The following is a 67,923-nucleotide window of genomic DNA, read 5'->3' as shown; positions in this document are numbered from 1 at the left end:
TCAGGCCACAGAGTAGCCGTCCATGGCCTATCATTTTCCTACCAAAATGCAGTAAAAGATGGCCGATTAATTAAAAACTGAGTGGACGAGTTACGAGCCTGGCTGTCTCTTTAGGGATAAAATTAGAAATGCTTCCATATAATAGTATCTGACAATCTGAGCTCGAGGACATAATCCGTATATGTAAGAGTTTATATGCCGACGAAAAGTTGCCATTTCAAAGACATAAAGTAAATGATAAATAGTAGAAGTGAGAGATATCATTAAAAGATCGGATCTAATGCACTTGATCCAAAAGTTCTTCTCTGATCCCAATGCTTGAGCTAGCATGACTGTCTAATTTTCTAAAAAATAGTTTTTTACTAGCGTATGACGCCATTAGCAGTATACATACAATAGGCTAGAAGTTGGAAAACAGGAATTTTCCTAAATATCCTTTAGATACGCAGATTAATTATACTAAGAGATTATTCTTAACGTCACTTTGAGAATAATTAAATATGATATGGTCAATCTTCAAGGTATGACAATCCTAGGATTGTCAAAAGTTTTAGTACGAGTAGATGATGTACTGTACAGTAGCTGCTGCAAAAACGAATCATGCAATTGTCATGGAAAGTTTCAGATAATACGTCTTTGCTATGGTAAGCTCTCGTACGATACTTGGTGTTATCCAATTCATAGAAACAAGAATACAAATGAGGCCTATTAAACCCAATTTTTAAGTAGAGTAGCAATTTCATTGAAATATATCTTGCGGGCTGAAACTTCTCTCATACTATTTCTAGTAGAAGTGAACCAACAGTATACGCGTGCAACAGTCAAAATGAACGTATTGCATCTCGTTGACTAATTTCTTTAGCGTTTGTTACTAAAAATGCACTAATTGTCCGTAGTTGATTCGTATTTTCTCAGGTATTGTACATACTCGTATGTAACTTTCGAACTGGAGATAACGTAAAATTTTAATTGATCTTTTGGCAGGCTTTTGACTGGAGCACCAAGTGCTAATAGCAGCAATATTACATCGGTAGACTCATCTGGTGCTATCTTTCGTTGTCCAATCGCTAGTAATCGAAACGATTGCCTAGAGATTCCGATGTACTACCCCGGTAAATAAACTTAACATGTCGTGATAAGTATTATCACACCTACGAACCACAGTATAATAAGTTTGCCTTTCGAAATACGTTATACTTTGATTGAAATTTGAAATTATTTCTAGCATATCTAAAGTATGACGCTTAGACTTGGTTAAATGGATTCGATCAATTGACTTATTCTATATCAATAGTTTGTATTTTATGCAGGAAATACATTACTAATCTACATTACTTCCACGTGTATAAATATTCGCTATAACCATACAGGTAAAGGTTCGTATGCTGAAGTATCGAAAGGAATGTGCTTAGGGGTATCTTTGCAAAGTAGTCATGGGATTATAGTGGTAAGAAAATCCTGATATTGACAATTCTCGGTATTTTGTTATTTTAGTCTGCAGTGGATGCGTATGTGCATACATGTACTTTGTAAAACATCATTGCATATGCTTATCATAACGCTAAGGCATCTAGCTTACAGTCGTTATACATGCTTTAATGGTTATTTTGACATCCAAGGCATGTGGTCACAAGTTCTCCATAGAAGCAACTTCCGCTAGTGTTGAGCCGAGAATGCCTGGTCGATGCTATGTTTGGTCATCCAATTTCTCATTGATGGCAGATGTCACTCCTTGTATTGCCAGTAAGTGCCATTTTTGCTTGTGGTATTATTTCAGTTGTGAGCTCAAGTTAAAGATATATTAGAGAAAGTATAATAGAGAGATGAATATGCCGATAATTTTTCACCGAATGTCAATTTGTTATTCACACAGAATATCTTTATGACACTGTTTTCACCATTTTTACCTTTAGTGGGGCCTTATTATGTCAGATGTATGGCCGGAATTTCGATCGATTTTAGCAAGGTTCGAGCGTTGAATTCTTATTTACTAAAATAACATTATATGATGATAATTGCTCTATTTCATATTTATATTTTAGGATGGTAAACTCCTAAACTTTGGATCGATCGGTGTTCGTAGTTCAACATTCCAAGGTATTAAATTGCACGTTTCCATATTGAGAAGTTAATTACTAGATCATTAGAATGCTTAGCGCTTTTCATTACTTTCGCTTGCGTCAATATTAACTTAACAATTTATGAAAAGGGTTAGTGTCCTACTTTGAAAGTACTTCGAAAGTACAGCAATCGAGTGACGTAACTACCATGAGTTACACGGACGTTCTTACAAATTTCGGCGAATTTGCGTATACTGGTAAGACTATTGATCGTATTTGTACAAACGTATGTAAGAGTAAGGGGAAATTATTACACTTTAAATCAATGAATTGGAGTTATTTCTTCTTCAAGGTTACTCTACAACATTTGGAGCGGTTAGCAACAATTCACTATGTAGGGAATATTAAACATGTTTATATGAAAATTTTGCTTGCAGTTATAGCGTATGATACTGTATAACAGTCAGAATCTTGCTCTAAACTTCAAAATTGTTTCATCTTGATAATCATATAAAGACGTCATCGCCGGCTCGCCTAGAGATGGAGATAAAATTGGCATGGTTCGTCTGATGCTTTTTAATGCCTAATATGGATTAGTATTTTATCTTTAATTCGTGTTATAAATTATTAAGAATGGAACTTTTCATTTTAGGTGCATATACTATCTTATAGCGATTCACTTAGACGTTTGATCATGAATACTTCGCTTTCGGGTGAACAGGTATTGAAAAATATTAGCCAGACAACTTACTCATACATGCTTCATTTGTTTATCTAAATAAATTGAAAATTGCTTCGCAGTTTGGCAGCTATTTCGGTTCTGAAACTTTATCGATAGACATAAACAACGATGGGTTCGTTAATCGTAATTTTCATGAGTTTATTCGTTGATCAGATGAAATACGCCAAATCACTACAAATCGACAACAGTTTAATTGTGGAATTATTATTTTAGATTAGAAGATCTATTTGTAGGAGCTCCATTCTACAGTAAACAAGAGGCTCCTGATTGTGGTAGAGTATACTTATTTATGGGTACAAAGGTAGAAACAAATGTTATTTGCTACGTATTTATAGTAACTTTGGGTATGATATTAATAATAAATCTTATTCACAACTTTTCCACAAAAAAATTTTTATAGAGTGGTATACCAAAGAATACAAGTACCATTATATATGGTCCTGAAACAAATTTTGCTCGTTTCGGATTCGCGATATCGTCAATTGGTGACATTAACCTTGATGGGTTCCCAGGTATTCAATTATCAGGAATTAATTAATTAATAGTATTGTGTACAGTGTACGTAGTAATATATTCTGAAATGTGGGTTGACCTTAATCCAAACTCAGACATAGCTGTTGGTGCACCCGGTAATGAACCGAAAAGCAGCGGTGCGGTCTATATTTATCATGGCACTGCCACAGGAGTACGGCCGCAATATGTTCAGGTATGTTTTAATTTCCTTGTTAACACCTAAGTAATTCTAGTTCAAGTTAAATGTGATGATTTGTACCTTGCATAGCCGTTTGGTAGTCACGGTATCTAACTAGAATGTAATTTGTTCAATGTAGAAAATTTTAGGTAAAACAATCGATAGTTCCTTAGTTGGATTTGGAGTATCCCTCTCTGGTGGCATAGACGTAGATGCCAACAATTATCCAGGTTAAATCTAGAGGACTGTTAACCTGAAATAGTTAAAGATTGCTTAACAATTTCGGCTCGTATTATTTTTTGTTTGTAGATATTGCAGTGGGGGTTGGCTATTCAGATAAAGCCGTCATTTTAAGGTTTACCAATATTTGCAACGTTTGTAATAGTCGAGATTTTAGCATTTCTGATCAATTTCATCTGTAGGTCTCGGCCAATAATGATTAGCAAGGCTACAGTTAAAGTAATCCCCGATCACATCAACTTTAACGACTTTAATTGCATAGAAGAAGGACAAAGGGCGACTTGGTATTTAGTAACTGAACGATGATTTGTATCTGATCATAATTATCAGCCATATTTATATTTGATCGTTCATTTAGCGTTGTTGTTGAAATTTGCTTTCAATACGGAGGCGTTGGAGTACCTAATAACCAAGGTATATTTAAGCATATCTTGTGCATAAGATCATAACAGCAAAATTTATGCACTTCCTTTGTTTATCAATTACAGTGTTTCAATACGAATTATCAGTGTTGAACTCAGATAATCGGATAAAATTGAAGAATGTGGATAGTAATGGCATAGTGAAAGCTACTAGTACTGTCAGCCGAGCTAATAATATTCATTGCCTCAGGCAGCCAGCTTATGCTATGGTGACAAAATTAAGAATGATGGTATGATATAGTTATGTCTCGAGCAACAAAGTAATCCTTGAAAATTGCTTGAATATTATAGAAAAGGGAAATTAGAGAGGTATTCGCGCCTGTTAATCTGAGACTTGGTTACAGCCTATTGAACCCGCAGCAATGTGAATTATGTCCTGTTATCGATTCCTCTATTGTAACCGTCCAACAAACCAATGTTGGTTTTTATGTTAACATGTATTATTTTATATTATATTCTGCTGTCTTTGTTATAAATCAAAAATCTAATATTTGCTGATTGATTCAGGCAAGTTTCGTGATTGGATGCAGTAGCAATGAAAGATGTAACCCGAATCTGGTTATAAATTCGAATTATACCCTATCAAAGTAAAGACATTCTTTTTTTCTTGTAATACCTTTGCGTTAAAGCGCGATAAAATCTTCGAATTGACTCATGAATTCTTGAATCATCATAATCTCTCTTTTACTATAGCGGTGGAACTAGAGCTGTTATTGGAAGTACCGAAACCTTAGCTATTAATGTGAGAGTACGAAATGTTGGAGAACCGGCTTATCTAGCATCGGTTCTAATAACTATCCCCGATTTCCTCCCATTTATTCGTGTGACAGAAACGGTAAGGAGAATATATAAATTTAATTACATTACTGTAATGGCGTTATTGGAATTGTAGATTTAAATGATTATGTGTAATTACCACAATTTTACAAACATCAGACGGCAAATAATATTACATGCGAAATAAGTGGGCGCGATAGCGGTATCAGTACTTATAAATGTTCCCTTAACAATCCAACAACAAGAAACGAGGAAGTATGATGATTTATAGCCATTTGTAAAACCATTGATATTTTTTATTCGGTAAATCTTATTTGTCGCCTGTTCTCCTCTTTAGATCACATTTGATTTCATTGTCCGTTCGATATACATTCCGATTGATACCACTGCATTAGATGTGGTCTTATCTGTTTCATCGTTAGTTACTTGTTCATTTAAATAATGTAATACTGACGATTGTTAAATACCCAACCTCGTGATAATTTTGGTATTATTTTATTTCAATTTTAGAGCAAGTAAGGATTTAAATCAAGATGACAATATTAACAGGATTTCCATTCCGGTGCTATATGAGGCAGACTTATCACTAAGTGGCTATTCCAGTCCTTTGCTAGTACGATACGTTTCGCGTTCATTAAACATTAGCGAGTTCACCAGCCTGCCTCTAATCGGTCCAACGGTGACACACATATTTAGGGTAATCACCATATGCTATAAACTTCTGTAGTTCATTCGGTTTGTACTTATTTAAACGACCTAGTTCTATTGATATTGTAATAGCTAGAAAATCGCGGTCCTGGTCCCGTAGAAAACTTTCTCTTAACAGTAGATTGGCCTGTAATGTACGAAAATGTTGGATATTTGATGTACTTAACAAGCCCACCGGTAATAACAATATATACGTATATAATTAATTGAAAAATGTACATTGACTGATATATCACATAATGTATACGTGTAAAGCCACACATAGATTTATGAAATGAAGTAGAAATACCCAAATAAAGGTATCTTTCGTTGATTTCAGACAATCTCAGGTGCTGACGGAAGCTGCACTTACACGCCTAATTTAATTGATCCTATAGGCATAAGGGTAAGATAATTTAGCATTTACTAACATTGTGAGTATTAATTATTTTCTTAATTAATATATCGTACACGCAATTTTTATCAGAATCGTACCAGAACTAGTGGACGTAGTTTAAGGAACAAACGCAGTACACTATCAGTTAATAATCGTGCCTATATACCAGATGCAACGCTACTGGTGAGTTCTTATGCAGAATATAATGAAACTTTATGAATGTATTAGCTTTAGGTATTATTCAATACTTATTTAAAATAAAATGGGAAAATTTTACAGTCTTGTGATTCAGCCAATATCCGATGCGAACGTATAACCTGCACCATAACTGGCACTCGTTCAATTGTTGACGTAACTTTTGTTGCTCGTCTTTGGCAAAATACATTAAATACGGTAATTATAGTTTGTAAAAGTTGTGCTACTAGTAGTACCATTGACAAAATTCAATTTTATGAAAGATTCAAAAGGAAGGAAAATTTTTGTTATCATCGCGTGGTCGCTTAGAGCCGATCGGAGCTAAATATTTAGTTCAACCAGGAGGCAAAACAGAGAATATAGCTCAAGTACTTGATGAATTCTCTTCTTTGGTTATAGTTAATTTAATCACTTAAATTAAGAGATTTTGCAATCGCTTTCTATCTTTTCTAGGCTGATACACAGGCAATGTACGATGCCCCGACAATAGAAAGTGCTCCAGTGTGGATAATTGTTGTTTCGGCTATGGCAGGATTTTTTTTACTGTCAGGATGCGTCTACATTTTGTGGAAAGTAAGGGTTATTAAATGATGATTTTGCAGTGTAATATAATTTTACATTTATTTACCTTCGTCCCGTGCTATAGTGTGGCTTTTTCAAAAGGAAGAAGATTGAAATCTCTGGACCTATAGGCGCTGAAGAAAATGAAAACCAAGATGGAGCTGAGCTGACGACACTCACGGAAGAAAAAGAACCTACTAAAGTCGATCTCACAGATATCTAGTACGTTTATACTATAATTAATTAATTAACAATTATCAACGATATTATATACCTTTTCCATTTTTACGCCTTCTATTATAGAATTTTAATGTTTTTAAAATTTACGTAAATTGTTTAATTCTATAGATTAGTAACAATCTAAATTTGAATACGAAATTAGTTTGAAGTGAACATTTTAGGCTATTAATCTCTGTAAGCTGTAAGCCTGGTCTGAGTTATTGAAGTATGTTACTTATTTTGACGTATTTAATGTTCTAATAATTAATTCTCTTATTATGATTCATATTCATTAGTCATAATTCCTCGAAATTTTTTTATATCTTTGATTGTCAATCTATCCGTCTCATTGTGTAAGATTTCTGCCAGTAAATACGCTATTAGTTGAGTGTAGATGATTCAGTGTTGTACCATCCTTGTTTAGATCTGTATATTTTCAGTCCTTGTGATAAAACACATATTAAAGTGAGCTGAGTGATATGATGGAGTTAGGCACTCGCTGACGATAGGTCCTGCAATGAAGAAACTATAATATCGCCGTAAGATTACTATCGTAGCTTGTCTAAGTAACTATCTCCTATTCAAATTCTTAGCAGTTCTACTGATACATTTTTTTAATTCTTGCTAGCCTAGCGAATACAACTAATTATCTTAGAGATTAGTGTCTTACATGGACGGAACGCACGAGCATCAGTTTATACTAGTATATAGTATAATACAAGATCAGTATTCGCATTATCGTCCATTATTTCTATAAAATCTATCATACATGAGTATTCCTAATAGTTGCACGTCATGGATAAGGAAATCCTTTGAATAGGCCGTAGACAATATATGCAGCACATACATTAATCGTAATAATATCTCTAGTGCAAACTAACTCTCATAACTATAATTATTTATATATACGTATATTTAATAGCCGTACAAATGCAGCCAAAATACTGCTAAAGCCTCAATGGCGCTAGGCATATCATATGTATACGTATTCACACAGGTAGAACAGATAAATTTTAAGAAGTAATAGAAGTTAAATTTATAACCGTTCAACTCCTAAATTCAAAAATAAGATCATATTTATAAAGTTTGATATAGCAATAATTAATGAAAAATCTAATATGATTAATGAGGTTACTGAACTCTTATAAAATTGTTACAAAGTCTATTTTAATAAAATTAAAAATCTGTCGAAAAAATGCAGTTGTAGTAAATTAAGTACGGCGAGTAGATATTAAAGTTATCCATTGATGTAACTAAGAAGTTTTTAATCCTATAGTATGGTTATCCATATAAGAATATCAATGTTTCAATATTTATTTCTTTTAGCTAATACTTTGATTTCGAACTTGAGGCTTCGGAGTAATGACATTATTCATTGTTGACCCATCGGGTAAAAGCCAATTCACGGAATTTTACTGAATAAAAGCGATGGTTGACTCAAATCGATATCTTGCGTACAAGACTACTTACTATAGCATTTATATCGAACATAACCACTCTATCTGTATGGTTTTTCACGACTATTTTATAATGAATATTAATACAAGAATTATACAATCAGAAAAGCAAGAAATCTAGCTATGATATCAATGACCTAAACAACAATTACGTCATTGATCGAGAAAGATATAGTATTATCACTTATTTACTCCAAAAAGGTTGATGTAGGTGTTTGAGAAATAGTATCCAATTAATCGAACTGCACTCCTCCTCCTATACGTCGCCTGTAGATCCAATGATATTAGTCAACATTTAATAATAATATAAACTTAATTTCTATAAAGTTATTTGTATCTAGAAATATCATAAATTGAGCCATAAGAACCCGGTCAAGGTACTTTCTTACTTTCTACTACCCGGATTGACTAGACTTTGACCTGCTTTACGTTTTACAATAGGTTGTTTCGATTTCTTCGTTTGAGTTCCTATTATAATGAAAAAGTAAAGATCTAAATGCAATAGCTAACTTATCTCGGTAATCATCATATTTTAAAGCAAGCAGATGTAACTTTTACCAAATAATACGGTGGAAACTTCGTTTGAAATTACATCCTAAATTCGAGTGAAATAAAAATGAGCTGTGGCATTCACATCGATTCTAATACCTTTGCTAATAAAATTAGAATCCGATCAAACTATACCTTTTACCGTTATTAGATAGTTATTAAAGCATACTGTAAGGCTGTTGTGTGTATGTACATCTTAATGTATGATCGTACCTTCGTCTGTAAATCCTTAAGCTTTTGCTTTGAAGCTGTAAATCAATTTAGAACAATAATTGGCATGAATAACTTGATATAATTTTCTAGTTTTGTATATCAATCTACCAAGCTTATCAGTCTCTCGTTCTTATCATTTGTAACGCACTCGCTCTACTTTACTAAAGTTTCTCGCCATAGATTTAGGTAATTCTTGTTACATAACAGTTGCTTAGTATATCTAGCCTACAAATAGCATTTGCAGTTCGGCATTGATCACAGATTACATTTACCACCAAGCCGTAATAACTAATAACGATGCAATGAATTTATTATAGCATCACCGTTGAAACTAGTGACTGTACTATATGTATCTCCAGTTGTAATTATTTAATGAAAGACATACTAGTACAGTAGTTATACGAATGTATAATTAAGTATGAAAAGCAAAGTGAAGTGATTGATGGATATTATTATTAAGTGTACTCACAATCGAGATCCTTGCGAAGATCAGTTACCGAATCAGCCAGCTTAAAGAGTATATAAGATATTTCCTGTTTACTTTCATTCGCAGATGCCTCTCTTAAATTATAGGCTATCGATGTTGTTCCAATCCCGAATGTTAAAGAGAGTTGATTTGACATTTGTCCTATCGAGATTTCTTTGGATTTACAAGCATTTCTATGGCAGTATCGAGTAGTTAAGACATAAGACTCGATTGATTACACGAATGCTATAGAGCCTAATAGCAAGGACAGCTCAATGTCATGGTGATATACTGCAAACTACAGTACCAATACTTTATACTTCTCTTGACATACTTTAAATAATCGAAATAAGCCTTAAAAGTTAGATGTGTCGCCAATTCTTTCTGCAAGAAATAATGCAACTATAAAGTCATTGAATACAGGAATGCAATAAGAACTACAATCATAATTTAAACTTACATGAGAATCTAAATAGCTGTAATCGGCTTTAAGGCGCCAAACAGTCTTACCATTGCAAGCACTTAAAGGAAGAGCAAGGACAATATTAATAGACGTACTGAGCCAAGTAAATCTTTCCAAGCAAGAGGTTAGAAACTTGGACTAATTCTTTCCATAACAGCGATCGTAAGCTATTCCAATTTACTGTATATGTCTTTGTATTAAAATCATTTTAGATTAGCTAATCTACTGCTCAAAATCCTGCAAATCGCAGTTACTCCAATTATGTTCTGAAATGAATAGAGGATAAACATATTTTTGGTGCAACTACAATAAATATGCAGGTATAATCTAAAGACTCCACATCGAAAGCATTTGTGCAACCCCGTAATACTTTATTTTCCATCGTCATGCAATATTGATTTATTGATTTCTCTCCATACGTTTTCAACAAAGTTTATTTGACTTCTGCAGAGGGTTTTCGTCTGGCTCATGCCGGAATCCATTCATTTTACTATACGAACTTATTACAGTACAACATAACTATACGAGTATAACTAGTGGCCTTACCCTGGTAATTTCATCAGTATCAGTTTAAGGTAAAGTCAATATTACCTCAAAATATCACTGATACTTTCCCTTTATCTGGAATATTAGCCCTCATAATTATGAAAGGCGTACCAAGTTAATACTGTAATATAGAAAAGCAGTCAGATAGTTTTTCTAATCTGTACATTTACATTGCTGTATTCGTATCCTGAGAACATCTTTTATAACAGAATGAAAGATTAGCTGACAACTGGAGAATGAGAAAGATACGAGTATTTAATTCACTAATTAATCATCACGTAAGATATCAACTAGTTGTTCTGATTCGTCAATCATGGTAATCTACCATCGCTTACCAATTCGTTATTGTATTTTTCCCAATCATATCAGTTGATAGGGTAAATACAACTGAGTCAATGGTCAATCAACACTCTTTGCATGCTATGATAGACTAATCGAGCTTACCTTACTACCCATTTCTCATCGCTGCTATCGATATGTGAGAAGAAAAGGTACCGACCACTAAAACTATCAATACATTCATATAAATTATCAACTTGGTTGGAGATAATCAGCTGTTGTAAATCCTCGGACATGATTTCCTGGCAAGAGATAGAGTTATTAGTGTACAGCACGGCCAATAAATGCCTTATATCAGGTAGTAAAGTTGTGATTTACAATAGCTGGATGTTGATCGGAGCTTTCCTTGCAGTTCTGCTGATCTAAAATTGGAGTAAAAGTACTAAAAGGACTGGACAGAATAGTAATTCTCAGTTGCTCCTATATAACTCCAGCTATAGTATTCTTACATACAGCATTAGACTGTAAAATAAAGTCGTGTTTGCGCACCTATGCTATTCACTAACTCAAAAAAAGTAATAAAATACTCACCAAAATATTCTGCCATAGTATCGACAGTATACTAAGCCAAACATGACATATGTCTATGGGCTAACGACCACAGCGGCAATATCGATAATGGTCGAGGTAAAATGGCGTATAACAGCTCTGCAGACCACTGGATGAAATAATCGAACAAGATACTGCCATTAGAATGAATTAATCTATAGCTTATTAGTGGTAGTTCCAAGTCAAATAGCGACCTAGAATATGCTGCTGGTATTAATCTAAGTTCCGCGTCGTGATAAAGGGATGTGATTATGGTCAACATCGGGGCTTAATTCTAGGCAGGGACATCTCTACAAGTGCAGCTAACGCTGAACTTAAGATAGTGAATGGGCTAGAAAATAGGCTAGGCAGTATTTCAAGCTTGATATCAGTTAGATGTTCTTACTTGTGGGTTAAACTCTGGTATTAGCATCTCTATGAAACAAATTATGTATGATTTATGTAGGAGATAATTATTATACCAGATGTATTTTTAGTCTCTGCAATGCAGAACAGCCCATGGAGTCATAGGATTGTACGACTTATTCGTGAATCAAGCACGCTAATACAAAGTAAATCATATTCGTAATAACGCGTATTACTATATTGCTAAATTCGTATTTTGATACCAATAAGTTTAGCCATATCTTTCATAAACCGTAAATGAACTAGTTAAGTTATTACCACAAAGAATAATAAATGGTCTAGCTGGAATATAAGCGTATACTAGCATGCTGTAGCTTGCACAGGGCATTCGTATTGAGGCTAGACAGAGTGAATACATTACTAATTTATAAACCATAACAATAAACATTAATTTTAATAAACTGAAACAGTAAATTAGTTATGTGATTGCCAATGACGGATAAGATTAAATCCCTATAATATTAAAACCTATCTTGTAATTGCTTATTGTATATTAATACTTGATGTATGAATGACCTACATACAGGATGTAATTCAGTTTGTTCTATTATAATAATAATTTATTTCCAAATTCGTAATTTACGTAATAATATAAAATTATTTACGCACTGGCATTCTTTCACATTATTTACAAAATACATACTGAAGATAATTTGTACATTAATTATACATTATAAAAAGAAACAATTCTGTACAAATATATATAGCTCAAATAAAATTAAAGTTATAAAGCTAATCATAACAAGTTCTAATGTATCGTCAACAAATGCATAATTAGCTTCGAAAATCCCGTAGCCTCTTCAGGTTTAGTTCCATAGACAATGTTATAATGCATATAAGTTAATTTAGCATCTCCAATTTTAATGAATAATAGATTCATATTTTCCATCATAAGAACCCTCGCCAGTTACGAACAATATTTGCGAAGTCTCGCCAAGTAAACCATTAATACAAATTTTCGACGTGTATTTTATATTATGCCTAAAGAAAGGACACAATTATAGCAATAAATGAATAAAGTGGATTCAACGGTAATAGCAAAATAATGAAGTTATCAAGAGGATTTTAAAAGTATTATTGCCCGTAGAAACTCACCTAGCAGTGAAATTAACCTTGATTGTGACCGCATTGGTCGTAATATGAGTAATATTAGCTTCGATGTAGCCTTGGCTAGGTTCAACAGTGAAGATGCCTTTCGATGCTTCATCTTGGGCTTCTAAGAATATTAAATCATAAATTGAAATAAGAGTCAGTCTTCCTCGGCCTTGAAAACAAGTAGTTAATATCCACTGAACATCGCAAATAAAAATTTATTTCTCAAAAGGAGGAAAGCATAGATGTATTAATAGCTTTCAACAGTGATCGGAACTTTATTGCATAACTTATCGATGCTAACGATGTTCAAACTCACCGACATTGGATATCCAATAAGTTCCTGACATAGTGGGATTTGTAATCGTAATTAGCTTTGATCGTATTTGACCAACAAAGCATATTCCAAAATCTAGTGAATTTTCGGCTAGCTTGAATGTGGGTAAGGCTACACTTGCAGACAGTGATACATTCTAAGATTGAAAAATGAAGTTAGCTTATGGTAAATATTAGAAATATCTGTTATAGGCAAGATATCCAGCTTTGATATCGCTTATAAATTTTTACAAGATTTCAATTCATTTTATACCTGAACTGTTCCGTTCGAGAATTTTATCTGTAAATCACCATTGAAACACAATTTTTTATTTTCACCATCAGTAACGATGGAGACAATATTATTATCTTTGTCCTTCTCCAATTCTTGAAATCGATGTAGCATATCCAGTGATAAACAGAAGCCAATATTGGTCTATAAATATAGAAAATTATCATATAATTATATTAAAACAATATTAGGGAAGACTGGATATGAAATTAAATTGTAGCGTAATAGTGAAATATACAAGTATTAAAAAAATGGCTAATTTAGTTGTTTGCAATTTCATTAATTATCTAGTAAATAGCTACCTGCATATTAGTTTGAGGCAGCAAAGTATACTGATCTTTCGTTCGAACTATCGCGCTTGTTTCCCCTTTCTTACTAATATTACGATTAGCAGAAGCAGCTGTTGAAGTTATCTTGGTTTGTGAAGCTCGAATTTCGAACGGCCATGACAAAATAATTTGAAAATTTAATGGTGTGTCGGTTAAATTTGTAAATGAGAAATGTTCATCTTTCCAAGTTTCTTTCAATACCTGACCATTACTAAGCAATAAATCGCTTGAGGCAGCTGTAAAATAGTTTCCATCATCATCAGTTGAGTGGACTTCAAGCCAAGCGGCTAGAACACTTCCTGTCATGTCAAATCGCAGCGGTGGGATTTCATAACCCTGCAATCGACGAACTTTACCTTCTATACTTGCATCGGGTTGATCTAAACTCATGTAACCTAATGCATAACTATAACAGTCTGTATCCTCTTGACATGAACGTAAAGGCTTAAAAGTGACATTGACCGATGTATGGCCACGCGAAGGAACAATTAATTGAGCTGGGTTAACTCTGTATGGATCATCAGCTAGTTTACCTCCATGAGCATCGACGGTAACTGAAATAAATGATTTACAATTCATATTGTCTTCTTCGTTAACGATGCTTTCTCGAGCATCCCTATTTTCGTCAACTGATACAACTGATGAAGTTTCACTCATTGGAATTAAGGATTCCTGCCGATAGGAAACACTCTTTACATTATCCGAATCAGGTATATTCAACGGTAATGGTTGACCATAGTGAATTAACAGATCAACAACTTGCTGATCACCCTTAATCAAGTTAAATGTTTTCCAATCTAGTCGAATATCTAATGGACTACTATTGTTAATCCTTAACGTACGCGAGACCGGAGGAGATGCTGAAATATGAGCGCCAAAACGAACGATTGGATGACCTTTCTTTTCCACATTACCAATTTGAAATTTCAAAGGGCAGCCAATAACTCCTAACTGCACTGGTATAACTATATCATTTAAACCTTTGATACTACATATCAAATTATCTTCATAATCTCCCCACATGTCAGTAAAAGCTGTTATAGTGATAATTTTAGTTTCAAAAGCATCCAGAATTCCAGATGACGGCAAGATCTCGAAAGCTGTTCCACGACCCTCTCCTAAAATTGCTGCAGAATATGCTGCATGAGCTCTTTCAATAGATTTACTTTGAGGGTCGGCTAAATTAGCAGTTCGCTTTAATATTGATCCTGTCTTACTTTCCACCTTTGATGAGCTCTTATTAGCATAAACACCCCTGTCCAGATTGGCATTTGCTGCTATGAAGTAAGTAACTCGAATATTGTATTCGGTTTGAATGGCGGACTTATTTCTGATGACCAGATATCTCTTAGCGTTCGTACCAATTGCAACATCGGTACCAAAATTCAGATCTAAGGATTTAGATTCATTTATTTCTAGCTGCTGTTGAGTTTGCCTTTTTATATTTGCTACATCCATTAAAGGCGTAGAATAGCCAACCGTAAGACCTTTAACGTTAACTTTAATTTTAAGGATAACAGGATCATTCATGCCAGTTATATTGCAAGGAACTGTAAATTCTTGTTTACCCTATTAAAGATATGAGTAAGGCATCATATTGTCTATAGTGTATCACCGATTATGTTTAAATTGCAATCTGTCAAGATTCTATTTACCATTTCGTGACATATTAGCGTCAAATTAATATTGATAGCTTGTCTCGATCCAATGTCTCCTTCGCTTGCATCAAATGTAAGGGTGCATTTCTTGCCAATGTCATCCTAAAATAATAAATATAATAGAAACAACAAGAGAAAAACAAATCAACATATACGTCTAAGTTGTACGCAAACTTTGTTAGTATTTCACCTAATTTTCTTTCTATCATATCTTTATCATTACTGATTTTTTCGCATACAGTAATGCATGTAAAATGAATTTATGCTCGATAAAAATTTGATCTATTTCACTTCGTAACTGTTAGCACTACTGACAAAACTCCTACCGTTTTCCATTTATAATTGGTAGGAAGTAAAGTTTGATTCTTTAAGGTGACTTGACTTTTTCGTGGTAGTCCAATATAAACTTCATCTAGTTGGAGATTACACTCAGTCAAAGCTACTACTGGACTCTGAATTTCACCGCGAACATGTAAGTGTCTAAAGGGGACAAAGTACATGGTAGAGTATAATTAAACCCTGGAGATTCAATCACAAACAATGAAGATGTTAGAAATGAACATATAAAAGAGAATATCCTACTTTCTGTTGCCATTGATTGCGTGCAACTCAAAGACAGTCCTCAATCGACGACAAAATGTTGGTTTAAACAAGGCTTTAATGATGGTAGACGATTTCGGTTGCAATTCGCCATTGGATGGGCTAAATGTGAATTCCAATAGATCATTAGTTGCTACATTGTTATTTTGACTTTCCCCCTGACATTCAAAAATCTCCCATTTAGAGATCGCATCAGTGGTATTATAGATAGGGATCTCTTTTTCTACGGACTCTCCTAGTCTAACCAGACCGTAATTTAAATCTGGGATGTCGATATTAAGTTGTGGACCTTGAACTTGAGCTTGGATATGTAGATACACTGGCGTCTCAACATGCTCAATATGGCAATGGATTAATGCCTCAATTTTTCCAGGAAAGTAACCACAAACTTCAACCGTTAGTTCTCTAACTTGACCGGATGGAATATTATCTTTATAAGGTGAGATATTAATAGAATAATTGTCATTAGATTGATTTTTCCACTCATACTCTATAGGATGGAAGCCGTTGTTAATTATCTGGACAGTCTTATGCCATGATGATCCAATGAGCAATTGATCGCTGATAATTATTACTGACGGCGTTAGCTCTACTTGGAATGCCATACAATTTGCACGTAATTCTATTTCCAATCCAGGTATAATATCATGCACTACTTCATCATAATCGGCAACTGATTGATTCTCCTCGTATTCTTCAAGAATCAAATGTAATACTTGATCAAATTTACCTACGTGTTGTGGCGTATAAGTAAGTACGAATTCGGCTTTAGCAAAAGGTGGAAAAATACCAACTGATGGTTCAACACTAAAGGCCTTTTGATTGTTAGGCACTCGATAGCGCTCGAAGCGATCTTGGTGGCCATTGTTAGCTCCAGGCTTGCACAGAATTGATTTAAAAAATTCCCAGCGATATGGTAAATCAACTCTTGTTGTATTATGTACAATTAATTTTCTCTCACATAACATCCCAGGATGAATAGTATCGAAACTTATATGTTGCTGAGCAGAAATATCGTACATTTCTAAAGCTAATGGATCTAGTAAGCCTTCAGAGACCGATACAAACTCAACCCCAGCAGTCTGACAAACACCTTTCAACGTAAAAGTCTTAACATGACAGTTATCACAAATCGCAATAATATTACGAGTATAAATATCAACATCTTCCGGTACGAATTTGACAGTAATAGTAATTGATTCGCCATGATTTAGCTCGAAATAATTAGGCTCCAACTGAAATGGAGCCATATCCAATTTAGTAGGTTTCTTAAAATTATCAAACTGTTTAACCGGCCATGATGATTCTGGCATGATGCAAAATCGACCTGGACCACCTGAATTGCTACATTTGAATGTCGTAACTTTCTCACCATTTACCAAGCAATGGCCACAATCTAGTGTTGCTGTCAACGAAAGTACCGGAGGTGGACGCCTGCCTTGCAGAGGAATAGCTAGCACTAATCCATTCTGCGATTTAACGATAATTTCATCATCATAATCAGCTAGCGAATCTGGAGTAAAGGTAATTTCTACTTGGCATGCTAAGCCAGGGGCAATAAAGCTATTTTCGCTGGGAAATTGTCCAAGGGATGACGCAAAATAAGACGTTGATGGAGGAATCATACGTATGTGTCGACTAGCAGAGGTAACATTTTTAATTTGCACCCTCATCTTATATGCTTTACCGGGATTGTAATTGCCAAAAACAATAGGATTCGGTTCCGCTACAAATATCTCAGTTTGATTAGTTAACGAATATAGACTATTGCCAGTTGGTCTTGAGGCAAATTCAATGTTGGATTGTTGGTGAAATCTCCCTTCAACTGGCGGAATATGACGTGGATTTTTTAAATGATCGACTCTTTTATGCATTGAACTCAAATAGAACTTATGATTTTCCCGATCTAATATTTCCATGCCCTCTTTCCATAAAGGGGATGTAGTCGTTAACTTCTTATGATTGAATAAGCTTTGTTCCTCCTATAGAATATAAAGTAATTATGAATAATATTAGTACAGACTGTAATGCAGTCTGGCTGAATAATGCACGAAAATCTCGATATACTCATGTATGAGATCAAGCAAGGCTAATTCAATGTGATATAACGTGTCGCGTAATTTAATTTACGTTACCATGGCAGTCGCTCTACTTGATGGAGCAGATTCAGGTCTATTTCGATTTGAACTTTCAGCCGATTTAGTTTGACCCAAATAAGCCCTGGTTGCTTGCGCATATCCTGGTATTTTGGGTGCCGTAGGAGGTTCTACCTTAGCTGCTTCGGCAGTTGAATAATCTTCTGGTGCTATTAAATGGTGCTTCTTTAAAAGTTCACTGTTCAGTAATGACTTGAATTTTGACTCAACTAATTTTAATTAAGAATAATACGCATGAAAATTACATTGAACTTTTGTCGTTCTTTAACGTATCTAAGTACTTGAAGAATTTGTTAATTTTAACTTTATAATAGTGAACATACAAGAAGGGAGACCAATCTGATTATATGTTTGGCATTCTTCCGTTAAATTTGCTAGACGCTTTTCATCGGCTAGTGTAGCTGCTCCTTTGGCTTGTAGTAAATGATTTTCTACACTGCTTGCCGCAGCTAATCGCTTTTCTCGTTCATCTTGAATCTAGAAAATGATCGATCATAACGATTTTAATAGCATAGCTTGTATCTGTGATAAAAGCCGTGTACTAGTATGTTATGGTATCTATTTCATTAAACTCTATTACAGCAGATCAATCACATCCACAGCTACTTAGTATCAATGTATGTAATATAAAAATAGCATTACCTTGCTTAATTCCTCTACGTAGTAATCATGATATGGATCGTCTCCACTTCGAGATGTCGTCAAGTATTTTACCACATCTTGAGGAATCGTATCTCGGACGAAATACTCACCAAACATAGATGTAAGAATATGTGCTACATTTTGTCTTCTGGCCGAAGAAGGCCTTTGAAGCAACATCGTAGGCTCATGTTGGATATCTGCGGATTTTACTGATTCCGTGGAATGAAACATAATTACAACTTTTTTTAAAGTTATAAAATTTGTTCTTTAGGTATGTTCACAGTAAAAAGAAATGAATAATTGCAATGTCCAATGTATAAACCATAACACATTAGCAATTAAAAGACTAATATCTACGCTATCAGTTTGTAGCAGCCTTGGATTGGCAACTCGATTTTAGTCTTGAAATAACGGTATGTTTTAGCAGTATCAATTTAAATATACTACTGTACATTCAAGCGTTTGATATTACTATTACTCTCTGCTGTGTATGATAGTACTCTACTGCACATCAACATGGATAGAATTAGTTGTACCGACAACAATATAGGCTGTGTGGAATTGGTATAAGGTACCACTTACTGTTTAATGCAGAAGATAAGTACAGTGCAATAAATTGATCATCCGGTTTGATGATCAATTCAATACTTGGGACCTATATTGCTCGATCTCCATAGCAACTGCCAACATACTGTAAACGGTACAGACTTGCAGCCGGACAGTACTCTCATCAAGAACTATATCGTATCAGTCTTGCGCAGTTCGTCTATCGACCGATATTACGATGAGACTTGTAAAATACAGTAGTTTGGAGTGTACATCATGGACTGTACACTGTGCAGGGTGTCCATAAATTATCCCCGCGCACAAATTTAAAATTAGCATTGCCAAATCGAGCAGTAATTTGCCCCAAAAATCTACTGAAATGTACATCTAGCAGCGACTGATCGCTTGTATTCGAAACGTGAAAGAAATAGAATTATTCAATACTACGATATAAAGTGATCAAAATATGAAGAGTCCATTGGTCAAGGTCGTACTGACCTGTGTGCATGGAAATGGAGCTAAATTGAAAGTCTATTTCTTCAAAATTGAAGACCGAATTGAAGGCAACACTCTAGCTGAACATCTTTCAACCATTTTCGAGGGCTCGCCACGCCCCTGGAATAGTAATCTTATTATACAGTAAAGTACAGTCAGTTTGGGTAAGGGATTCGTAGTGTGCGATTTTATAGCGTGCAGTTAGAAAGGGAAAGCATACAGTATTTTGTAAGGAACAGTATGAGAACGGTGTAAACCGGAAAGGACATCACGATGAGGGATTACATCATTTACAGTAGGTACTATTTGCCCGTAGTGAAGATGGAAATGTTTGCAAAACTTGTCGCTTTTTCACATTGCTAACATTATGCTGTAGTGCAAGAGTGCACAATACAAATTTACGAAAGATTTTCCACTTCACCAAGTTGGACGATGTTAGTCGTCATTCACTTCAAGCCATTTACGAATAACAAAAGTTAACGTCGAAAAATTTGGAAAATTGAAAATGATCAATGACCATTTTGTGATACAGTATATATTGGGGGTTATAATATTCATCAATCAATCAATAAAAGGCCAATAAGATCATATTTTGCAAACCGGAAAGGACAACAGGATGAGGGATTACATCATTTACAGTATGTGCTGTACTGTAGTACTCTGTTAGAAGTTTATGAAACAGCGTACTACTTTTGGATTTTCCTACAGAGTGTACAATACAAATTGACTAAGAATTTTCCACTTCAGCAACTTGGTAAAACCAAGTTGGACGATGTTAGTCATCATTCACTTCAGTACAGCCATTTACGAATAACAAAAGTTAACGTCGAAAATTTGGAAAATTGAAAATGATCAATGACCATTTTGTGATACAGTATATATTGGGGGTTATAATATTCATCAATCAATCAATAAAAGGCCAATAGGATCATATTTTGCAAACCGGAAAGGACAACAGGATGAGGGATTACATCATTTACCGTATGTGCTGGACTGTAGTACTGTATATTGGGGGTTATAATATTCATCAATCAATAAATAAAAGGCCAATATAATTAAGGGTAAAAAGTTAATCAGGTCACACATTTAGTCATTATACTGTACTTAAGCAGAGGCGTAAGCGCTCAGTTAGGGCATGTACCCATATTCTCATTTTCTCATCGTGAATCATCTGCCGATTCCCGTTGCAGCATGCAACGGGCTAGATATTACTGATCTACAGTTGGTACCAAAGTGACGAAAAGAAAAGTATTGAAGCAATTGCGATACTGTAAATCAAATAGATTTTATGTATCAATATCCAAAATTTCCATCCTAGTAGTGCAGTAACAGTCAACACTCAATCAGCCTGAATGAGCTAAAAGTGGGAGCATCTACAGTACAAATCCAACAACATACGTGCGAGTTCAGTATTTGTATACTCATTAATCCTCCTTGCTCTATTATTGCTACAGGAGCGGCTGCTGAGCGATTTAGTCACTTCCATAAATATTCAAATACCGTACTTTGCCATCTGGTCAAACCGTCTTGCTATTTGAACCTTCTGTTTTACCACCATTACTAGCCAATTAAAATCCACGGTGTTGGATTGAATACTAGGCCAGCAGATACATGCATATATATAGCTCAAGTTAACGACTCTTGGGTTATAAGTTTTAGCGCGATCACCCGTGCCGTTGCTTACCGGAATCGTGTTATAGACTGCAATTTTCTTCCTTCATCAAGAGCAAAATGGTAAGTAGACGACCATTTAGATAGTGGTAAATTTGTTTGACGACAATATGCGCTTTGAAATGGAATTTCTCATCGTTTTATACGATACGATCATAATGTTCAGCTCGTTGAAATACTCAATTCCCGTTAACTCTACTAGTTTTTAATGATCGCAATATACGTCTTCAGTATGGTATGGCGCGAACAATCGACGTGATAGACCCTTCCATTGCCATTAGTCCAACCCAATGCCTGGTAGTTAAATCGATTTTCTACTTGTTATTTTCCGTCTAGCAATATAGAGTATGGGTATTGGCTAGTTTCTATGTAGGACTCGTTTTTACTTTCCTTTATCCATGTTCAAATGTTGGAAAGGATCGAACCGTTGCATTCACTACACGTGCTTGACTTACGATTTGCGTAGTAGAGTTCATTAGATCACCAATTCACCATACTCTACTTATGAATTTTAACGGTAATTTTCTTATACATCATACAAGTTATCCGACCCAGCCACATTAAAAAAAACGGATGGTGTCCATCTGATAGAGTAGATATAGTCCAGTAGCTGAGATAGTGTTTTGCTATTTTATTTTTCCTGATCATTTTTCCATTCGTTAAATGGACTACGGATAGCATTGATTGCAAATAATATTAGGCGCAATTGATGCAATAGAAAGGAAAATAAAATTACAGTATTTTTCAAACTATGTTCTACCATACTTTTCCTGATCATATTTCCATTCGTTAAATGGACTACGGATAGCATTGATTGCAAATAATATTAGGCGCAATTGATGCAATAGAAAGGAAAATAAAATTACAGTATTCTTCAAACTACTTATGTTCTACCATACTTTAGCTGCTAAGTGCATACCCAATACGGTAACTGCCACACAGTTTCGCAGCTTTTCCAACTTTTTATTAAGTAGCTATTCGTACGATCAGCGAACAAATGATTATAATTATGCTAAAATAGCTAAAAATTAATTTCAATAGCGTGAAGTAATTTCAATTTTGGTTGGACAAGCCGGCGTACAAATTGGTAACGCTTGTTGGGAATTATACTGTCTCGAACACGGTATACACCCGGATGGCCATATCAGCGAAGACTCGGCACCTGACCAAGGTGAATCTTTCAGCACTTTCTTCAGTGAAACTGGTAACGGCAAATACATCCCAAGAGCGTTATTTATCGACTTGGAGCCTACTGTTATAGGTACGTTTACAAAATTATTGAATATACTCGTACTTACTTTTTATGTGCTGTAGTACTGCATGGTTTTTATATGAAGTAACGCAATGGTGAAGCAATGCAGTCTTAGTGTTAGTCTGCTCATTAACCAATCGGTTGAATGTCCTGCTTCATAGCTTTTAAACGTTCGCACCTTAAAACAAAATAGATATCTTATAGCGTATATTACAAATAGGATTTGAGTTTCTAGTGTCTGACATGTTGCAATAGAGAATTTTTTCGCAGCCTCTAAGCGATGGATTTAGACCCTTGCATACTACACTTCTATGACCAAATTTTCACTCACTTTAGCAATCTAGTACGAAGCTTCGAAGGGAAAGATATCTATCCTAACTTTTTCGCATTATTACTCCTTCTATATACTATAGATGAAATCAAGGGTGGAAAATATCACCGTTTATATCATCCTGAAACGTTAATTCATGGCAAAGAGGATGCCGCTAATAACTATGCTCGTGGGCATTACACCGTAGGAAAAGAGTTGATTGAACTTGTTCTCGATCGATTACGAAAAGTGGTAAGTACAGTATTGAGGTGAAACAGTATAAACTAGTATAAGAATTCAATGCTATTGAGATTCGTATAAAGTTTTTTTGCTTTTTAAATGATTTTACTCTGCATAGTAGATGAATCCTAATCATTAAGCATGCTTCATGAGACAACTACCTCCACTAAACTTCAATAATTAATAGTTATTTACAATTTTTTTAATTTCAATTTCGTATTATTAGGCCGACCAATGTCATAGTTTGCAAGGCTTTTTGGTGTTCCACTCCTTCGGTGGAGGTACTGGTTCCGGCTTTTCATCTTTACTGCTAGAGAGATTATCGGTTGATTACGGCAAAAAATCAAAATTACAGTTTGCTGTGTATCCAGCTCCTCAAGTAGCAACGGCCGTGGTAGAACCCTATAATGCTATCTTAACCACTCATACCACTTTAGAACACACGGATTGTTGCTTCTTATTCGATAATGAGGCAATATATGACATTTGCCATAGAAAATTGGATATTGAAAGGCCATCGTATACCAACTTAAATCGATTAATGAGCCAAATTGTGTCGTCAATTACTGCTTCTTTACGCTTTGATGGAGCACTTAATGTCGATCTGAATGAATTCCAGACCAATCTTGTTCCATACCCACGCATTCATTTCCCATTGGCAACATATGCACCGATTGTTTCTGCTGAAAAGGCATATCATGAACAACTGACTGTTAGCGAAATTTCATCAGCATGTTTCGATCCTGGTAACCAGTTGGTTAAATGTGACCCTCGACATGGCAAGTATATGGCTTGTTGTATGCTCTATCGTGGTGATATAGTACCCAAGGACGTAAATGCTGCTATAGCTGCTTTGAAAACCAAACGCACTATACAGTTCGTTGATTGGTGTCCAACCGGTTTTAAAGTCGGTATTAATAAACAACCTCCAACTGTTGTTCCTGGAGGAGACCTCGCTAAAGTTAACCGAGCTGTCTGCATGTTATCGAATTCGACCGCTATTGCTGAAGCTTGGTCTCGACTAGATCATAAGTTCGACTTAATGTATGCCAAAAGAGCTTTTGTTCATTGGTATGTCGGTGAAGGTATGGAAGAAGGTGAATTTTCTGAAGCTCGGGAAGATCTTGCCGCTTTAGAAAAGGATTACGAAGAGGTCGGCACAGAGTCTTCACTCGAAGGTGAAGAAGGATTTGAGATGTAATTTCTGTATTTTAAGCGGCGTTTGTCGAGAATGCTTTGTATTGTTGCATGACATCAGCTGGCATATCGCTATGATAAACAAACTAATAAATTAGATGTCTTCTATGCGTATATTGACATGAGCCTATTCAATGAATAGTCGCAATTCATATTTTGATTTCTCATTCTTATTATCCATTTACGTATACCTTAAGAGAAACATAAATGTAGAATTAGGTATAGGATATTATTCTAAGTTACTCAAAGTCTTTCTCTGTTAACACATCGTCGCTTGTAATACATTTGTCTATAGCCGGCTTCTCACAAAACTGTTCATGGGTTTGAGATGAATAAAAAATATGTATCATTGAATGACAATGCATAACATACTCTTCCGCGAGAAAGAAACGTTACAGCAAACACTTACAGCTACCAAAAGAGTGCTTGATGAAACAGTTAAAACTGACGGAATATTTTGAAGCGAATATAAAACGATAATTCTATTTGGTTCATTCATCGTAAACCGTTGACATTTAATTATAATGGCACATACGTAACGTATATACGTACTGCATATCGTAAAAAATATAATATGAGCAAGAAATCATAATCAAATAGGCGTCTAGTGGATGCCCAATAATAATTGCAGATATACTCATTGCAATTAAGAAAATTGCCCTTAGGTATTTTATCACTTACACTGTATGTACATTTATAACTACTTATGATGCTATAAGTAAGTTTAAATGTTCTATATTCAGCCCACTAGAGCTAGCAGTCCAAAACTGAAATATACGGGTATAAGTTAATGACTTATAAGGGTAGTGTATCAAAATTTTATAACAAAATAGGGGCAATCACTATCATTTATCCCATGCTACTTGGTTGTACGTCTTAAATTAATTCACTAATGGCCTAAAATCCGTAGCGCCTGTATGCAGTACCAGTAACTTTAAAGAGACTACGAACTTTAAACGAGTTAAATATCTTTTAATTAATTTTGTAAATTATTTTATTCCCGTGAGTAATGATGAATTCAAATCTGTACTAACACGAGAATAATCAGTATCATGAACTTCCAACTACTGCAATCATACAGTAGTAAATCCTCATAACAGATTGGAAAAGGATGAATTATCAGAAATATTACTTGTTTATGTGTGTAGTACAGCCCCAATATATCTAAGATTCAGATTATACTAAAATAGATAAATTGTATGTGGGACTGAGAGATTGTATAGTGTCAATTTGCAGAAGTAGGTTGCACTACGTATAGTAGTAAGTTTATTGAGATGTTTCTACAAAGATGCCGAGACATAAATAGATTGCGCTGATGTATGTTAATGAAATTTGTTTTGCGATGCTCTAATTAGAAGTGTGAATCATGAATTGATAGTGCGATAGCAAATTTAGATATGATCTTGTGACTTAATTGGCAAGGTAGGATCGCATCGAAGGAAAATCATCCGTAACTAATTGTATATGTAAATCATGAATATTTCTGTAATAATTTAGATATTCCAGAAATAGTCTAAAGACAGTCCCTTGGTGGTAATTAAACGAACCTAATTGTAACTAATTGTATATAAATCATGAGTACTGCTGTAATGATTTAGATGTTCCAGAGATAGTCCTTAGTAGTAGTTAGACGAACCAAGCTTATGTAATAAAGTGAAGTTTCCAAAAAACTGCAGTTCTTGTTTTATTTTTGAGAAGACACTTTATCAAGTTATAATAGCAGATACCTTTGATCACTCGCTTTCACGTCTTTATTGTTCCCAAAGTTCAATTACCTTGGCAACAGGATAACGTCAAAGCATCAAAGTTGCACTAGAATACCAATAAAATATTAGTTTACCACGTGCATTGGCATTTTTAAATAAATATCGTCGTATTCAATATGCGCACAGAAAGAAATTTAAAGCGTTACCAAAGCAGTGCCACATGTAATTGAAAACTAACAATAGCTCAGCCGGTATTTATTCATACACATTAATAAGATATTAGGAAATTTCTGTAGCTGTTATTTTTTACTTGCTTAGATTATAGCCCGGATAAATCCAACACTTCACAATATATTTCCTTTCTATACGTACCGTATAACTAAAGAAACAGTTTACTATCAAACGAACACAAATGAGGCAAGCTATTACAGTACCAAGGCACTATTGCACTTTAGTTAAGCGGACAGTGAGCTAGTCCTATACTATAGTATCTTATATAATGCAGGGCATAAGATTGTAGGTTAAGAACTTGTCACAATGTTTTATATCATGATGCACGTGCACAATGTCTTTAAAAGGGAATAAAAAGGCTATTATCAAAAATAGACTAAGTGAACCCATTTGAATTCAAGACGAAAGTATTATGATCCATGTTTGCTAAAATAATAGTAAATGGACCAATCTGAACTTAGCCACTCTATGCTTATATCATATACGAGTATTATCATAGGCACAGCTTCCGTAAATATTCTACTTTCTTCCACAATAGCCGAACGTGCAGATATTTAATTAAGCTCTTAGCAGCGGTAATAAAGCTCAATGTTCATTATTGCTCATTTTTCTTAACGATATTTCAAACAAATATTTTTCTGCGTTACTAAAGTAATAAATTTTTCGAAAAAATTAAAATTGAGGAATCCATTCCAATATCTAATGATTTGAAATCAAGAAAGATGATGAATGATCCTTCCATAAACACTCGCACCCCTTAAAGTAGATAATTGGCTTTCCTATACACTGTTTTATTTCTGTTTCCTTCATAACTGATTGATTGACCATGATCCCATCTTATTGATATATTTCCATCCTTAAAAACATTTCAAAAACTATTCTTCCGTATTAATACCCATCCGTTCAAAAACACTGACTTTGATTTTATTGAATTATTTCACATACGATACTTTTATTGTAAATTTCGATATTCACTTAAAATAACAGTATCGCGATACAGTATTAGTAAATAGTAACTTGCAAATAGAAAAAGATATTCCCTAAAAGAATTTGAAGAAAATTACTTTATCAATTTCAATCATTATACAGCTATAAGCGAAATAAAGTTATTAATACGCAATTAAAGACCTCAGTAACAGGTAAAGTCGGTAAATAATAAGTGTTTGCCTTAAAGGTGTACAATGCCTTCTTTGTAAATGATGCAGACTTACTTTCTGTTTTTAAGGGTGTACAATATCTTTTCTGTAAAGGACAGACTTGCTTTCTATTTGGAACGATGTACAATATATTTTCTTTGTAAATGATAGAGACTTATTTTCCTTTTTAAGGGTATAAAATGTCTTCTCTGTAAATGACAGCGACTTGCTTTCCTTTTTATCTGTAAACTTTCTTCTAATAAGAGCATCTGTCTTCCTTTAATATCGTAACAAAGCTAATTGAAGCTGTAACCAATAAAAATTATGCAAGATCTTCCTCCAAATTGGATGAAAGAACAAAAATAATAATGATATATGAAATCATCAGTACATCTATGGCAACTAGTTACTATCAGTTTTCAAGATTACAGTGAAATCACAGATACTTTTTATGAATAATTTTGAGATCAACTAATTTGCTTTCTTGCTTTTCCCATTAAAAGTCAATCTAAAAGCAAACTGAAAACAAATCTTTCAATTCATCTGGTTGAAGCTTCCGTTAATTACTTAACTAACTAATCAAAGATCTCTTCAATCAATATGAAATTGAATTTTGTTGCGTCTATTGTATATTTTATTTAACCTATTATCTATTAATTGTTATCTTATAATCTAACGCCTAGAATAAGCTGACTTTGTAAATATTGAAAGTTACTCTCTTTCTTATTTCGGCAGCATGACTGTCCATTTTTCAAATCAGGTACAATTGACTAAATGTAATACTTAAGATCTAAACAGCTTCATACTTATATATATATATATGTTATATACATCTGTTGTCACACTTTATCATTTTGAACCACACAAATATTATTATAATCGGCAGTGATTATTTCTAAAGGAAGCATTATCATCCGTTCTTTCATTCTAATTCATATACCTTCAGCTCCAGAATATTCTAGTCAATAAGACCATGCCTTTCAATTGATAGGAAAAAGGAAGTAACATTTCTTGAAGCCATCATAAAAAGTGGGCAATGGAATCGCGGATAAAAGTAGAGCTTAAATTAATTCATTTAAAACGCTGGCTAATTTCACTGAGGCTTATTTAAATAAGATTCTGTTGCATTAGAGTGAACTGTATATATAGAGAGATAATATAAAATTTTTATTTTTGAGACAAATGATTTAATTACAGATGTGACATCTCGAATGAGTAAATAGGTGATGAAAAAGGATTAGACCAAATTTAAAACTGTTTTGAAAATTAGCTAAGACTAATCTAATATTTTCTTTGATGTTTCGTAATGTACAATTATTCGTTTAATATATACGTTACGACCGTATCTAAGACTGATCACAGCGGAGTCTTAAGTATAAAATCGATCTTAGGAGTGGCCGAAACATTAATATATGAATCACATAATAGAGTATTTATCTTAAATAACTTGATATCACAGCATAGCAACGAAAATATAAATTAAGCCAAATGTATAACAGTTACTAGTTTTGTGATTCTAGTTTACTAAATTATTAGCAATCATTAGAAATAAAGATCTAATCCAGCATCCGTTTCACTTCCTTTGAGACGATTCCTATCTGGTACAGAAGTTTATTCTCTACAAAATTGCATCCTTCTTTCTGTTCTGAATCATCCATTGTAATTCTTCCTTTCATAATTGCTATATCAGCAAATTATTTCTTTAATTTTTGAGTAATTGTATAGAAATTGTACAATGTACAGGGTATAATGCGCGTAAATATAGTTTTCCTAATTTCGCACAGGTATCTAATTTTTCAACGGATATTATTCCGTTAAATGTGGCCAGTTGTAACTCATTTACCATGTTACAATCCGATTCCTTTATACGGAATAAATACGAGACTTTCTTGATGGTCTCGAGTTAGGTTGCTTTGCAGATTTATTTAAAACGTAAATGATCGGATTGAAGCCTGAACTTGCAAACCCAATAATTTTTAAAGAAAAAGATAAGTCTGGCAAATAGTTTGCCTTTTGTGGTAGGGCTTTAACCAATTGAAGTAGCAACAACGTTGGATACCCAGACCAAGTTAATACATGGATGGTGGTAACTATAATCGCTAAACGAGTTGCAGTGCGTTGAATTCTAGTATATCGAGAAATTGTTGGACACCTAGAAAGTGTCGATCCATCTAAGCTATATACTCCACTTAGTTCGATTTGATCTTTCATTAAATATCTTCCGTTCTGTGATACTTTTGTTGAGATATAGCGATATGACATCACCGCACTCACCGATGGAATAATGTAATAAAAAAGAGCACTAAATATAATATAAATGTAACCAATACTAGTAAGTTTTTTCCATACATAACTACAAAGTACAAAGGATCGACCATCTATGGAATATATAGATGTATGCAAAAAGAATATGTTAGGCAGAGAGAAAATACTACTAATTATCCATATAAAAGCGATAATGAAGCAAATTTTGTAGCTATTAACTTGCAAAGAATAACGAATTGGAGTAATTGCTGCATATAAACGTTCAAAGTTAATAGCGATGATAGTTAAAGACGAAGCTGTAATCGCAAATACTTGAATAGTAGGTAAAATTTTACAATTGGAATGATTTAAGATCCATGAGTTTAATAGTAAATGATTCACTACCGTAATTGGAAGACATACGGCACATACTATAAAATCAGCGATAGCCAAATTTAAATAAAAAGGATTGATAACTTTACCATGCCAATTTTTTTGCCTAATAATACCTATAATTGCAAGCATATTGCTAATAATTCCACCGAAAGTAATAACGGCCGCAATAAAAATATGAGTAACTGATCGGATATCGCTTGCATAAGTTAGTAACAGAGGAGTTGTAGAAGTTGTCATAGCGTAATTTTCAGTGTCATTATACATGATTCAAAAAGTTTGTTTATCGTTAAATCAAACTCACAATCAACCTTGCAACTCGTAAGAAGAAATTCGTAATCGACGAAGTTCCAGTAAAGTTATCGTAAGGTAATTCTCCGTAAAAAATTCATTCGCGATCCCGGATACTTCAACAAGAAGTAGAGCATTATCAAAGTGATACAATTGCATCAATTCAATCAATTTTATCCCTTAATCTTGGGGATAAAATCTATATTTTTTTTGTTATCAGTAATTTCTTGTAATTTTGCGAACCAAAACATGCTATTATATTTATATAACGTTTAAAATGATTTGTCTGCACAATTCAAATACAGTACGACAATAAACAGTTTGAAGTTCAATTGATTGATGCTAATATTGGAATATTCAGACAAGAAAGCTGTCCAAAATGAAACACAATCAAAAACTTAAATTATGTATTTATCATTGCGGAACAATAGTACAATCACATTTAAATCGATTACAAAATAAGCTTATTAAATTACGGATGACTACAGAACACGAAATAATATACTAAGATGAAAGACTGTAAATTTTATATGACAATAAACGCTTTTGTCTATATAAATTGAAATTTCATCTCTAAAGTAATTATGCATTACATTATGTAATGAGAAATTGCCGAGAGCACTATTTAAGTACTTAATCTATATAATCTTGGACGTAATTGATACTTTGATACGCTATTAAAATTGGAATGTTGTTTCAAGGTGTTTTATAAAGTTACACCTGGTTAACTTTGAAACTAAGTAACAATTCGTCATTTGGCTGGCTTTAAATCGACATAATTAATACACTGCTATATTTTACTTTCTCAGATTTTTCATAGTTACTATATGCTACCATACTACTATATATTGTAAAAGCTGGTTTTTAATATTAAATGAATATGGAGTAGATTAATAGTAAATTACTGCACAGGCTTCAATTACTACTAGATCGAAATATGACCACTGAAATTTCAATAGAGGGCATGAAGAAGGGATATAAAAATAAGAAGAATAAAACTGATCAATAAATTTTATATGTAAATCTTTAATATTTCTTATTTCATATTTCTTTACAGATGTAAAATTTTTGTTACTAAGCTGGCTTCGATAAGTTTTATTGCACGTTTGCATATAAATTAAATATGTATATTTATATGTATCACCATAATTTGTAAGTATACGACGCACATTGCTAATAATTACTTTAAAGTTTGTTCAAAGTATCATTCCAAATCGTAAATACTTCGGTAATTTTACAAAAAAATTTACCCGTCTAAATAATTTATTTACGATAACACTTAAATTGCCGTCAAAAAGCTACTTACAAATATACCTACAGTATGTTGTATGCTATCTAATGAACGGACCTTCGAAATGAAACGGTCAGGTGATTTTCAAAATGTTAATCACTAATATTGTATTCTAACAGCCCAAATAGCTTTCTTCGTCTATAGCCACTGATGGTAAGACTATCGAGCCTTCCAATTTTCTAGCGGGATAATGAAATTACAATATTACATTTGGCAATGTCAATTCTAATCGTAAAGTAATCAAATTTTTCTTAAATTCGATATTATTTGAAACTTCCTTTCTATGAAGCCTTATTATTGTTACTTTATTTAGATTGTGAACGTAGATACGCTGAAGGTATATTGTGCATACTGTTCTTCATTATCTATTATAATTAAATTCAAGTAACACAATAAACACTAATATGTGTGATATTAGATATTATTCTGAGGCGTTCACAATTTTCTTGATGAAATAAAAAATATCTTTATTTTGAAATTTTTGCATCTAATACATTGCTATTAACATGATATCAAAATTTTAATTTTAATATTTGAAAGATATATAACGTAAGGATTCAATTAATGTGGCAGTTCAATTTTTACCGGAAAAGTGCGGTACCTATAGCACGATTTATAAATTGTAAAGTAAGATCATGGCATAATCTGTTAACAACGTCTATATCTTAAGGAATAAGATTATCAAAGTATTTAGAACTAGTTACTACAGTATTGTAAAATGAATACTACTTAAATTACAATAATTTTTAATAAATGATACTTTTAAAATTGATGATAATTTCTCCTTGATATCAAGTATCTCTTTTATCCCTATGAAGCTTGGAAACTGATCGTTAGTTATAGTATGACTAATAATAATAGAAGCATTTTATTTTCTAAAATAATTTGAGTCCAAACACTAACTTTCCGGTTTAGGCATTATACTTAATTAATACTAGGAAATAATATCTAACTTTTCTACATACATTTAGCAATATAAAACATTATGAACTTAATCTGTTAGTGAGTCTGTCTATCGACTTTAATAATGATGCATTTAAATGTATTTGCATACCAGATACATAATAATGTTAGTGTAATTTTGTAGAGATACATATTATAATACATAGTAAAGCACTCGCAAACATGCATCAAGTACAGTCGTTATGGGCTCTCGTACGTAACGGTAATTAAAATGTCTTTAACCTATGGCTTTCTAGGTTTTAGTATAATTATTAGACTTTAATTCGTAGAATTTATTCCATAAATTCTTTTTTTTTAAAGCAAAGGTCTTGCATTGACTGTAACGTTTACGAAAATTTTAACATTTTCGTGATTGCAATCGCTTTCATGACGAACTATATCTACTTCTTTGTAATTTATTCAATATCCTCAATACAAATCAATCTACAAGGTTTTTGATGACATTACCATCATATCCGAAATACCTAAGACGAAACAAATGTAGATTACGTATGCATAATATATTAGAACTTTAAATCTAAACTAGGGGTGGTCGCTCTAGCTGTATTTAATTTCGATGTCTGCTGAATTTACAAATAACACTCATATCATAATTAAGCATTTGCACAGCGTGTTGCAAATACAATCATGAGTATTTAAACCGTACGTACTGTATATATACAGCATCTGTAACTCTTAAAAGTGAAGTATCTTTGATTATTACTATCTCTTCCTGCCTTTTTTCTTGGCGCCATTTGTGACATTTCAATAAATTGCCGGTAATTCGTACCACCTATCCGTTAACTCTATTTAAGTCATTTTATTTTTAAAGTTAACAGCAAATGCTGTGTTTCTTACTTGGCACATGGGTAGATAAAAAAACCTGGCACAAACAATAGAGTTATTTATGTATCTCTCTTGCCTCCGCTTGTAGCTTGTACGATATTGATCACCGGAAAAACTAGGATAAATTATACATTAAGAATATTGATGAATTTATCCTCTAATAACTTCCTTTTCAACTTAATAATACTGCAGTAGTAGAATTATGTATTTTATTGAAATTTTTTCTGACCTACTAAATAACGTGATTCTACAGTTGATTGCGTGATATATAGTTTTGATTCATACATACCATAATTTTTTTAATTATTATCATACGTATACATCTGATCGAATTTTCGTGATCTCAGCAAAGAGTATGGCGCCATCACACATGTTGCAAACAATAGTCAGACGGTTGATAGGAATGAAGACAATTAGCACCTTTAAGTATATGGCACTTTTACATTACAAAAGAGCGCTATCTAAAAGAGGTTCCTTAATAACTAAAATAATAGCCAAAAGCTGGATTTTACATAAAACATTTTTAGCACTTTTACATTACAAGAGAACGCTATCTAAAAGAGGTTCCGTAGCAATTAAAATAATAGCCAAAAGCTGGATTTTACATAAAACATGTTGTAGAACTTTAATTTAATTAGAACTATGTATTTTCTTACTAAATTTTCGCTTTAAAAGGGAGTATGATTAAAGCATTGATTACCGATTAATGAATGTCCAGCGAATAGCGATTGGTTATTTTCTACTTGATTTTTTTCCGAACAATGATTCCTAATACGGGTAAATAGAATATTTTACGCGTTTTGAAATTATTTTAAAGCGAGCTTTTTGCTATTACTAACATGATTTGATAAAGATCAATAGATCGTTGACCCTGGTTCAATATTTATGCTCTGAACTAATTTTAAGCATTATAGTAGCATTGTGTTAAGCAGTTTAATTTTTGCATTTCTACGTGCAAATAACATGAAATACGTGAAAACTACATCCATAGTAATTTTTTGAGGTGCTGCTCAGAAGTGATATTCTCTACTCGACTGTTGTTATAAAATTTAAAATAAGATAGCCCATTGATCATCTCCTTAACTTTTCCATCAGAAACGTATTTCTATTTTGGAAACTCGTTAAATTTCATTTTGAAGCTACTTGATCAGAGTTCACCATTTCAAAAAAGTTTCCATATATTGTATGATAGATTCCCACATCAGCGTTATTCGATACGGTAATATAGTATAAGTTCTATCACAAATATTATTATAATATTAACTATAACGATTAATTTAGGATAAAGAAGTTACATGATAAAATATCCCAATACATGGACTGTCCCCTAATAATGGGTACAGGACTGTATGATCATAATCAATAGTAACACTCGATGAATAAGTCATATAAAGTAAATTTTGGTAGTATTGAAGTTTAAGGTAGTAAAAAATCAACGTAGCAAGTGATCAAATTAATTAAACGCTAGAAAGTGACTTGAGTAAAATTTTGGATAACGTGATCAAAAGATTGTTGTAAACTGTTAATCAAAATTTCATAGTATATTCAAGCCTATATAATATTACCGAGAATAATTGAATTGGTAGCTGTGTTATATCTTATACTTCGCTCAAAAAAATTAATATGCTATCGGTAATAATTTAAGGCAGCTAAGTTAAGTTATTGCCTATTGCTAATGTATTTACTCTTGCGTTGCATCTATGCAAGAGCTAATACAGTATCATATCCAATATTCAAATCCGTGGCTGATTTTGGAAAAAATAATTTTAACAATAATAGCATATCTTCTGACGTAATTTGTAGCTATAATATATAATTGCAAGTGTGAATACTATAAAAGTATGTTATAAATTTAAGTTTGTTATGACGAAAAATAAAACTACGCGTGTTACAGAAATTACAACTACGAGCCTGCTGTCAGGTTCATCCTCCCTGATATTTACCCGCAGTACGACTCTAAATACTCACGATCTCCTATCATCAAGAGGAACAGCAAAACACCTTTTAGTCTCGTAGACAAAATTGAACCTAAACTTTATTGAAAAAGCCAGTCAATTCATGGTAATCTATATAGATTTAATTACATAATTATCAGCTTATAGATAATATTATGCAACTATGCAGTTATCTATTGAAAACCTGTAAAGCGTCATTGGCAATTAATGTCAATTTATTCCGAGATAAGTTATCTTACAGAAACTATGTTGCAACAGCCACGCAAAAGTTACTCCGCGACAAAGTGCAAGAAGGCTTATTTGACATTTCTGACATTAAATATTAGAGCAATAGATGAAGTCATCGATACCGTCCTGAGGTATTAATGTTAATTGTATGTGTATAGCTTACATCCTATCTTATTCCGGATATACTATATTGAGAAGTTGACTTTCAGTCTTATTTGGTAATATTGCATAGCCCTTTTGATAATTTCTGACCTCGGATATTTGACCTATACAAATAGTGACAAATACGAAGCAGAACAGCGAATTATTTATGTCCGATAAAATATATGAAAATATTTAGTTTATAATTCTATTAAAGTATTTTATAGTTTTGTAATGTATACGTAATTTCCATGTTGAAATGGTTGTAGGATATCTTAGTAAGAGCCAAAACACACATATTATGGATGTTGTATGATGTATCTGAAGTTATTCCTTTTAGGATACTGAGACATAACCATCATTCGTTTATTCTTTTTACACTACAGCTAGGTTGTTTTGACAATCCGTAACAAGTGTTAAGTAAAATTTTGGCTAGTATCAGCTAAATTAGAACAGTCGTCCCTCTTTTACATGTATCAATCATTCTTGAAAATACATCCATATAAACCGTGAAACAAAGAATTAACCCATGGTTACCGTTCTTGCGATATAAATATAAAATGACAACTACAACCCCTTAACGCATGCAATCCGCATCTTATTATACGATTTAAGGCTATTGTAAATCTCACTTTTTGAAATGTTTAAAAGTCAATTAAGTTCAGTATATCAATACAAGTGATTCATGTTATGTTCCCTGTAGCGTTACTATCATTTACCAGAATAAAAATATCCAAAAATAAGTAGCACTATGGACTTGCAATTTTTGCCATGGCCAAATAATTTTATCATCTACCTTGACTTGATTAACTGGTACACATAAAGGGTGACATTCCAATAACATGAAAATAGAGAAGTAATTGCCATTAACACAATCTACGTCATACTAAAGAGTTAATTAACGCCCAGACAGAATTCAAAAGATTTAATTTTTTCGCTAATAAAGCATTAGCGCTGAGGTATTAGTTGTCCATTTACTGATCTGACGTAAACTGGTTCTACTATTGATTAATTCACTAACGTGCCGGTACAATGTACATCAATCGCGAATTTTTAATAATAACGGTTTGTTTGCTTTAATTTATCAACATTCCTCTACTGTTTCTTGCATTTTTTACGATATTTTTTAACTATCAGTCCACTTTGTTGATGTAGTAAAGTTGTAATAGCGATTTTTTTTCTAAATTCAACTACCAGTACAATAGCATTGGGCATCAGCAGGTGTCGATATGAGTAATGTCACAAACTCTTATTAAAATAGGCTAAAATTAATAGCCGCTTCCGGTAACAATTCCGAATTTCAATAGATCTCATGGAAACACCGTACGCTTTTAAGTAGTCTATTATACATTGTAAACTTATCAATGATGTATTAAATAATAATATTGTTTCAATTCTGTTTTATGATCTACTTGTACACGATACTAACACAAGCGTAACTATTATTTTATACTTGCCAAATCTTATAATAAGTGCATCATTCCTAATTAACATATTTGTAGTTTGCGTTACCACAAATAAAACTAGTTTAAATAATGCAGCGATTGTATATAGACAATACGTGCAAGTCTTTGTCATCGCTAGTGTATTAAAAGCTACAGTAATCAGTGAGAACATTAAGTAAGAGAGAAGCGTTGCCTTCTTCATGTCTACTGTTGAAAGATTGAAATAAGGAGGAAAGTAAGCATGGATAATATTACAACTATTGCAGTTTCAGCCTTTTCAACTAGCAACGTAATGCTAACCGCCGATCCAATATTCCATCCAGCATCGGCTGAAGATATTGTAAAATCAATTTTTTTATGCCTAATAAGCATTATTGGTATTTTAAGCAATGTCACAGTTATAATTTTACTTTCACGGCAACATACTTTACCATTAGTAACCTATTATTTCTTCTTTAATTTGGCCGTAGCTGATTTACTATCTTCAGTTATATGTTCACCCGTCCTTGCGGTACTACAACTAGTTCATTATACATGGCCTTTTGGTGCAGCTATGTGTAAGATTGTGCCATTCCTACAAACATTATCAATTGGAGCATCATCATTTGCTACACTAGCTATCAGTATTGAGCGCTGTTTAGCGGCTACGAAACCGCTCACTTATGGCATAACATCTAATGTATGGACTAAACGTGCAATTATTTGTTTAATTTGGCTAGCCGCTGTAGCTTACGCCTTACCAACTCTATTTGTAACGGATGTACAACATTATTATCTACCCAATGGCAGGATAACGATTTGTAGAAATACTCAAGTCTACCCTGATAGCCTTATTTATTTCGCTATTGGTGGCTTATTGCTTTACGTATTGCCAATGGTTATTATAGCTGTTTGCTACTGGAAGATATTGGCCGCTATGAAAAGTAAAACAAATGGTATTACTGGCATCAAAAGCAATGTAGAAACTGACAAAAAAGGTTGGTTGGTTCAGAAGCAGACGATTTTAACGGCGGTTATTATCATTATAGTTCATTTCCTGTGTTGGATAATGTTTTATGCTTTTGTCTTAAGTGCTTTAACCAATCAGTTAACAAATATTTCGGCATCATCTGCAGCAAACATTGAGTATGCAGCTCGACTATTTGGTTATTCGAATGCATGTTGGAATCCTATAATTTATGTTCTACGCGGGAAATTATTACAATATAGACGTAGGCTGTCGCGGTCAAACTTGTCCTCTTCAAATTTAACTAATTTTTCTACACGCCGAAAATCTAGTACGTTTATGGATTTGAACGCTGTTATGACTAAAAAGTCTGGCCATAGCGATACAAAAGATAAATTAGCGGCTTTTATCTAAATTGTGATCATGGAGATATACTGTACATTGAACGATTGATTCTCAAGCTGACGTATATCATGGCAACGAGAATACGCGTGGATTACACTACAAGTGTGATAGAATCTTTATTTCTTACTTTAGTTCATGGAATGAAATTTTGATATTTACGTTGATATAAATACACATCTAAAGTCAAATGATTAAATTGAATAGTATTTATTTTATAACAAAATATGAATTAATTCCTTATGATACGTGGTACAAGATGCTTTCTTACTAGGTACCTTGAAAGTTTAATATATCGGATTGCATTCTATCGCTGAATGGGTGACTAGATTGTAGTATAACTTTTGATGTTATGATTACGACCCCTGTGTCTGAATAAAAAATTTCCTTTACGTTGGCCATGTGAATCCGGAGTTGGCATTTAGTTGGAGTGAGGTTACAGAACACTATTGGTAACTAGCGTATGATCAGTCCTCCTTTCGTACAGTATCGCAATTTTAGTCGAGTTGTACATTTTCTTTTTATAATCCTTTAAAATTGTAGTTTAATTTAGTAGCTATTTTCGACTGATTGATAATCATATAATTAATACTGGTCTCGATGTACGCGATTGTATCTGTCGATGAACTGGGATTCTTGTGGCCTTTATGAAGAATTTACCCTACGAATTTCTTTTATTGAAATTGTTTAATATGCTATCAAGTAGAATAGATAATTATAATTCTACACGCATTTAATCTATGAACGCTTAGCTAAGAATTGAGATTGATTGTGCTAGTATTTAGTCAAGCTAAATCTTTAGGCACTATAGGTGATTTATTACGTCGAAATCAAAGCATAAATGATTCTTGGCTCTGTTATTAGTTCGCTGCTATCCTTGCAATTCTATTCCATTATCCTGCAGTACAGTATATACGGTAAATTGTTACTACGACAATACAGAAAGCAACTTGCTTTAATTACGGTATGAAAGAGAAAACGATGACTAATGTGCATTGATAAATATTCTTATCTGTATTATTTAATGTACCATAGTAAGGATCTAATTGCGATCTCAAGCTGTTGTACTCGCTCAGTGAATGAATCCATATATTGACTTCTTTGAAGGGAAAATTTGAGCCTTGGCGAATGATATGAGAAATTTTAACTGTAGTAGAGTCTAGCATATGAGTAGGATAGAACTTTATTTACAGTAAGTACTCTTGATCATACTTTGCATTTGAGGATGGTACGTTCACGGTTTACAGTAGAACAACCTATCTCTGGCTTTCGGTAAATAGTTCATTTGTAGCTATACATCAACTCGTCCCGTGTACTACTATACCCAAGTCTAAAAACTAGCAGTTTTGCTGCACAATCTCTTAAAAATTCTAATATGATATAATCATTAATTGATCTTAACTACTCGTACGCCTATGTAGGTAATGCTGTGGTGTAGTGAGGGAAAAAATGGATTTGATATACTAAATAATAATTAATTATTATTATTAACGACATGGTCATAAATCAAGTCATGAATTGCCAGAAGTTGCCATGAACTTTATTGCATTTTCGGTCTATATCAATAAACAAATTATAACCAAACAAATTGTTGCTGTCAAAACCCTCCCTATCTGTTACCACTTAAAACAAACAATCATCATCAAAGTTCGACTGTTTGCTGGCTTAAATCGAATAGTCATCATTTGTAAATCACGGTTCTTTGTCGTTGTTTGAAATAGGCGAACGGCAACAACTCACTGACAATTATAAAGGAGCATATGACAGAAGAGAAGAGACATTGGTCGCAGCTACTTTAGAAGGTTGGTGGCTGCTTTAAAGGGTAAATCAAAAGAGAATAAGGGATGAGCCTTGACTACCTGAAAATACGCATGCTCATAAGCATGCTGTGCACTAGAGACCCTTTATTATTGAGAGAGTCTCTACTGTGCACTAGTGCACACTGCACAGTGCAGTACAGTACTGTACTTCATAGAGGGTTTCTAGTGTACTGTACACTAGAGAGTAGAGACCCTCTTTTAACCCTTAGATAATTAGAGAAGGGTCTGTCGCGTACACTGTACATTGCACTACAATAGCTTCACAAAAGTGAAGACAAAAGTTAACTGTAATCCAGAAGTTACACGAGGAAGTTGCTTTAAGGCATGAGTTACGTATAAAATATAGTACCGTCATTTTACAGTATAATAAAAAAATTGCTCTTCAAAATATTGAAGATTTTGTATGAGATTTGATACTGAACTTAACTTGATCACTGTACAGTACTGTACTTTCTTTTTACAGTACTGTACAGTATATCGTCTGATTCCGAAATGTCAAATGTCAAACGGGCTACCGGTACCGGCTACCGACTGGTAGGTCACGAGATAGCCAATCAGATTGCCCGATTCACGCGAAAAAATGTTTCGACCGTCATTTTTTTCTCATCTCTCATTGAAATAGTTCATCTGTTATCGTGATAAAGGTTAACTGAACTTTTGACACGTCAAGGTTAGAGACACTGTACACTGTACTGTACAGTATACTGTACTGTAATACTGCGATTGTATTGTACTGTACAGTGTACAGTATCCTTGCATACTGTAAAAGTCCAGATCTCGAACCATGTCTTTATCAATCTCTATCGAATTTCTGTACTGTACTGTATGTTTGCTGTACAGTACAGAAATTGGATAGAGAGATCTTGACCTCTAGACCACCCTAATTAGACATGCCACACATCCAAGAACGTATGAGAACGTGTAATTTGTAGCTGGCATATTCAAACTTTTTACACACGATCCTACTGTAGGTACAGTAGTAGTACAGTGTACAGTACAGTACAGGGAAAAGAAAGTAGGCGGTACTGAATGGTACGCCACCACCACGTTACGGTACTGAAACTGGCTGATAGATTACCAGGTACAAGTGACGGCAACTTTATACGTAGTCGATGTCATTCGATCTACAATAATCTTTCAATTCAGCAAGGGTGACAACCGTCGTCATTGACATCTTCGGCAGTTTGTCAGTCAACGATTTGGTAATTGACAGTGAATTTCCCGAAAATTAATTTTACCGCCACTGAGAGTGGAACAGTTTCTTCTTGCAAGCCAAAATTAAACGATCTTACACATCATCGGTGCTCTTCTTCATCACAGTGACCACAGTGACCACAGTGACTATCGCATTAAATCATTGATTGGATTGTTGAACCGGAATAGAGCTGAAATATTTCCACAAGAATGTTAACAAAAGGGTAAGTCAAGTTCCATGACCTTGCTTCTACTCGTATCATCACTATACAGTAGTAAGTCATAGTGACGGTTGCTATGCATGAAAATCTCCAATACGATAATATCGAATGATTTCAGGGAACTATTGCCGACATAACCGGTAGGCAAAGATGTTCGGTTATAAGCCACAGATAGCACAGTGCTACAATTCAAGGCGAACCTTCGCAGATAGTTGTCGCAACTGTTAATATGATACTGTTACTACTAGATGGTCATAGTAATAACGAAGGTTATGAAACTGAAAGAAAAAGAAAACTAGAATAGCGTTGCGCTAACAACTGTAATCTATACACATAAATTTTCATACAATTTAGTAAAGGACATACTAAAAGACGTAAAGATATGTTGATGTTTTGTGATTAGTTCATTTCGTGGGCTTATTACGTGCGTATACTGTACTGTAACTGTTACATTTCCATTAATTTTACAATATCGACGTGGATATGTGCACTCATTGAACTATACAGTACATGCAACATGCAGGTATGTGACAGCAATGACGCAAAAGTTGACCGATAGACTGTTTTGTAGTTCATTCGAAAGCTTCCTACTATGGCAATGCTACTGCACTTACACTAAATGATTGAAGGAGTTTATGAAATGCAGTTTACAGTACTGTTGTCAATCCTGTACGTTTTAAAGAGTGTTATCCTTCGGTTGGAATGTAGTATTTGGACGTTCTGTTATTAAAACATGCAGTAGACAGCGTATTCCTAAACATTGGAATATTTTCTATGTGAATGAAGAAGAGAGAGTTCACTTCTTGTTAAGATTAACCATTAAAGCAACAGTGCCATAAAACAAGTATTACGTACTTCGTAAATTTATCAATGAAACGCGATAAAAAGATCGAAATAAAATTGTACAGTACGTTGTTGCAATGTAGCTTGTAATGAATTATCACAATTACCCCTCAATATCATCCACATGACGACGCTAGATACCGTATATCCTAAAACTATGCGTATAAACTTTTAAAATCGAGGTGATTCAGCAAAAATCAATGTTTTCCTTTTAATATGGTAATGATATGTATAGTATAAACAGTGCAGTAGAAGACATGAATAAACGTCGCTTTTATGTATTGTTTTCTCACTATTGTCAACTATTTTGCATAATAACGTTCGCGGTAATCTCTCATCATAGATAATAACTTGATGATAGTTTAAATCAGTTATGCCTTGTCGGTATTCTAATCGTTATCCATTCCGTAAGAATTGGCAATTAACATAATATACATATATAGCAACTGGGTTCATTGATCCGAACTTGGTACCAACAAGGGTTTTAAGCTAAAGTACTTTTTATAAATTTGTTTACGCTAGTACAAGACAGTATGATAGATAAACTATCCATTCATATTTTCGACCATTAAAAAATTTGTTCGAAGAATAATTTACCAGGACATCCTACTAAGTAATAAAGCTAGCGAAGCTTCTAAAGCTGATACTGTCGTAGTGCGACTGGGATACATTAACAATTGAATTACCAGCTAAGAGGATATTCTGACTTGCAGCATTCGAAAATTTGATTCTGCCCATACCTGCTTATTAACCATGTAAAGGAAAGAGATCAATTATTATACGTTCGTATGCTAGCTAATTAATCTATTATCTATATAACCCTAACCTTTGATAGGTCTCTTCCGATAACATACATCGATGGCTTTCATGATATCGAAGCTGTTAGAAAGATGGAATATAGGCGATTGGGTAACACGGATATGGATGTATCCGTAATAGGATTTGGTATGTTGGTTATAATATTACAAGTAAATCTTAAAATCTTCCTAACTGCTGCACTTAATATGGCAAAAAATATACTTCTGTAATACGCGTGTGATTGTAGGTTTCAGCTATTCAGATGATATCCATGTAGTTGTTGCATTATTGCAATTTTCTAATCAGTTGATGTAAAGAAATTAATTACAACTTTACCACTCACCAGTCCCGATATATAGTACTAGTTGACAACGTAGCGATACCCAATATTATTGCATGCTGTACTGAGATAGATATATAGGTAGCTTTGATACTATAGCCGATAACAGTTTCAATACTATGAATGATAGTTTTAAGGTATAAATCTGCTGTCAAGAGGTAGAAAAAGTTTGGTGTTTATACTTAGCGGCTCTACTTTCCGACCGTATAGAAATAAGTATTTATAAGAGGCCCGGATTTTATGCTTCATATCGTGCTGTAAAGATATAGTATTAATGTCTACTTGACATTGGTTCTTAATGTACCGTAATGCAGTAAGTGTGTAGTAGAAACTATCGTAACTGTTCTATGAGACTTTCGTACATCCATTGGTAGAATTTTAATATACATCATATCAGAATTGGATAATAGCAATCGCTACTGCTGTGGAAATAAGTTCAATATTTCCCTTGCGGTACACAGCCTGATGGTGATCTACTTAACTTTTTAGTACTTAAAGCCCAATTTACCAATTACAGGTGGTGCTGCTCTTAGTAGTTTTTACAGTCGCATTAGTGACAACGACGGTATTGAGTTAGTTGAATACGCCATTAAGCAGGGGATCAACTTTATTGATACTGCACCATGGTATGGATATGGTAGATCTGAAAGTCTTTTAGGCAAGGTAAACGTTATTGTGCAACTATTAAATTTTGATATACCTGAAGTGTAATTAAATTGTGAACTTGTATATGCGCCAATAGTATAGTATATAATTTATGTTATTACTATACTGTACTCTGCATATCCTATACTGCAAATATGTATTTATGTATAAGTAGGTATCTTATCATTTAAATATATTCGTTTGATGTGTTTGTAAGGTCATTACATCATCTCCTACTGAATTAGAAATGTTTTATACGAGCAGGTATTACCAAATATCCCACGAGATGCATATTATATTGCAACTAAAGTAGGACGCTATGAACCAAGTACTGACAGGATGTTTGATTTCTCTGCGAAAAAAATATTTGCCAGCGTTGATAACAGCCTAAGAACAATGAAACTTGACTACCTAGATATATTGCAGGTAGCTTATCTTCCAGTTACTATCAGTTTCTATAACATAAAACAATAAAAGTTTTCTAAATGAAACAGAATTGTCGGTCTTAAGTTTACTCGTACGTGTATATTAGTGACCGCCGACATAGTGAACAACGGTAATTTACAGCTAGCTTATAATTTGTAAGGCATTTTCAGAGATAATATTTACAATAACCTCAAAAATCTATCCTACTCTGTTATTACAAATAAATTGTGATTGAGTTAAACAAAGGAGTCTTAAAATTCACTATAAATGTGTACATAGGTACACGATCTGGAATTTGCTCCTTCTGTGGATCAAATTATAAACGAAACTTTGCCAGCGCTGAAAATGGTAAATACTTTAACGAAGCTTTTTAGAAAATTTTAGCCTGATAATGGTACCAATTATTCATTAGATCAAAGATAGCGGCAAAGTGAGATATATTGGTATTACCGGCTACCCGTTAAACATTCTTAAGTAAGACAATTTAATTATAATAGTCAATTGTTAAAGACTACTGCACGCTCGTATTACACTAAACCTATCGCATCTTTGCTTAGCGGTAATTTTTATTGCATGTAAGGAAGACTCTTTATTTAAGCGAGATAACTTTGCTCTAGCTATCAATTACGTAGATTTTAATGATTTATTTAAGCCTTTAAATTTTTGAAATATAGAAATGTGGCTGAAAATGCAAAGATCGATACCATTCTTAGCTATTGTCGCTACTGTTTATTCGATACATCACTAAAGAATTATATGGACTTTTTTGAGGTACAGTTTTTCCATGTGCTTTTTAATTTGCTTATGCGTAGTATGAGTGATAAGCCTCATTTTCCTCAACGTAACTCCATTGTATGTAGTCTTGTGGGTTGGGTGTGATCAATGCTGCACCAATTGGAATGGGTTTACTGTCTCAGAGTGGTCCTCCGGAATGGCATCCAGCTACTACTGAAATTAAAGACGCTTGTCGAAAAGCAGTAAATTATTGCAATGTGAGCACTAAACATTATATATCTAGTTTGCAAGTTTGTGCTAATTGTTTTGATCGCGTCATTTTACATCATCCTTTTATAATATATTCCAGAAAATTGGCGTTGATATATGTAAATTAGCTGTACGCTCTTGTATTGACTGCAAGAGATTGGCAACAACAGTTATTAGCTCGACAAAGTAAGTTATATTGTGCAGCTGCTTATAAAGTTTTCTCTATTAGAAATCTTTGACAGTTTCTCTAACATATCAGTTAATATAAGCGTATGACGTTAATATGTAATGAGATCAATCCCTTATTATAGTAGTAAAATTTTTCAAATTTACTTCCTTTAAGTATCGATATTTTGAAAAGTAATCTTACTACTGCGCATGAGCCGCTAACCCAAGCTGAACTTAGAGCGTTGAAATACATCAAAAATAAGTAAGTCATTTTTAGTTCCTCCTTAATCATTTCAAAATATAAAGTAATCGTCTTGTAAAATACATTTTATTGGCCATCTATCAATGATATCGTTTTGGAGTAACCATTGATGTTTATTATTCACTGGGTTAACTTTAAATGAAACATTTTAGATGTTAACACATTCAAAATGTGGTGTTGAATATGCATGATTGAAATGTTACACTATCTTATGTAGATATTTCCAAGATCTTAAGAGCAACGATTGGGAAGGATTTGAAGTAGCTAAATATCGTAGACAATTGAACGGGCATTAATTAACCGTGGAAATGATCGCCTAGATGGCTAGATGAGATTTTGAAGTTTTAATCATTATTATTCTAATATTGTTCCTAATTGGTTCAAGATTTTTAAAATCAGTTTCCATCCTTACTTAATTAAATGGATATTTTCTTTATTATTTTGGACTTAATTTTTACATTGTATCGGTTACTATAACGCTTAGAATGGTTAGAATTTGCTTCTTTTATACTTTTATTACTTTCTATTCCCACATTCGGCTAAAATTAAGTTGCCTATTGGATTTGGCGTTTAAGTATATATTATTTATTGTTTAGACATGCATTTCTATAATTTTTTATGATCGCTTCAATTTCAAATAAGGATTATTTATTATGCGTGCGTATTTTCTGTAGCATGTATATATACGTGTATGTAAATTTTTCAGTCTGATCATATCAAGCTAGTAGGATTGGAAATATAACTTTGAAATACACTAGATGATCGTTCATGCATACTTGATATGTATGAATTCGATCATACGCGTATTCGTATTTAGAGGATTTTCGTCTCTATTCAGTAATATTGATGGTGATGAACATCATCGCTGGATCATGCTTGGGACATATTTAATATATTTTAATGAACTAATTGAGCGGCATTAGCGAAGCAATTACCGTCGCAAGTAATAGAAAATGAATTAGTTTAATCTGAATATTTAAATTTTGAATTAAGACCTGATAGTATTCTTTTAATCTCTAGTCATAATCTTAATGTAACGATGAGAAAGGTTTCTAATAGTTCTTGATAAATTATGCGTTTGCCTCCGAAGAATTTATTACTCATGTAATTGACATTATTCCATAGGGAAAATGATTTATTCTATATCGTAATCATGTATGTTTTACTAATATGTAAAATGTTATCGAATTCATTATTAACGAACATTAGAAAGTTACATTAAAATCAAAGTTGCCAAATGTGACTGATAATTCTTACCAGTACATAGTCCAAATTTATAGCATATGAAGAGAACAGTGCTCCTTCAACGACTTTAAATTAATGTGGGAAAGTGTTCGATCCTTATACTTCTTTTAACATTAAGTTAGCAAGCCTACGATAGCTATTGGTAAGTACCTGAAATTAACTACCAGTTTGTCTACTTTGGTTTTTAATTTTCAGGCAGCTTGATACACATAATTAAAGAAACAATGATAAAATGTTTAGATCCATATTTACGATGTTGTATCAATAAAAGCTGACCTACTGAAATGATACCAGCGGATAGCAAACGATCTATCGCTGGTCATCTATTCCAATACCATCAATATTGATAAAACCATTAAGGATTACATAAAATTATTCTAATCTATCACAGGTAAGGTTAGTTCTTATTTTATGCAAGTACAATTTCAACTGACTTCATGGCAGGTGCAATGCAATCAGCAATAGTATTGTCAATTATAATTTATTCAATTAAAATGATAGGAAAATTATGCAATTTATAGTACAAAAGTCAATCTGTATAACTGATCGACTCCGATTATAGTATTTATGTTTTTCATTGACATCCATTCTTAATTAATACGAAGATGCTAAAATTATTAGAGCTTTCTATCATGCAAGATAATGATTGTAAAACTCCGACATCTTGGAATTCCTCCTCCCACGCGTGCAGTAGCTTTCGATTATAAATTAATAACATCTTTATCGCTGGTATAAGTTGATTTAAGAGCTCATTTTTGTACTAAACTATAAAATAAAATAACTATAGAATAACTACGATTAGTAAACGGCGACTTCTAGACCTTTTGAGGCAACATGAATAAGGGCTTTATATTCTGTTTTGGTACCCTTAATAGTAAAAAATATGAAAAAGCATTCTACCATGCAGTCGATTGTCTTATTCAGTATTTATACCTATTCAATCTGAATTCTATTTCAAAATCAAAAGTTGAGAAGACATAACAGTGTGTAATTTTTTCTTCTGTCACTAAGTTGTATTGTGTATTTAATTTACGATATAAAAAAAGCATAAAAATTCGACCTACTATCGCCAGAAATGATATTGTCGAGGCGCTAACATCATACAAGTACAATTTGATTAATTAATTATTCGTGCTGGCTATCATTCATAAGTCCCGTATTTTGTTTTAGAATTGAAAGTTTTCGTTCTATTTTGATCTCTTTTATGATCGTAAAAATATAAAATTAGAAATCTAAAAAAGTAAAATTATTCATTCGTCGACATGATATAATTTATCCATTACCAATAAACAAGATTAGTGTAGCTGTGATTGATTAAATACCATTCATTTCATTAATTAAAAATCGGGGTCTCTACTCAAGACGTTCAATCATTTTATTCTTTAATTACTAATTGTGAATAAAAACTCCCTGAATCAACGTACGATAGATAGATGGTAAGTAAGTAATTAAGTATGTATATGTATTTTTCCCTTTTCCCAATTTTTTTCAATTGAAATAGAATGCTAAAGAATAAAAGCAATTTTACTAAATATATCCTATGCCTGAGACAAATATAAATTGTTATTCGTAATATTCAATACTGTGGTAATTTTTATACTGTTATCAAAGCATATAGCAGGTCGTGGTGGTAGGAAATTATGGTATTGTTAAGTAGTTATTGATAGTTTTAGTGCACAGATCAAATTCAGTCTTTTAACAAGATTGAATAGAATCCCTCGCAATAGGAATAAACTAAAGCCGCAGTCGAAGATTAATAAAGAGTTATAACTAGACAAGTTATAACCTCTGATTATTCTCCCATTGATGAAAACTATAGTACAGTAGTATCTTACATATCAATGACATAAAAAGGATCGAGAACAATGAAGTAGACAATTAATTTTTATTTAGATCGTTTGATTAGATTGGTTATACAACTATATTCAGCTTATTCGTTATGGCTACTGCCATTTATGTTAGCAACTGAATATCTTAACATCTGTAACCTAATCAACAAGAATCAATATCATAACAACACGCCAGATCCAATCAGTTATCGTTACTTTCGATAAAAGTATTCATTCAGAGCTCAGCAAACTCGAATAGATTAGAGATAATAAAGGAATTGACGATATAGGGATTGAAATTAATAGTTGAGATCGGATTGGAACATTTGAATTTAGAAATCAAGATGAACTGATTTATGCAAAGAGAATAGAGATGATCAGAAATATTTTAACATTTTAAGCGCGTTATTACATACTCTACTTTTACTTAAGCAAGTAAATTGAATTCAGAAGCTACTTTGGTTATTATTCTCAGATCAGCATAAGATTTCTGTGACTCATCAATGCTTGGGATAGTAATCTCTGATAATACGCCTCTGATATTATCGTATACGTACATAATTATAATTATTAACTAAAGTGAAGAGTTACTTTTATCATTATTTGAAATTATCATTTAATTGCCGTCAATAAGACCTTACCGGGTATCTGAAACATTTCAGTTAAAAGTTTCAGTTACAGCCTCATTACTGGTTAACAGCAAGCAGATTATGGTGGTAAGATTATTGAAATTTTAATGTCAAAATATGATATTAATTGTAATAGTCATACAAAATTATGAATATAAAATAAATTACTAGTTAATAGATAATCTGTACACTAAATTTAACTACTAAGCTTGCATAAAATTGGGCAATTTAAGTACAAGTTATTTGTAAAGAATTCAAAATTTTTTATATTTACTGTCTTTTTGCTTTCCATTAGGGCTATTACAATTCACATTAATCAAATCGAGAGAAGTGTATTTTTACATGTGCTGCTAAAGTAGGCAGAAAAATCTTTTTAGTTCTTATCCGGAGGAAAGGAAATCTTACGTATTGAAAAAATGAATTTCAAAGATCAGCTTCGTCTTAATCGGACCAATTATTATAAATCGATAATTCTGGCTAAAGTATTTTGCTATAGTGCCGTTTTCATCCTAGGAGTTATCAGTAATTTGTTAGTCTTATCAATATATTGGCAAAAAAGAAAATTCAATTCAGCAAAGCAATATTTTTTCTCTAATTTAGCTATCGCCGATTTATTAGTCTGCATATTTTGTATGCCAGTGGCTACTATATTGACATTTACTGGTAATGACTGGATATTTGGTGAATTATTATGCAAGCTAATTCCTTTTATACAAATGTTATCCATTGCAGCGTCAGCCACTTCAGTTTTAGCAATTACATTTGAGCGATTGTATGCTATCGTTTATCCGTTAACATTTAGTAAAATATTTAATCGTAAAAGACGGAAAGTAATGATATCTATGACTTGGTTACTATCAGGCATCTATGCCATACCCAAGTTAATTATTTCCAATGTACAAACACAAGGTGACTATAGTGCATGTCAAGCCAATTGGACTGATACATCAGATCGAGTTTATATTGCTTTCGGTGGTGTTACTTTGCATGCTTTGCCAGTTTTTATTGCATCCTCAACTTATATTTATATGGTCTATAAATCAAATAACAGCGTTCACAGTGAGCAAAAAATATGTGTTAATATGAAATTACATCGTAAAGCTATGCGAACTGCAGTTACCGTAGTAATAGTGCAAGTCATATCATGGCTACCCTTTTACATTGTATCTATAACATATTCATCAATCATTTTCCCCCCGAGAAATGCAGATGAAACAGAAGACAAGCTATTTTTTGTAGCTCGTTTATTTGGCTATGCTAATTCCTGTTGGAATCCACTAATCTATGCTATGAATAGTACAAACTTTCGTCTAAAATTTCTTTATATCTTCCGATTTAAAAAAAAGATATAACTATGGGGACGCCTAATGACTTCATGGATACGTACTTGTGTATATTGTTATTTATCTTCTCACCAAGAGTAAATTATTATATCATCAATTTAAGTAATACTTTTCTTAGTCTTATCATTACCAAGTGGTTATTATAATATAACCATATGGTGTAATATTACCATAGTTCTATTTATGTTATCAGCAAGAAGATGAATGCTATTACAAAGATTTTAGTCAATGCCGGATATGCTGTTGTCATGAGCAAATTTAAAAATATGTAGACCATCTATAGTCCGGCAGATGTACGTGTATGATAGAGCAACCTTCGGGTAATGAATCAAATTCATTATAATTATAAAAATTCCCAAATTATTTCCTAGGATATTACTGTAAATACGCTAGGTTATGTATTGAAACAAATTGAATATCATAGTTTTGCAATATTACATTAAAAGATTTTTAGAAAGTTTAATTGATCACCATTTGCCATTTTCCCTCACATTTCTTGTCAAAGACAGTTTTTTACCGTATAATTCAGCTCGCTATTTAGTCACAATCATATCTTTATTCTCAATATTGCTAAACAATTGATAAAGCTGTTTGCCTCAATTTGTTTTGCTACCTACGTTGTATGTAATAATGCTGAAAGTTAAATAACTAATAAAGTAGGCAATCCATTCATGAGACTTCTATGCTGTTTATCAAGATTTCTAGTCAAATTTTATTCGGTTGATTAGCTAAAGCAATAGTTAATTTATACTGTTTGTTCAGCATTAGTCATAACTTAGTTAAAAATGAAAAGTATCTAAATTTATTTCTAAATTGACTACTCACTATCGTATATGGATAAAGTAGTAGGTTAATAGTCACTTTTGATTCAATCTATTTTATTCATTAGGCTTTATTCCTCAAAACTAGCCATCGTTAGCATGTATCAACAATATTAACTCAAAAATAAGTAATCCTAATTACTAATAGATAATCAAGCTTTAGGATTAAACACGTTAAATAAGGATTTCTGCCAGGCGTGATTAATAACTATATCTATTGATAAGCGTTACTTTTAAAAATTACGATAGCTAATTCCTGATACCTACTCGTATTATAGAAAATCCGAAATTTCTGTTGATTTCATTGCAAATTTGTTCTGAAAAAATATTTGTTATTATGATTTAAATTTTTCAAAAGATTATTTTCGATTTGTCTTTCGCGGCGTGATATTTATATGTAAATGCAGATGCATACTTGTACGATTTGATTGCTCTCTATCCCTAAACCTACTTGCTATTGCAGTTTTGGGAAAATATCAGTAATAACTGTATGCTCTATACCATTATATCTACGGTTTTAGTATTCACAGACTGTATTACAAAAGAACCTATCGTTTATTTCATTTTGGATAACTTTGATATCTCCGGCCCATTTTACTTATACCTTTCACCAAATTTTATTGGGATAATCTACCCTGCTCAGACACATTTACATAGTAATGCTCGTATGTTATTTACGTAAATTTATTAACAAAGTTACTCCGATAAATGTGATGTCGAACAGATATTACGATATGGGTGCTATTAAAAGTCATGATCTCTATTTTATTATCATTCTCATCACAAATATAAAAGCTCAGTGTTAATGTGATCAATGAAAATAATATATGATTGTATCAGCTCGTATTGCGAAATCTTAGGCGAACATTTTTCTCGTAATGGGCGCTATAGAAAATTTTTACTTGGTTTAGCCTTCATACGATATCCGCATATCATTGTATTATACTGGCGCTATACTTTATAGTCTAAACATATGACAGTGACCTTACACATAATGGTTGATAGTTTACAGTATAATTGTTGTCTTGACAGCAAATATTATTCTGATTTATTTTTAAGTTAAATACAACATAAAATGCTATGTATATATATATACTATAGGTGAATTGCTTTATATTGATTTCTACTCTCTGCACGTACGCATACAAGTAAACAAACAGATACACGCATGTATATATAACATACCGTAACATATATATATATACTTTTATATAACTTATTTGCTGTTTTAATTTATTCTGCAGCATCTGCTCTTTATTTCTGGATATGACATCGAGTATATAAGATTTATACTCGTTAAAGTATTGGCGAATCGATCATTATTAAATAGGTTAGCCAATGATCATAACATACTATTGCAATATGAATTTATAGTTCTATTATATGTGCGTATGGCTTATAAATCACTCTTATTCTGCTCGATATAATATTGGATTGTGATATTTAATATGTAGCTAAATATTAACGCAAATTCAAAGGAGTGAAACTTGCGTTTTGAAGTTTCCGTTTTAAAGTCAAAGTAGGGACCCTTAATTAATATGGAAGTAAAAAATTTATTAATAATTTCTAAAGTACAGGATGCTGGGAATCAGAATGATGCATTGATCCAGTTAAAAATCTAGGTATTCATTATTACAGTTGTATTACAGTCAACACCTGGCATCTATCTAGCGTTAGTAAATTGTTATTCACCTTAAATTCATGTAAATCCGCAGCTATTACCTACACGATATATATAATTTAAGTCGATTAATTTTAATGCATTGATCATAGTATTGCTTACTTAGTAAACAACCTAGATAAGAATGCATTATAGTATATTCCAAAAGCTAAACGCCTTAGTAACGCCTTTGTTGTCTTTTACAAGGCTAAAGTATTAAAAGTGTGATTGAATCGATCTCGGAAGTATTCCGCCTAGTGAAACGATTTGCTGTATATTGCTGAATTTATGCTGTGGATACAGACTCTAAGCATATTCTACAGTGTAAAGGTGTTATTTTCTAATATTAATTAACAAATTTCACTTTAGTATATATTTTTTAAAGCTGATTTTCTATAACATATGAGTAGATGACGATTATAAATATTCCAATATATTATAACTCGCTTGATAAAATCAATTAAAGCTATTATTATAAATTAAACGAAAATAAAACTAATTTTAGATTAATTACTTTACAGATTTAACATAATCTATAATCAGTTTGTGAACTATACCCCTAGTATTATTATTCAAACCGATTATTGCCTTAACTTGTGCCGTACTGTAAATAATAATTACTTTATATAGAATTTCTCGCGAATCACGACCGTTGCGGAAGCATGATCGTCAAATAAAAGATATATCTCTAAATTTTCTCTAATTTAAAGGAATAAATTTGATCAAGAAACAATTAGATCTTTCAATTGGTTAGATGCTAATTATTTTGTTTTAATGCACCAGAAACGGATGTTAATCTAATAAAAGGTGATTCATAACGCTTGGATAAAATCTCATATTATAGAAATCTTTGGGATTTGATTTTAAGTTTAATCAACTTATTCCAAAGTGAGCTTACACAAATCCTAATTTAATATTAATGCACCAAGATGCTAGCTATTAGTAGTAAAAATTTTTTACTTGTAATTTTTTTATTCTAATATTCATAGAAAAACTACACTGCTATACCCTAATGCCGTCTAACTGTTAAGAGATATTGGGATAAATTCTGGCATAGCATGTTACAATTCATTAGAATCAATATATATTAGACTTTAATAAGATAATAATATTTCATAATTCTCTATAGTTTGAATGAAGTATTAAGCTATGAAATCATTCTCGATTTAATCGGAAATTTAAATCCAGGAAAAAAATTTTCGCAAATGCATGTAACTACTGGTATCAAAAGTTAATTACTTTACAGTGTAGCTTTTGTAATGCCAGTTACAGGAAATTTTAAATTTTAAAAGATGGAATACTTGGTGACGTCATATACTATTTATGCTTCATGGATGTGCGACAGTGTTATGTACTGTATTAGCGTAGAAATATCTATGTTAGGATAATTTTGTTAGTTTATCCTTATTTAGTTAACTTCTAATTTGGATATACTGTGTTTTAATATAGCACTGGCTTTTCATGATAGTAACATATATACATATACCAAAATTAAAAGTTATATTAGGGAATACGAATTATATACTTACAGTTCGAATCATTTTGATTGTAACTTACTTATGGTAGATTGTAAATTATCGTGGAAATGTCCCGTTATAGGATATATCGTAATTGGACTATTCTGTATTAGTCATCAGATTTCTATATTCGCAAATACTGTTGTCTGCATTAGGAAGCAGTAGCTAAAATCAATATCCAATTCAGTGAATGATTTCAAAGTTAATCGTACTGACTATGACTCATGAACTGTTAAGGAAGAGTACATAAACACAATATATCGCGTAATAAGTTTAATTCTTAAATTTAGTGTTTAACGTAAAATACGAAGCGTTTACGTCTTTGTGTAGTCTGCTAATAGAGCAAAAGCGTCCCTGATTAGTGCAGATATCGTTCCTTGATACGTGGTTCAAGAAATTGTCTTATTGATTGTACATTACGTTATCTTGTTGCAAAGCTGTTTTGTGACAGGATGGAAGGTTGATTATCGTAATTATCCTAGCTATTAGAGCAAACAACAGTACTAATGAACGAAAATATCATTTAGCCTATAGTATGTTCAACGTCAAGCTCAACATCGACACAAAAACAAATTAATTTCAAGGTAGGATTAGGTTAGGGCACCCAGTAGTCGTTATTGTGAATTAAACCATATCTCCTTCTATCCTGATAGTGCTTTACGATATTGAATCCTTTCACTATGGTTGCATTCCATTAAAGCGCATCATTTTTTCAAAATAGAGATTATCTCACTCAGATTGCCTTATACATGAGCGAGTTATCTATCCTGAAAGAAATATATAATTATTTTTAGAGTAAGTACGGTCCAGAAATAGAAGAATCTTATCCTGCTAGGAAAACTTTGAATAACACAAAATAATTATCATTTTATTATTAGGTTTATGCTTGTTAGTCTAAATCGCCCGAATTTGTTTTTTAATCGATCTGTGAAATTTATGCTTCCATTCTAAAATTTAAGTATAGTGTTGGGTGATAATATCTATTTAATGTTTCATATAACTATATAGATTTAGCTTGTTATTAGTGGGCATTTATCTTCGCGATACTGAAATCATGACAACGTTAATGATCTTCACAACTTTTCCTTTGAAATCTGGAAGAACAAATTCGGTATAAATGTTATAATTTAATTTTCCCGAAAAGTTTCGAATTTTTTTGTGAAAGGCTTATTAGTATAGCTTATTAGAGTAGAAAACAATCATTTAAACTAAATCTCTTTAGATAATTAATTTCATGCTTCTTCCAAATAGGAATCTAAATTACAAAATCGCTCACACCGGTTTGAAATTATGCGAGTAAACCCCGATAGAGATTAATTTAGGCTCAGCTTTTATCCTTAAGTCCATTAGGATTAGCTATTATATTTAAAATAATTTGACAACGATAAAATTTTGAATAGATAGATAGGATATCTACTACAATAGATCCCATTAAAGAATTTTTATTCTTACTTTAGTTATAAAGGCATAAATAGAAGTAATTCGGTTAAATTGAAATGAAAGGCATAAGTAATTAAGGAATAGAGAATATTTGTCAACAATTTATACCTCGTATAAATCGATAAAGCAATACGGGTGATCGATCATGCGAGTATACACCAAAATTTTAGCTATCGAACGATCTACAGTTTTTCCATGCATTACCACGCTTATTTTTTTTATATCAAAATGTCTTATTTCATGTTATTAAGAATCGCTGACTAATAAAATGCAAAATGGATAGAATCAAGCCTACATCTTAGTCCTGAACTGTCAGCTAATAACTAAACCAGTTTTATTGCTGCTATAGAATTTAACGACCATTTTTTATCGCTAGTAAATACGATCGGTACATAGCAAATTCACTTTAATAAGCAATAAATAAAAAGTAAGATATTAATGATGCTACCTTAGAATTCAATGATTTATTATGCAATAATCATGAAATGAAACTATGATTTACCGTAAAAGCCATTCGAAATGATTCTATGTAATTCGTAAATACTACCGAAATTGTAAATTATCTATCGAACATTATCAGACTACTTTTAAGGAACTGGACTGATGGGCCCTATTTTTGAATGCAATTCTCTATTCTGCATATTTTATTACTATTGTTAGTACTTGAAAATAAATTGCTATAAAATATATTTACGAAATTAAATTGTAAGCAAATAATTCTATTTTATCTGTCCCTTTCACCGTAATTTAAGCCAGTAATGAAAGATTTCTATTTTGCTAACATCTGCTAAGATAAACTCACTTAATTTCTGTACCAATACCCATATAAAGATTGTACCATGATGATGATTTATGGAATAATAAAATCAATCTTCCTTACCGATTATCACGCCAGTATAGACGGATTACCTACAGTATGTATGGCAAGAAGAATAAAAAATAATTTTAATGCAGTAATTTAGATATTCATTTTATCATAAATCCTCTCCTTTTATCACTACTTCTGTTTTGCGATCACATTCATTCAATTGATTGGTGAATAATATTGGTTAAAATTTCGCCTTTTACAGGAAATGAGAAAACAGACTTTTCAACGCATCCTTTATGCTGTATACTAATATATAATAAATCATTCTATGATAAGTGTTACTGTTTTCCATGGATGGTTGACGATGTAAATTTGGTTAAGTAAATAAAAATCTCTTGAAATTCATTTCGTAATTTAATTTATTTGACGACAATATTCAGTCTTTAGCCTCAACGAAGAAGCTGTCCTTATTAAAGATAATTTAATTTAACAATAGGTTGGTATAATGCGTATTAGAAATTTATTAATAAAGCTGGACCTTTTTAATTCGTCTTAGCCATGTCTCAGATTTTGAATAAGGGGTCGAACGTATTTTATTGAAAGAAAAGATAGCGGTCAACAGTTTTAGATTTTCTAAAATTTCATATTAAATGCAACATTTAATAGATTCATCGTTAATTTCATTTTTTTTAATCTTGTCGGAAACAATAATTTGAAATCCAAGGTAGTACATTTCATAGGTTAATTATTTGATCCAATAGCAAAGATGCTGTCACGTACTATCGACCTATCTTAGATGAACTATTTGATATAAATTACTTAAATTTATATTTACGCCAATTTATTTCTTATAAGTTAGTTCATGCACTAATACCTTTAGTCTAAATTATTATTGCGATACAGCAAATTATAGTTCGACCATAATTGAATCAGACTTTAATAATTTGTATATGATTAAAGTATTTATATCAACATATATTTTCTAAATTGAGCATTTGGTAGCTTTCATTATTACATCACGAGATATTTATAGATTCTATAATTTTATAAGCAACATATATTTTTAAAAATTAAGGCGTTGATATTGATATCTTATAAGGCAGCCCACGGATTAATATCTTTTCGTGGAATCTATTATAGCGGCAGGATAAATGTAAATTCTATCACATCATAAGTATATCTTAACTTTGACCAGCAATATACCCTATGTGAAGATAGAAACACTGATTTATAACGAATATCCTTGATATACTATTATCGACGATCAAAGTCACTGTTTGCTTAACGTATTATCTGATTTCATTTCAATGATAGCAAAGGTAAAGAAATTTTTTGCAGTAATTTCAATTGCCGCCTAACTCTGCATGCAGAAATTAGATTTCAACAGTTAGACAGTTGAGTAGAAGAAAACATTGCAATTGACGCTGATAAAAGATTTTTGTAGCAGAAGCACACTAACGCAACAGCTTAATTATAATGATATCAGCATATTATAACAGAAGTAACTACTTCTTTTGTCAAAACCTAAATTGGATTAGTTATTGGATGAATTCTTTAATCGATTTCTGTAGGTAGAATGTCGTTATTCGATCATTCTTAGACGAGATACTTTCGTGTCATAAAATTTAAGTAGAGCTTATAAATCAATGTTTTTAAAATTATATTATTTCGTCACTGGGCTACGATTTGCAAATGTTTTAGCTCCGTAAACCCTTTCCAATACTACGTTCAGCTATTATAAAATGGTCAATATCAAGCGAGTACTTGAATTAGAAAGGGAAATACTACAATAAGTTACTAGATCAAGTTATTTAATACTCTATATTAAAAGTGGATAGTATAGTTGTTTCAACTGCTGGTAGGTAGCTGGTAATTGCCATTTTACATCACATTCGGACTATCCTCACTGCCATTGGTAGTACTTTTACAGTCCTCTCTTTTTTTATCGGTGAGATAGGCGCTACTTATACGGCGTGCAACTTCTTCTTTATCTTCTTTTAATTTCGTCCCTTCTCGTACTTTATCTTGCATTGCTTTTATAATATGGCTTAAAATTTCATCCCAAACCGATGCAATTTTATCAGTGTAATTATTGCCTAAGGCCTTAGTCAGCATGAATCGAAATGCCTGAGGAACATACTATAAATGAATTAGATATGAATAGAATATTGTTAATGTTAGTAAAAGTAATCTTGTATCGAATATAAAAAAAATACTCACACTGGACTACTATATCCTCTATACAACCTTATTCTACAAGTAAGTAAATTTGTATTATCTATGTTTCAATTTACAATTAGTAATCGTTTAAAATTTTAATAATTCTGTATAACAAATAATATGGTAGTTGAAACTGTTAATGAATTTAATTCGTCTGAACTTAAAACGATTTAAAATTTAAGAATAGTTGTAAATAAGCTTTTGATTCAGTTTGATAGCTTACATCTAAGTAATCTGCTTCAATTCCATAGCTGCAATGTCTGTTACCAATAGCGCTAAATAAGAAAATGCAACCATTTGAATCAAATTCTATCTCTAGCATGGTCTCAATGGCTTTCATGAAACGTAGGCCATGACTTCGAACGAGTGGATCCTTTATCAAATCTTTCATATCGTTGAAAAATTCCACTGAAGTAAAATATTGCTTGGCGTCAGGAATAATTTGAAATAGCCTGTAAGAATGAATAATTAAATTTTATAGCGTTCATTTTTTCTATCTTAGCTAAAGAGCAAATGCTATTCACGAATAAAGACAGATTTCTCGATCTTTTTTCCCCTCAAATAATGAAGATTAGGTTATACTGGCAGCGATTATGCTATGATTATGTATGTTATAATCCATATTTTAAACTGCTGAGTGATTCTATAAATGCAGCGCAAGCGATTTTATAGATACGGAAATGACAATATAACATAAATAAAATTGAAATCTCATTGATTACAAGCAGACGATTTCATAAAGAGTTTTCATTTTTTTGCATAATATGATAATTAAATCGCTGCAATATACAACCAAGTAGAGTACTAAAATTGTTATAACCGCTCCTTAACATTCAGGACTGCTTAACCAAAAATCTCAACTAGAATTCTGATTTCGCTTACTCTAATAATGATCATTTACACCTACTAATGCAAGACAATGTAAGCAAGCAGCAATCAGATTCCGGTCATCCTTATTGTTTAATACCCGAATTTATCGAAATGACTACCATTAAAAGGTCTAATACTCTGTTTAAGATTGCTAGCTATAACGAATATTGAGCCTTTATGTAAAATTTTTGTGCTTAAGAATAGTTATTATTAACGTATAAATAAGTCTAGCGCTACATTCATTATTAGGGATAAAGGAAAATAATCAACAATTGCACTTTTGATCATAATAGAGAAATCAACGTGTAATATTTAAAAATTAGCATTTCCATCGTTATATAGGGCTCGGCAGTTTTATTTATATTCTACTAGTACAAACTACTCCTTTCTATAGAAATATATTACATTTTTAAGTCTATGTATTGATTTAAGAAATATGATTTCGACTTAATTTTTGTGATCTTTAGGTTGGATACCAAACTGAAGTCGGATCTTTATAAGCATCCTTACTGCAATTTCAATGAGGGTAATTGTCACAGTACGAACTACCGTGAAGAGTAAATGACTAAATTTAGTGTTTAACATTTATATATGGAGAAAACTAATAATGACTTACAGTAAGAACTACGCTAGTTATTATTTTGTTACAGTAAATTATGCTGTATTGTAATAAGAATTCTCATAAGGTAACTAATATTAATTGATTATAATGTTATATCTTGTAACGCTTGTGATGAATAGCCTGAAGATATTCAATTATAGATGATACTATAAATAATTCTGTGTGTAGACTTACTATAGTCTAATTATCTAGAATCGTTCAGTACATGTCCAAAATTATGAATAATATCTGTATTAATTTGGCTATCCGATATGAGCTAAATTTCATGAACTGTTACGACTCATACATGATAGCTGCTGCCGAAAGGTATTTAAGCTCAGCAGATAGTTGAATGAAAGAAGAGTTATATAGTCGTTTTAACGAAGTAAAGGCGTCTAAATTCTTGTGAGGTAGTTAAGGGATGCTGAATCCCGGAGACTATAGTAATTTAGAGATTTGTTTTACGTTATCTTTGTCACGAAGCTAGTTTGTGGCAACTAATTAAATACTGCACGAATTGAATGTTAAAGATTTAAGATGTAAATAGGCTGCCATTAGAAATCACTAATAAATAGAGGACATACAACAGTACTGTATAGCCAAAATAGATCAGCGACTTTCAATCAAATATTTCATTGAATGTGCTGTAACATCCGCTCAGGTTAAACTAACATATTAATTCAATAATTGAATTTTGCCAAGACGAATTTCTAAGAAATCGAAAGCCCAAAAATTTTTCTACAGTACAAAATATTCCTGCGGAACAGTATACGTGTATAAAGAATTTTGAAAGATGGCAGTTAAACTCCGAGAATGTACTAAAAGGTGAATATTCATGGAAATTAGCATTATAAATTCCATGCACAGATAAGGAACTACAGATTCAACATTATATGCCTAGCAAGGTATTATAATAGAGTTTGGGCAATCATAAAACTGATTAAAGTCATTTGCTACATTTTGATCTCCTTGCTACGATTGAAATAGCAAAGGATTACTAAATTTAGCGTAAACTAAATATAACTGAACGTTTAGTTTATAATAAAAGCAATTTAAGAATAATTCCATCGATTGCCTTTTAAAATACATTAATTTTACTCTGAACCAATCCTCTTTATCATTTCCTTATGCAATTTTAAGTGTACCTAACACAAGTTCTCGGTGCTTCACAAATTGATAGACTTAAAAGAAATCTCTACTTCAAAAAATACCATTAATATTACGCAAATTTCTAACATTGCGCTAGTATCGCCGGCAAACAAACGACAAAAATCAGAAACAAAGTTTGATTTTCTCTCTAAAATTAGGAATGGAGGACTTTGCTGTCTGGATTGTTCTATCCCGTTCTAACTCTATTTCTATCCTAAAAACGTTATTTTTTGTGATAGCATCCTAAGTTTTTAATTTGTTGCTAGATTTGTGACAGGATCTTCAAACCTTTTCCATTTCTAATTGTAAAGGTTCTACCCCGCATTTTTAGACTCTACAGATACGTTAAAAGCTGTTGCCTATTTTTAATGTAGTATTGCACGAGTTTTTGACAATTCTATTCTATTAATAAGTTGCCAACTTTTAATGAGTTGCGAAACTTTTCATACAATCTGAAGTAAGGAAGAAATCAAGAATAAAAGTAATTTCTAAAGGACGAATAAGATATTAAATGTACATAATATAGAAAAGTAATGAAATATCAGTGCTAGATGTAAGGTGCACGGTAAGAACATATTCTAAATTACTTCAAATTCTGTATCGCAACACCATAAACGGAGAATAAATAAGTCATATATTGAAATTATTGTTGTGCTGCTACAAACTGCAATAATAAATGGAACCCATGTAATAAAAAAGAAGACACTAGCTAAACAGCCATAAATTATTTAGGAATTGAATATTGCAGTAAGTCAAATAATTTTAAATATATCAGAAGAATAAACTCCTGTAAGCCTATAAAGCTAAAAATCAGTAAACTTACTTGAAAAAGACAAGGACACCATTTTCAATTTTATTAGCTGAAATTTTCTTCCAAGTTTGTCTAATAATTTTTTTATTCCTTTTACTGAGTGTAAAAGGCTGAGTGCGATTACTGTGATCGACTCTTACATGATTGTCAGTCGCAATTAATTTACCGCCAGCGCTTCCCATTTCGGTTGATCAGTCAAATTTTAGAACTAATTCACTTTAATGAGTTTAACTTTATCTATATTTTGCTTCTAAGTCGCCTGAGAGAGATTTAATTTATGAATTATGAATAAAATTAAACAGTGAAATCAGACTAGCCTAAATCGATAACTATGATTATCGACAACCACATGAATTTAAAAACTACAGTACTGTGATCTAGATAAAAAGGTAGTCCTAAGTTAGAATACAACGACAATCTAATAAAACGGTCGATGTGAATATCTCGACTACGATGCGTAAAAAAATTAAACTTTTTAAAATGATACGGTAACAATATTAAAAATAGCCCATTTAATAATAATATCAATAAAAAATTTTCTGCTTTTATGTTAGCTGTATGAGTTGAAGTTTGCTAAGTATATCAAAGAGACGACTTTTGCGTATCAAGAATTTTCTAATTAAGTTTGTGAAAAGGATAGAATAACAGATTCAATGGCAATTATATAAATATCAATGCCTCAGCAAACATTGACAATAAATTGATTAAATCAATTCTACTGCATGCTATTTGAATGAGAAAGAAAGAAAAAAATTCGGTTATTTCTTTTTCAAATTTCATTCTATTATATATCAATCTTTAGTATTTTCTTGGCTATCGTGACGAAAATATGTCTTTAATATTCTATCGGAAATAAGAAATGATATTTGTATCAATGGATATATAATTTAACTGAGAAGGTAAAATAGCGCATATTTGTAAGCTGATATGACTGAAATTTAGTTCATATTGTTAGCGGCTAAGTAAATTTAGTGAGCACGTAAGGAATAAAACCCAAGAAATCGATATAGCTTTTGTAATATAAAGTGTAATCTACTCGATTTCCACCGGCCATAAAGCTTTATAATTAATAGAATTGGTGCACCAGTTTATTATAGTTAGATTATATCCAATTTAGCATATTTAAACCTGTCCTGAAGTAAATGATATATTATTATCACTATAATCGCTTTCTAAATCCATCATTTCATTAACGTTAAAGCCTAAAGATACAGTATACCATACAGTGTCATATCACATCAAAATCTATAATCTAAGAAATAAGTGTCGATTAAATATATCCGGTATAAATCCTACCCCGTTCCCATTTACTGCAGGTCACAAGCTCACGTAGTAAGCACTCTTTTCTTGCTTTTCATTATATGGATCAAAAGAATGATTTGAAATGATGTTATGAATACTAACTACTAAGAATAGAGTAATCTAAAACGCAAAAAAAAAGATAAATATCAATACTTCAACTAACGAAACAGTCTTCTCGATTAACTAACATTTGTCATTTTAAATGTTAAAGCCTTTATTCGCTTAAGCAGATTTTGCTTGATTATTTATTACCATACTTTATCCCGCCACTCAGTCTCATCACGATTATGGACAACGATTACCGGAAATTTGAAAAATAAACTTATTCCGGGCATGGGCTACAGTTACCGTAGTAAACTTGAACTCTATATAAAGTTCATATTATTAACTGATATTGAATTTCTAACTGTTTTCCTGTTTGAAAATGTAAACAATATATTTTCGCAGGACTAGACTTAAACGTGACTAGGATATGGAAATACCAAAATTGAACTATGCTTGTACTTTTTGAATGAATAGGCTACGAGCAGACCACTTCTCAGCATCAATTGCCATAAAAATAAACAAACACAATTATGACGATATTGCGATAAGAGACATCAAATTTAGATTACTAGTTTTGATATTTCAATTTCTTGCTGTTAAGCTGATCGATAAAGCTATTCAGCCGTCGTAAATGACGTGACATCAGATTAATTTCTTAACGCTTTAATCCGTCGTAAACAAAATTGAGTGGATATCTCAAATTACAAAATTTAACCGAACGATTTAGTCTATTCTTCAACCTTGTTATCATAATATGCTGGTTTTCACTTGTAATTTGTTTATATTAATCAGCTAAATATAACGTTACTAACATTCTCTATATTAGTGGTTGCAGACATAATCATTTGGGCTTTGCTAGCCATGATCAGATGAACTCCCTAACATTACTAACTATTCCTAGTTTGTTCTCATTGTAACTTTCCAATATAGCTCTGACCTAAAGAATGCAGTCATGCTAGAAATTAATTTTCCAAATACTAGTGGTAATGATATAATTGATTCAATCATTTCATTCATTGTTATAACATAGTAAAGATAAATAATTGGATTCCTTCAATTAATTCAAAATACTCGTATATAGGTTAAGTAGTTTCGTTTGACATACCCTGCGAGCCTAAATGTAACAATTTATTTCTAACCTTGATTTAAATGTTTTGATATCTAATTATGAAAACTAATTAAATTCAGATGATACTCTTTTCACCTATTATCTAGCAATGTTTATCTCAGATTTAAAAAAAACGAGCAATAGTCTAGATCAATAAATCGATTTTTTAAAAGATGAATGATATGGAAAAGGGCTGTAACGTATAAATTGGCCACGTAATTCTATATTAATACGATGAAAATAGGATGATTACCCATTTTAATATTTTTGCAATGGATCACGCAATGAGACATTAATCATTTTTTCTGGCCATTACAAGTGATTTTTATATCATGAATTGCTTTGAGAAATTAAACAAAAATAAATTCGAAGGAAACAATTGATCATAAAATAGTTAAAATTTTCGTTTGCTAAAGTAATTTTTTTGTTGACTGGAATGATTTTATTATATAGCAATACGGTGCCTTCGCCAATATTATCTAGAAGAAATTTTAAAACAGTTATACCCTCTTTTAAAAAATCAGCTACCATATCCGTTTCCGAAACGGTCCTTATCGAATACAAAGTACGTGATTTCAAGCAATCATCATTTAACAGGATATTGACAAAATTCAATGTTTGTAGGAAAGTTCAATTTGATAAAACTACGAATTTCTTTAGAAATAAACCTGAAAGAAATAATTTCCTTTATTTCGATATACGTGTGCATGATTCAGGAAAAATCCAATTGAATTATGCAATGAGTATGATCTACTTCTTATTTTAAAGGTCATAATTGTATTGTTTCTGGGTCAAACATACACATGGATAGTTATCTTTGGCGACTCAGAAAAATGAGGCCAAAAATGAAACCATGAAGATACTGATTTCAAGCTGATAAAATAACATATATTAGAATCCCAAATGAGATTTTAACGAATATAATTATAGTCCAACCCAAAATACTTGCAGGTTAAGAATTTCAGATTCTATTAGACGGACGCTTGAATGTTAAATCATGGAAGTATCTGTTTTACAAATACTTTTCGCAGTAGTTTTCGCAGTAGTTTGTATGTATTAAGGCAAAGGTACTGAGATGTGATTGGTATTTTGGAGACAAAGAGATTTGTGTAATAAATAAAGTTTTCCAGAAAGCTAAAGTTCTTGTTATAATATTCTAAGATATTTTATTGTAGTAATCTTTGAAATAGTATTATTGATGTTATGAAAAACCAATTATACAATATACCTACTAGATATAACCTATTCATTGCTCGAGTTGTACTAAAATAATAATATTCCAAATGTAGTCAGAATTTTTGTTCACAGTAATAACCAAGTAATTGAGATCTGTTATGATGCTATAACTGAAGACATTGCATAGCCGCTATGGTTCGAGTACAGACATTGATATTTAGCCTAAACACACAACTGCTATTTGTAAATGATAAATTACATTGTAACAATACGATTAATCAGCTATAAGGTACTTTGATTTAATTATCGCGCAATTGCAACTTATTTTTCCCTAATTACTAAAACAAAGGTTAACCAAAATTCCTGCAGTTCGATTGCTCTGCAGAAACTCACAAATTACTTCGGAAACGCTCATTTGCCAAAAATATAGCAAATTTGGTATTCCAAGCAAAAAAACGTACTGTAAGGATGCATTGCAGTGTACGTGCATTCCACTGCAGGCCTTGGAAAGTGAAGGTGAACATTTTTTGGATTTATCTATTGAAATTAAATACGGTATTTAGGTAGAAAATTTTATATTTTAAATTACTTCGCTTTAAGCTGCTATAGTAAAGTATTAACGTTTTCTTTGAAGAATACAATGAAAACTGAATCCAAATCCTTATAATACACATTATG

The 67,923-nt window shown here is 32.3% G+C and overlaps 7 protein-coding genes across 7 annotated transcripts in view; 5 read left to right on the top strand and 2 right to left on the bottom strand.

The window, feature by feature from the left end:
• Positions 1 to 6,995, top strand: part of TRIADDRAFT_54908 (uncharacterized protein) — a gene marked incomplete at both ends in the record, with an annotated part of 8,513 nt that extends 1,518 nt beyond the window's left edge. Inside the window, 29 exons of the mRNA XM_002111161.1 lie at positions 985 to 1,112; positions 1,371 to 1,447; positions 1,620 to 1,743; positions 1,914 to 1,966; positions 2,043 to 2,097; positions 2,210 to 2,317; positions 2,577 to 2,620; positions 2,713 to 2,781; positions 2,862 to 2,914; positions 3,016 to 3,103; positions 3,203 to 3,314; positions 3,411 to 3,508; positions 3,633 to 3,723; positions 3,803 to 3,848; positions 3,916 to 4,017; positions 4,092 to 4,147; positions 4,222 to 4,385; positions 4,447 to 4,592; positions 4,849 to 4,990; positions 5,092 to 5,187; positions 5,270 to 5,349; positions 5,443 to 5,629; positions 5,713 to 5,817; positions 5,960 to 6,025; positions 6,107 to 6,199; positions 6,296 to 6,409; positions 6,475 to 6,579; positions 6,665 to 6,784; positions 6,858 to 6,995. Coding sequence (XP_002111197.1) covers positions 985 to 1,112; positions 1,371 to 1,447; positions 1,620 to 1,743; positions 1,914 to 1,966; positions 2,043 to 2,097; positions 2,210 to 2,317; positions 2,577 to 2,620; positions 2,713 to 2,781; positions 2,862 to 2,914; positions 3,016 to 3,103; positions 3,203 to 3,314; positions 3,411 to 3,508; positions 3,633 to 3,723; positions 3,803 to 3,848; positions 3,916 to 4,017; positions 4,092 to 4,147; positions 4,222 to 4,385; positions 4,447 to 4,592; positions 4,849 to 4,990; positions 5,092 to 5,187; positions 5,270 to 5,349; positions 5,443 to 5,629; positions 5,713 to 5,817; positions 5,960 to 6,025; positions 6,107 to 6,199; positions 6,296 to 6,409; positions 6,475 to 6,579; positions 6,665 to 6,784; positions 6,858 to 6,995 — 2,860 coding nt within the window. The remainder of the gene's footprint in view (positions 1 to 984; positions 1,113 to 1,370; positions 1,448 to 1,619; positions 1,744 to 1,913; positions 1,967 to 2,042; positions 2,098 to 2,209; positions 2,318 to 2,576; positions 2,621 to 2,712; positions 2,782 to 2,861; positions 2,915 to 3,015; positions 3,104 to 3,202; positions 3,315 to 3,410; positions 3,509 to 3,632; positions 3,724 to 3,802; positions 3,849 to 3,915; positions 4,018 to 4,091; positions 4,148 to 4,221; positions 4,386 to 4,446; positions 4,593 to 4,848; positions 4,991 to 5,091; positions 5,188 to 5,269; positions 5,350 to 5,442; positions 5,630 to 5,712; positions 5,818 to 5,959; positions 6,026 to 6,106; positions 6,200 to 6,295; positions 6,410 to 6,474; positions 6,580 to 6,664; positions 6,785 to 6,857) is intronic.
• A 5,843-nt stretch (positions 6,996 to 12,838) lies between these two features.
• Positions 12,839 to 19,293, bottom strand: TRIADDRAFT_54907 (uncharacterized protein; the record flags this gene model as incomplete). Its single annotated transcript, XM_002110625.1, has 11 exons — positions 12,839 to 12,959; positions 13,074 to 13,194; positions 13,390 to 13,543; positions 13,660 to 13,821; positions 13,980 to 15,575; positions 15,662 to 15,766; positions 15,991 to 16,144; positions 16,247 to 18,246; positions 18,400 to 18,629; positions 18,744 to 18,897; positions 19,063 to 19,293. 11 exons carry the CDS (start codon positions 19,291 to 19,293, stop codon positions 12,839 to 12,841), a joined length of 5,028 nt encoding a protein of 1,675 aa, XP_002110661.1.
• A 2,541-nt stretch (positions 19,294 to 21,834) lies between these two features.
• On the top strand, positions 21,835 to 24,777 carry TRIADDRAFT_54906 (uncharacterized protein; the record flags this gene model as incomplete). Its single annotated transcript, XM_002111160.1, has 4 exons — positions 21,835 to 21,837; positions 22,816 to 23,035; positions 23,440 to 23,588; positions 23,803 to 24,777. The coding sequence occupies 4 exons, from the start codon at positions 21,835 to 21,837 to the stop codon at positions 24,775 to 24,777; spliced, it is 1,347 nt and encodes a 448-aa protein (XP_002111196.1).
• Positions 24,778 to 37,914: 13,137 nt separating this feature from the next.
• Positions 37,915 to 38,373, top strand: TRIADDRAFT_21906 (uncharacterized protein; the record flags this gene model as incomplete). Its single annotated transcript, XM_002111159.1, has 1 exon — positions 37,915 to 38,373. A coding segment is annotated over one exon (459 nt), but the record flags the coding sequence as incomplete, so codon positions are not given.
• A 5,514-nt stretch (positions 38,374 to 43,887) lies between these two features.
• Positions 43,888 to 46,967, top strand: TRIADDRAFT_22637 (uncharacterized protein; the record flags this gene model as incomplete). Its single annotated transcript, XM_002111158.1, has 10 exons — positions 43,888 to 43,993; positions 44,704 to 44,849; positions 45,096 to 45,257; positions 45,537 to 45,605; positions 45,670 to 45,731; positions 45,932 to 46,028; positions 46,118 to 46,249; positions 46,342 to 46,427; positions 46,585 to 46,671; positions 46,889 to 46,967. Coding segments are annotated over 10 exons (1,026 nt in total), but the record flags the coding sequence as incomplete, so codon positions are not given.
• A 3,892-nt stretch (positions 46,968 to 50,859) lies between these two features.
• On the top strand, positions 50,860 to 51,693 carry TRIADDRAFT_15389 (uncharacterized protein; the record flags this gene model as incomplete). The annotated part of the gene is made up of 1 exon (XM_002111157.1): positions 50,860 to 51,693. A coding segment is annotated over one exon (834 nt), but the record flags the coding sequence as incomplete, so codon positions are not given.
• An 8,151-nt stretch (positions 51,694 to 59,844) lies between these two features.
• TRIADDRAFT_54902 (uncharacterized protein) lies at positions 59,845 to 60,574 on the bottom strand (the record flags this gene model as incomplete). Its single annotated transcript, XM_002110624.1, has 2 exons — positions 59,845 to 60,102; positions 60,407 to 60,574. The coding sequence occupies 2 exons, from the start codon at positions 60,572 to 60,574 to the stop codon at positions 59,845 to 59,847; spliced, it is 426 nt and encodes a 141-aa protein (XP_002110660.1).
• Between the last annotated feature and the right edge of the window lie 7,349 nt (positions 60,575 to 67,923).

This window comes from Trichoplax adhaerens, genomic scaffold (genome assembly GCF_000150275.1).
Source record: "Trichoplax adhaerens TRIADscaffold_3 genomic scaffold, whole genome shotgun sequence".
In the NCBI taxonomy this organism is placed as follows: Eukaryota; Metazoa; Placozoa; class Uniplacotomia; order Trichoplacea; family Trichoplacidae; genus Trichoplax; species Trichoplax adhaerens.
The sequence above is the reverse complement of the archived record's forward strand: the minus strand, read 5'-3'. Positions and strand labels throughout refer to the sequence as shown.